Genomic DNA, 64,875 nt, shown 5'->3' with positions numbered 1-64,875 from the left:
ACATGCCCCTTCATGCTTTGATTTGATTTTCCGGTGTGTGGCCCACAGTGGATAAAGTTTCGACACTCCTGTTCTACATGTGACTGTTGGAAGTGAAAGTAAAACGCTACTTAAGCAAATAACGAAGCACACACTATTGTAAAATGTTCTAAAAAGCTAAAAACGCTGACATGCATTCTACTTATTGACGGTCCCTAAGTAGACAAACAAAGAATGAAGTCAACCACATCCAAAGCGTCAAAAGGAAACGTACCTGGCAGGTCCAGTCTGCTGGTTGTATGCCACCTTCAACGTGGGTTGTTGTTGTTCTTCCACAGCTAAAAATCAAATAACAGCAGATTGGAAGATCCAACTGGAGCCGCCTCGTGTCCTGCTGTGACCTTCAGCTTCAGGCTGCTGGCAGAGAAACATACTTTCATTTTCACTTTGACTGAAAGCAGAAGGGCTGGGCTGCGCTTTGGGGCTGTGTTTTTGTTTAAGGACATATTTAATAGTAGCTTAAAAGAAGTAACGCAATATTGTGTGTATAGCTTTTTCAACAAAAAACAGGAGGGTGTGCCTGGGTAAGGGTGTTTCTGCCCTATCCTAGTGAGAAAAACAGCTGTTGAGATGCAAACAAAAAAACCTCATGATAATGCCAACGACAGTCGAAGTGGAATTTCCCCTCATTTGCATTGAGGTATTGCAGTGGATCGTCTACTATCAGCATACCAGTTGTTTTGCTAATGTTTCAGGTATATTGTACACCTCAGCATAAACTATTTTAGTTAACGAGTGATACATGCTAGCTTTTTTCAAGCTAATTTTGTAAGCATACACTTCAGTCATATTTTGGTACTTGACTGAAGCTAATGTTAGTATTTTGGCATCTAATCACATTTTTCGGGTACACAGTTGGTACTTGACACATGTTACAGTTAGCATTTTAGCATGCCATTTTAGCTACGCTGACCATTTTCTGAAATCCCAAAAAGAGGACACATATATGCGTGCCAAGGCAGGCAGCACACCAAGGCCAATGATACTTGAACTTGCTTTATAAATAATATATTTATTTAAATAAAGCCTTTTTCTCCTCTGTTGACAGCAGTGTGGCACTAGGGATTATTTTGAAAATTCCCATCATGGACCCCATCAAGTCATAAAAATGGGGTCCCACAGTAAATTTTTGGGGTCCCGCTGTTTTGTAAGGGTTTTGAAAACAAATGATAAACATATGCGTTGTCCTGTTATACCTCACATTATATACTGTGTTTTGGAAAAAGGTTGTCATAGACGTTACTTAATTCATTAAAAGAAATAATATAAAAATAAGACAAATTTGTATGCACATGTAAATGTATTCACATTCTTCTTTCCTTCATGGATCTAAACTTTACCGCTGCTGGTAGTTTTTTTTAAATGTTTTTATGGGGTGTATATTGTAGCATTCCGGAAGAGTCAGTATTGCAAGAGGTTCTGGGTATTTGTTTTGTTGTGTTTATGTTGTGTTACGGTGCGGATGTTCATCCGAAACGTGTTTGTCATTCTTGTTTGGTGTGGTTTCACAGTGTGGCGCATATTTGTAACAGTGTTAAAGTTGTTTATACGGCCAGTCTCAGTGTGACCTGTATGGCTGTTGATCAAGTATACCTTGATTGACACTCTATCTACTACACCGCTCTCTCTCGCTCTCTCTGTCTCTGCGCCTCCCTCATGAATGTTACTGCGTGCGCACACCTTTACAATTTGTTTTGTATTTAACCCCTCTTAACCCTGTACGTACATTGGAAATACACGCAAGTTTGACACAAATGCCGGACATTTGAGGCATTTAAGAAACACCGCCCGGACACCCCAGACAGTCCCGCAAAGAGGACATGTACGGGGAAAAGAGGACTTATGGTCATTCTATTATAGCTGATGCTAACGTTAGCATTCTAAACACATTTTTTAGGTACACACCTCTCAGTATTATACGTTGGTACTTGACGCATGTTACAGTTAGTATTTTAGCTTGCCAACATAGCATACTAGCTTCTTTCAAGCTAATTTTGTAAGCATTCACCCCAGTCATATTTTGGTACTTGACTGATGCTAATGTTAGCATTCTAACATTTAATCACATTTTTCGGGTACATACCTCACAGTAGTATACGTTGCTACTTGACACACGTTACCGTCAGCATTTTAACATGCTAGCTTTTTTCAAGCTAATTTTGTAAGCATACACCTTAGTCATATTTTGGTAATTAGTGGATGCTAACATTGACATCCTAGCATTTTAAACAAATTTTTCGGGTACATACCTCATAGTAGTATACGTTGGTACTTGACGCATGTTACAGTCAGCATTTTAGCATGCAAACATAGCATGCTAGCTTTTTTCAAGCTAACTTTGTAAGCATACACTTCAGTCATATTTTGGTACTTAATGGATGATAACATTACTATTCTAGCATTTTAAACACATTTTTCAGGTACATACCTCACAGTATTATATGTTGGTACTTGACGCATGTTACAGTTAGCATTTTAGCATGCTAGCTTTTTTCAAGCTAATTTTGTAAGCATACTGTACACCTCAGTCATATTTTGGTAATTAGTGGATGCTAACATTAACATTCTAGCATTTTAAACACATTTTTCAGGTACATACCTCACAGTAGTACACGTTGGTACTTGACGCATGTTTCAGTCAGTATTTTAGCATGCAAACATAGCATGCTAGCTTTTTTCAAGCTAATTTTGTAAGCATACACTTCAGTCATATTTTGGTACTTAATGGATGCTAACATTAACATTCTAGGATTTTAAACACATTTTTCAGGTAGATACCTCACAGTATTATATGTTGGTACTTGACGCATGTTACAGTTAGCATTTTAGCATGCAAACTTAGCATGCTAGCTTTTTTCAAGCTAATTTTGTAAGCATACACTTCAGTCATATTTTGGTACTTAATGGATGCTAACATTAACATTCTAGCATTTTAAACACATTTTTCAGGTACATACCTCACAGTATTATATGTTGGTACTTGACGCATGATACAGTTAGCATTTTAGCATGCAAACTTAGCATGCTAGCCTTTTTCAAGCTAATTTTGTAAGCATACACTTTAGTCAGATTTTGGTAATTAATGGATGCTAACATTAGCATTCTGGAATTTAAACACATTTTTCAGGTACACACCTCACAGTATTGGTACTTGACACATGTTACAGTTGGCATTTTAGCATGCCAACATAGCATGCTAGGTTTTTTCAAGCCAACTTTAGAAGCATACACTGCAGTCATATTTAGGTACTTGACTGATGCTAATGTTAGCATTCTAACATTTAATCAAATTTTTCAGGCACACACTTCACAGTAGTATACGTTGCTACTTGACACGTTACAGTTAGCATTTCAGCATGCTAGCTTTTTTCAGGCTAATTTTGTAAGCATACACTTCAGTCATATTTTGGTAATTAATGGATGCTAACATTAGCATTCTAGCATTTTAAACACAGTTTTCAGGTACACACCTTACAGTATTATATGTTGGTACTTGACACATGTTACAGTCAGCCTTTTTGCATGCCAGCGTTTTACAAATATATTTAGATAGGTATAGTGACATATATTTTGGTAACTGTAAGCATTAGGGTTGCACAAAATAAATTGATTAATAACTGAATCACAAATCTTATTTAAACAATTCATCCTTTGAAAAACATGATTACATTTTTCCTTTTTTTCCCCTAAAAGAATCGATTTTTAAAAATATGCAACCAAGAACTTTTCTAACTTCATACCTGTTTTAAATAAAAGTTTTGTTGTAATTATTAAACCAACTAATACATTGTGAGTATCGGTTTGAATTGAGAATCGTGTTGAATCAAGAGATTATTCTGAATCGAATCATCACCCCAGGAATCAGAATTAGAATGAATCTAATAAATTCACACCCTTTGTAAACATATGCTATTGTTAGCGCAATAGTGTTAGCATGCTGTATATTGTTTTAGCTGATTTTGCTCATATGTTTAACTACTTGAAACTATCTAGCTAGCGTACTAACTGCTAGCATTGCATTTTGGCTTTGGCTCTTTAGTGTTTACGCAAAATTCCCACTGAGATTGCATTTCCTAGTTATTTGAAATAACGAATACCAAAATGGCCCTGGCATCCTTTGATTTGTCAGACTGTGGCTCTCAGTGGAAAAATGTTTGGGAACTAAATCAATGATTGTCAAACTGTGGTACGTGTACCCCTGGTGGTCTGCGGGCGCCATCTAGTGCTTGCTGAGTCAGGTTCTCATGGAGCTGGAGGGGGCGTGGCCTCTAGCTCCGCCTGAATTTTGGGAGATTTTCGGGAGAAAATTTGTCCCAGGAGGTTTTTGGGAGAGGCGCTGAATTTCGGGAGTTTCCCGGAAAATACAGGAGGGTTGGCAAGTATGAATGTTAGTGGCCAAAAATATTACACACTACATACACATGACACAAAATATTTGCCTTGTTTTTAACGAATACTTGGGCCTTGTACGTTACGGTATTTAAATGTTGGTCATTTTGGTGGTTCCTCCTCAGAGAGCAAGGTGTTTCACTTAGTGTAAAAAGCTGGACAACCATTGGTCTAAATAGTTGGCGAAGGAGTGTGGGTACTACCTTAATCCTCGGGGGAACAGAATTTAGCATGAATCTTCTTCCACTTCCTCCATGATGACTCGGCACATCAGCCGTCCGCTTGAAGATGCTCTGCAGGGGCTCAAACAGGTTCACGAGTGCAAACATGGAGGTGTGTTTGGGTTGGCAGTCATGTTGGGGAAAAATAAAACGGTCATGGTCTTTCTTCAGACAGGTGCTCATGCTTTGCTGCACAAGGACACGGTGTAGGTTTCTTTTCAAAAAAACGTAGCTCCTCAGTGGCTGCAGCACTCATACACCCCAGATCCTTGCCAGGCACTGCCATGAGAATTATAGTAGAGTTGCCAGCTTTTATGACAATAATGCTTGCGAGTATGTTGCTAAACCTTGAATACCGTATTTCCCGGACTATGAGGCGCATTTAAAATCCTTTTTTTCCTCTCAAAATTCGAGAGTGCGTCTTATAACACGGTGCGCCTAATGTACACAATCATTTTGGTAGAGCTCACCCATCTCAAAGCTATTTTATTTGGTAAATGGTGTAATGATACGTGTGTCAGGTTCAAACACTGATGACATCTATTAAACAGACAAGAAGCAAGGAATTATGCAGAGACAGAGTTCAATTTGGCTCAATGAGGAGAGACGTTTGATATTGCACGCTCATTTACAATCTCCACCACGCTCTGAGCTAACAGTCCCTTGTGCTCCTCTATTTATTTGGGAGGTCCCTGGTTACATCATTGAGGCCGCCTCTAAAAGGAGTGGCCACACATTTCATGCAAAGCAGCTTCCAGTACGCACAATACGTGACGGAATGTGCTGGATCCTTGTGATTGCCTTGTCTCTGCTTCGTCTGCGTGCTATCGTCTTATCTTCGTTGAGGTCCTTGGCTGTGTATGGGCCAAGACAAACAAAATATGTGCAATGAGGCAACCCCTCATACGCCGTAGCTGATAACAAGTTTTGTCCTTGCACAGACAGAAAAAGTAGAGCTTGAGCACAATAGCTAATAACTATAGCAACGGAATTTAAGCATAAGAGTTGTGTGTTAACTTATACATAATTATTCTAACGTGTGACCAGTAGATGGCAGTCAAACATAAGAGATACATGTAGACTGATATATGACTCACGTAAACAACACCAATAGTTCATATGTTCCATTGAAAATATAGACCATTACAAACGGCGCGCAAAAATCTATCAAAATGTTTTAGTATGACTTCGGTAAGCAATGAAGCCGCACAGTTTGTACTGTGCTTCAACATACCAGTATTATTATGGTGTGTGTGTGTGTATAAGGTAAGACATCATCTGGCATTTTGTTTCGCAATATTGTGCTAAAGCAACTTTTCTAGCTTTCTGGTACCTGCTGATCTGTATTTGGGATGTGCATAAGTCCTGAAAATTTGTACACCTCCGCCATTGTAGTCTGTGTAGTCGATAAGCTTCTTCTTTTTCCTCTATATTCTTGTTATGGGACATTCATCCTCCGCTGTTGCCATTTCTAACATAAAGTAGTGTAAAGTTGTAACTTCAGTTAACTCGCCATGAAAGTGCGAAAACATACCGGTGTAATGAGTTTCCATTATTCACCCAAGGAACTTTAGTTAATAGAGAGTTCCGGATGGATGGTTTTTCACGGAACACATTTCCTGTGTCATTGCACTAGTGAGCCACTGATGAGGAGATTCTGCTCCGTGATTGATTGGAGTAAAGTCTGAATGTCATTAAAACGGTTAGCTTTATCTTTTGACACTTCTTTCACTCCCATCCTTGCACGCTACACCGCTACGACAAAGATGACGGGGAGAAGACGCTGTCGAAGGTTAGCCATGTAAAAAAGACAGCCCACAAAACGTCGCATCCTGAAGCGACTGTCAGAAAGCGACTTGAAGGTGATCTGTAAAACATCATCTTTGCTACATTCTGACCAAAGATATGTAGACAAAAAGGAAGTGTTTTACATTTACAAAAAAAATATAATATGATTCCTTTAATGCGCCTTATAATCCAGTGCACCCCATATATATATTTATCTATTATATACATCCATATATATATATATATATATATATATATATATACATATATATATATATATATATATGGGGCAAACAGTTTGGGCCCCCCCTGTGCTAGATACATGGTAATACAAATGGTTGCTGAAATGTGAGGGGCATATATTTTTTTTCCTAGTACTTACACTTCATGCATTTTTTTTTTTTAATAGTGAATACTTGGATATATATTTCAACAACAATACTGCTACCATTTTATTTTATTATGTCAATTAAAAGTATATCATTCCCTGCTGATTTTGAAGTGAACCTCCTGGCAAAGATATGAACAGTGCATCATTTTTATTGTAGGTTTATAGAAACAAAAAGACAAAAAAAGGTACTGAAAACAAAAACATTTTATACTATTTTAATCACATTTAAATTGAACTTGAGGCATGTTTTTTCTAAAGTTTGCCAAAGAAACACCCCAATGACTGATGCGTTCAGCATTCCGACTGTCAAACATGAATGTGGCAACATTGTGCTTCCCAAAATAGCTACGGGACAGTTCTGAATGTGCGTATTTAGTTTTCATGAAAAAGTAGGCTGTCTTAGCTTTGGTCCGACACAGTTGTTGTCACGGTGTGTTCAGGCGGTGTTGGACTGGCCTGTGGTGTGTCTGGAACAGTAGTCCCTGATACCTGGTGGAGGGAAGGTGAGAGACATAGGATGATTGCATTGTGTCTGATCGTTCAATGAACTCATTAAAACACAGCAGCATTTATTTGTATGTTAAAACTACTTTTATTTGCTTCTCTTCTTTCACTTTCTATCTGCCTGGAGTTGGGCCGTTTTGAAACTATTTGGTCAAATAGGGAGACATTGGCATCTGTTTAAAAAAATTACAAAGTAGTACTGTCCCCCTTTGTTTATCGCGGCTAATTGGTATTATTAGGGAAGTCAAGGGATCATTTAATTAGATTAATCAGGCTTAGGAATTGTGATTCAAAATGATTAATGACAGGTTATTACTGATTTACATTATTAAAATGTGATTTCATATTTGGACACAATGCAATTTTGTTGTCAGAATGTAATTCAGGAACACATTTAAACGTTTCACTGTACTGCAAGTCATTGATTTGCTCAAAACTTGGCGATAGTAAGTATTTGGGCTGTGAATCTATGGGCACCACACGATAGCAATTCTATTCTTAGGGGTAACGATTTGACTTAGAATCGATTCTGGATTAAAAAATAATTATATTTTTTGGTTAAATTGGATTCCGGTTCTATGATTAACTACATTCCTCCATAAAATACATAAACAATTCGGATTTACTTCGATATGACCAATAGTTACAAATGAGAATTGTGATTTATTCGAAAAGTAGAATTAGGTGCACATTTACGAAATATTTGCAATATAGCAAATAAGGTAAAGATGTAGACTAACAGATAATTAGGTATGGACAAACTACTTGGAAAATGTGATAATCTAAGATACTAGTTACTCTCAATTAAATGAAGCTAAACTATAGGGTAAGCTATCCCTAGAGAACTATAGCAAGCTACACAGCAAAAGTAGCTACATCAACACACGCACGCACACGTATTATATATATATATATATGTATATGTTTATATATATATATATATATATATATATATATATATATATATATATACACGCACACACATATATATATATATATATATATATATATATATATATATATATACACACACATATACATATATATTTATATACACACATATACATATATATATATACAGTATATACACACACACATATATATGCATATATACATATATACAAACCATATGAGTTGGGAAATTGTGTTAGATGTAAATATAAACAGAATACAATGATTTGCAAATCCCTTTCAACCCATATTCAATTGAGTGCACTACAAAGACAAGATATTTGATGTTCAAACTCATAAACTTTATTTTTTTTTGCAAATAATAATTAACTTGGAATTTCATGGCTGCAACACGTGCCAAAGTAGTTGGGAAAGGACATGTTCACCACTGTGTTACATCACCTTTTCTTTTAACAACACTCAATAAATGTTTGGGAACTGAGGAAAGTTAATTGTTGAAGCTTTGAAAGTGGAATTATTTTCCATTCTTGTTGTATGTAGAGCTTCAGTCGTTCAACAATCCGGGGTCTCCGCTGTCGTATTTTACGCTTCATAATGCGCCACACATTTTCGATGGGAGACAGGTCTGGACTGCAGGCGGGCCAGAAAAGTACCCGCACTCTTTTTTTATGAAGCCACGCTGTTGTAACACTTGCCTTGCTGAAATAAGCAGGGGCGTCCATGATGACGTTGCTTGGATGACAACATATGTTGCTCCAAAACCTGTATGGACCTTTCAGCATTAATGGTGCCTTCACAAATGTGTAAGTTACCCATGCCTTGGGCACTAATGCACCCCCATACCATCACAGATGTTGGCTTTTGAACCTTGCACCTATAACAATCCGAATGGTTGTTTTCCTCTTTGTTCTGGAGGACACCACGTCCACTGATTCCAAATATAATTTGAAATGTGAACTTGTCAGACCACATAACACCTTTCCACATTGCATCAGTCCATCTTAGGTGAGCTCGGGCCCAGCCCTGCTGACTGCGTTTCAGGATTTTGTTGATAAATGGGTTTGGCTTTGCATAGTAGAGTTGTAACTTGCACTTACAGATGTAGCGACCAACTGTAGTTACTGACAGTGGTTTTATAAAGTGTTCCTGAGCCCATGTAGTGATATCCATTACACACTGATGTCGGTTTTTAATGCAGTACCGCCTGAGGGATCAAAAGTCCGTAATATCATTGCTTAGGTGCAATGATTTCTCGAGATTCTCTGAACTTTTTGATGATTTTACCGACCGTAGATGGTAAAATCCCTAAATTCCTTGCAATAATAGCTCGTTGAGAAATGTTGTTCTAAAACTGTTCGACAATTTGCTTACAAAGTGGTGACCTTCACCCCATCCTTGTTTGTGAATTACTTAGCATTTCATGGAAGCTGCTTTTATACCCAATCATGGCACCCAACTGTTCTCAATTAGCCTGCACACCTGTGGGATGTTCCATATAAGTGTTTGATGAGCATTCCTAAACTTTGTCAGTATTTATTCCCACCTTTTCCAACTTCTTTGTCACGTGTTGCTGGCATCAAATTCTAAAGTTAATGATTATTTGAAAAAAAAAAAAGGTTTATCAGTTTGAACATCAAATATGTTGTCTTTGTAGCATATTTAACTGAATATGGGTTGAAAATGATTTGCAAATCATTGTATACCGTTTATGTTTACATCTAACACAATTTCCCAACTCATATGGAAACAGGGTTTGTATATATATATATATATATATATATATATATATATATATATATATATATATATATATATATATATATATATATATGCATACGGTATGCATACATATATATATGCATATACTGTATATGTATGTGTGTATGACAATACATATATACAATCATACACATATATTTACCAACTTCGTCACGCCGTCCCTTAATACACATAAACATACATACATATATATATATACAGTATATACATACGTATATATGTATATATACATATATGTATATATATATATACGTATATATACAATATATATATATAATATAGATACAATATATATAATATATATATATATATATATATAATATATATATGTATAATATATATATATATATATTAGAGATGCACGGTTTGCGGACACAACCGCGGAGTGCGCGGATAAACCGCGGGTCGGGCAGGTGACATGATGAAAAAAATACATTTTAAATAGATTCGGGGGGGTGGCGGTTGAACCAATTCGGAAATATATATACATAGTTAAATGTTGTTACCCATATACGAAAAACGAGCAGCACTCTTTGAAACAGTCAATTATTCATCAGGCACTGCAGCACAGCACAACACAACACAACACAACAGAAGAAGAAGAAAAAAAGAAAAAGATGGCAACGCCGGCAGCAAACGTGGTACGCGACAAACTAAAAAAGGAAATACTAAAGACCAGGGGAAAAAAAGACCAGAAAAGTTCAGCGTGGACTCGCTTTTATGAGGTAGTAAATCAGGATTATCGCAATGCTGGCTACGTGATTTGCAAGAGCTGCGACGCTGTTTATGTCTACGACAGTCCCAAAACCGGGACATCTAACATTGTGCATCACATTTGTGCAAAACCTCACCGAAAAAGAAAATGATTGACTTCACAGAATGGGAGGAGGATACACCTGTGCTTGTTGATGAAGTAGAGGATTATTCCTCAGCAGAGGAAAATCTACTTTCCTTTTGGGGGAAACAAGGACAATCATTCCCACGACTACAACACCTTGCCAAGAGAATCCTATGCGTCCCAGCAACAAGTGCCGCAGAGCGCATTTTAGATGCCATTTTATTCCTGCATAGTGCTAACAAAAAAATACGGTTGGATATGTTAAACAAATTAGTCTACGTTACCTAGGCTATACCAAATAAGCCCAGGTGTAACCTACATTGAGTTCGGTCAGTTGAATAATTTTGATGGTTACGTGTTGTTTGGGCGCACTACAATGCAAAGGAATTAAGGCAATTACGTTGTTTATTGTGTTTTTTTTTCTATTCGAGATATACTACTGTGTGTTAATTATTTGGCCTCGCTTTCAAGTGAAGCGCATCTCAGATTGTCTACAATGTAAGGCTATTTAGACTGCGTTGTTTGTCGCGACCGTCTATTTTCATGATAATTCAAGTTTGATGATAAAGTGCAGTCTGATGGGTTTGATTTCCCCCCTTCAGCTATTTGCCTTGGCCAATAAGTTGCAGATAATTTATTATTATTATTTATTTAATTCATTTTTGTTTAAATAGGGATAGACATACATATGTTATTGTATAATTTAAGTTTGTGCGCGTGATTGACCGCCTAAGGCTTATGAGGCACATTTTGTATTTATTTTTTTATTTCAAATTAAAAACGTATAAGCCTATGCCTATGCCTACAACATAGGCTATGTGTTTATCTTTATTTTCCTGCCTGTCGTTGACAATGGAGATTGTCTGATATTTTGTCATGGCTGCAGATCAATCAATAAAGGTTCATCTTTGTCGCAAAATTGTTCACTATTTCACAGTGCACCCCGCTCTCGTCCCTATTTGAGCATTTAAACGTTAACAAGTTAATATTCATTGAAATAAATTCAGAATTTTTTTTTTACCTAACGAAAATTAGGCCTAGTCTTTCTAAAACATTTTTTTACGTCTTTAAAGCATCGCTCTGCTTGCTGCAACTGCACACACAAGGTGTGAGGAACGCACTCTTGATCTGAGGGCATAGGCAACAATAGTCAACACTTTGTTAATGGAAGTGACAATAATATTATAAAATTGATAAATAATATTATCACGCATTAATATCTGTTAGCCACTAATGCATGGCCAATAGATATTAATGCGTGGCACACATGGAATGTCTGTGCTGCATTGGATCAGTCTCCTTTCTTTAACAGGCAAAAGCTTTCTAACCTCACTAATGCCTTGCATCGTCTATATTAGATATATAACAACGGGCGGGTGGGGTTTTGATAAAATGTTGGTTCGGGTGGATGACGACTTTTGTAATGTGATTGCGGATGAAATAATTGCTTATCCGCGCATCTCTAATATATATACATATATATATATATATATATATATATATATATATATATATATATATATATATATATATATATATATATACACACACATACATACATATACATGTATATATACATACATACATACATATATATACACACATATATGTATGTATGTATATATATATATATATATATATTATATATACATACATATATAAACACAGTGGGGCAAAAAAGTATTTAGTCAGCCACCGATTGTGCAAGTTCTCCCACTTAAAATGATGACAGAAGTCTGTAATTTTCATCATAGGTATACTTCAACTGTGAGAGACTGAATATGAAAAAAAATCCAGGAATTCACATTGAAGGAATTTTTTAAAAATCCGTTGTAAATTATGGTGGAAAATAAGTATTTGGTCAACCATTCAAAGCTCTCACTGATGGAAGGAGGTTTTGGCTCAAAATATCACAATACTTGAACCCATTCATTCTTTCCTTAACAGGGATAAATTTTCCTGTCCCCTCAGCAGAAAAACAGCCCCAAAGCATGATGTTTCCACCCCCATGCTTCACAGTAGGTATGGTGTTCTTGGGATGCAACTCAGTATTCTTCTTCCTCCAAACACGACGAGTTGACTTTATACCAAAAAGTTATATTTTAGTTTCATCTGACCACATGACATTCTCCCAATCCTCTGCTGTATCATCCATGTATCCATTTTGGTATCGCCATGTATCGTGAGATTTTGAGCCAAAACCTCCTTCCATCAGTAAGAGCTTTGAATGGTTCACCAAATACTTATTTTCCACCATAATTTACAAATAAATTCTTTAAAACTCCTACAATGTGCATTCCTGGATTTTTTTTTTCACATTCACCGTTGCAGTGTACCTACGATGAAAATTACAGACCTCTGTCATCATTATAAGTGTGAAAACTGGCATAATCATTGGCTGACTAAATACTTTTTTGCCCCACTGTATATATATATATATATATATATATATATATATATATATATATATATATATATATATATATACAGTCAGCCACCGATTGTGCAATTTTTCCCACTTAAAATGATGACAGAGGTCTGTAATTTTCATCATAGGTACACTTCAACTGTGAGAGACAGAATGTGAAAAAAGAATCCAGGAATTCACATTGTAGAAATTTTAAAGAATTTATTTGTAAATTATGCTGGAAAAAAGGTATTTGGTCACTTCACACAAGGAAGATCTCTGGCTCTCACAGACATGTAACTTTTTCTTTAAGAAGCTCTTCTGTCCTCCTCTCGTTACCTGTATTAATGGCACTTGTTTGAACTCGCTATCTGTATAAAAAACACCTGTCCACAGCCTCAAACAGTCAAACTCCAAACTCCACTATGGCCAAGACCAAAGAGCTGTCGAAGGACACCAGGAAAATAATTGTAAACCTGCACCAGACTGGGAAGACTGAATCTACAACAGGCAAGCAGCTTGGTGTGAAAAAAATCAACTGTGGGAGCAATTATCAGAAAATGGAAGACATACAAGACCACTGATAATCTCCCTCAATCTGGGGCTCCACGCAAGATCTCATCCCGTGGGGTCAAAATGATCATGAGAACGGTGAGCAAAAATCCCAGAACCACACAGGGGGACCTGGTGAATGACCTGCAGAGAGCTGGGACCAAAGTAACAAAGGTTATCATCAGTAACACACAATGCCGACAGGGAATCAAATCCTGCAGTGCCAGACGTGTCCCTCTGCTTAAGCCAGTGCATGTCCAGGCTCGTCTGAAGTTTGCCAGAGAGCACATGGGAGAATGTCATGTGGTCAGATGAAACCAAAATATAACTTTTTGGTATAAACTCAACTCCTCGTGTTTGGAGGAAGAAGAATACTGAGTTGCATCCCAAGAACACCAAACCTACTGTGAAGCATGGGGGTGGAAACATCATGCTTTGGGGCTGTTTTTCTGCTAAGGGGACAGGACGATTGATCCGTGTTAAGGAAAGAATGAATGGGGCAATGTATCGTGAAAGTTTGAGCCAAAACCTCCTTCCATCAGTGAGAGCTTTGAATGGTTGACCTAATACTTATTTTCCACCATAATTTACAAATAAATTATTTAAAATTCCTACAATGTGAATTCCTGGATGTTTTTCCTTCACATTCTGTCTCTCACAGTTGAAGTGAGGGACGGCGTGGCGCAGTGGCAGAGTGGCCGTGCGCAACCCGAGCGTCCCTGGTTCAAATCCCACCTAGTACCAACCTCGACACGTCCGTTGTGTCCTGAGCAAGACACTTCACCCTTGCTCCTGATGGGTGCTGGTTGGCGCCTTGCATGGCAGCTCCCTCCATCAGTGTGTGAATGGGTAAATGTGGAAGTAGTGTCAAAGCGCTTTGAGTACTTTGAAGGTAGAAAAGCGCTATACAAGTACAACCCATTTACCATTTAAGTGTACCTATGATGAAAATTACAGACCTCTGTCATCATTTTAAATGGGAGAACTTGCACAATCGGTGGCTGATTAAATACTTTTTTGCCCCTCTGTGTGTGTGTGTATATATATATATATATATATATATATATATATACATATATATATATTTTGCATGTCCTCCCCGTGAATGCGTGGGTTCCCTCCGGGTACTCCGGCTTCCTCCCACTTCCAAAGACATGCACCTGGGCATAGGTTGATTGGCAACACTACATTGGCCCTACTGTCTGAATGTGAGTGTGAATGTTGTCTGTCTATCTGTGTTGGCCCTGCGATGAGGTGACGACTTGTCCAGGGTGTACACCACCTTCCACCCGATTGTAGCTGAGATAGGCACCAGCGCCCCCCCGCGACCCCAAAAGGGAATAAGTGCAGTCCTGGGTTCAAATTCAGGCTCGGGATCTTTCTGTGTGGAGTTTGCATGTTCTCCCCGTGAATGAGTGGGTTCCCTCCGGGTACTCAGGCTTCCTCCCACTTCCAAAGACATGCACCTGGGGATAGGTTGATTGGCAACACTAAATTGGCCCTAGTGTGTGAATGTGAGTGTGAATGTTGTCTGTCTATCTGTGTTGGCCCTGCGATGAGATGGCGACCTGTCCACGGTGTACCCCGCCTTCCGCCCGATTGTAGCTGAGATAGGCGCTAGCGCCCCCCGCGACCCCAAAAGGGAATAAGCGGTAGAAAATGGATGGATGGATGGATATATATATATATATATATATATATATATATATATATACACATATATACATACTGTACACACACGCACGCACGCGCGCGCGCACACACACACACACACACACACACACACACACACACACACACACACACACACACACACACACACACACACACACACACACACACACACACACACACACACACACACACACACACACACACACACACACACACACACACACACACACACACACACACACACACAGACACACACAGACACACACACACACACACACACACACACACACACACACACACACACACACACACACGTGGCCATACATACATACAGTCTTGATCAAAAGTTTGCATACAGTTGTAAATAACATAATGTCATGGCTGTCTTGAGTTTCCAATACTTTCTACAACTATTATGTTTTTGTGATAGAGTGATTGGAGCACATAGTCTTTGGTCACAAAAAACATTCATGAAGTTTGGTTCTTTTATGAATTTATTATAGGTCTACTGAAAATGTGACCAAAACTGCTGGGTCAAAAGTATACATACAGCAATGTTAATATTTGGTTACATGTCCCTTGGCAAGTTTCACTGCAATGAGGCGCTTTTGGTAGCCATCCACAAGCTTCTGGTTGAATTTTTGACCACTCCACTTGACAAAATTGGTGCAGTTCAGCTGAATGTGTTGGTTTTCTGATATGGACTTGTTTCTTCAGCATTGTCCAGACGTTTAAGTCAGGGCTTTGGGAAGACCATTCTAAAACCTTCATTCTAGCCTGATTCTAGTCTCGTTTTTAAATAACAGTGACAGGCTTTACCAATGTGGAGATGTGCAATTGATGAGGCAGGAGTTGACGACCAAGTGCCTCAATTGGTTGTTCAATTTGATTGTAGCGGTGAAGACAGCGGCAAGACTAACCGCTGTATTGTTAGCATTGTCACCCTTAACACAGAAACGGACGTCCTGCCTATAGAATATGTTTGGTTTTATTTTCTGAAAACAGCGATGTAGTGAAGCCGCACTATTTGAAATGTGATGTGGTGAGGGACAAACTCACCTTGCACGATCCTCTGGTAGACTTGGGCAGCAGGAGAGTCGGGCACTTCGTCGAGGAAGGACTTGCCCTCATCACAGCTTTTGGCGATCCTCGGGTCGAGTGGCACTTTGCCCAGCAGCGGTAGATTTAAGTCTGCACACATCTTCTCAGCGCCCCCACTGGTGGGAGGGAAAATCTGCGATGTGTTCTAGAAGACAGGTGAAGACAATACTAATTATTTAAAAAAGTATATTATGTGCAGCATTGCTTTCTAACTACTGAGTATGAATATGTGTGGTATGTGCAGCATTGCTTTCTAACTACTGAGTTATAATAAGTACGTTATGTGCAGCATAGCTTTCGAACTAATGAGCATTAATAAGTATATTATGTGCAGCATTGTTTTGTAACTACTAAGCAATAATAAGCATGTTATGTGCAGCATTGCTTTCCAACGTACAATCTAGCAACAGATGAAATTTCATGTTGCACTTTTTCCTCGTGGAAAAATCCTGCCAAAAGTGTCCAAACTTTTTCAGCCGAGGGCCGCATATTAAAAATAAAAGCAAGTCAGGGGGGCCATTTTGTTATTTTTTATTTTCAAAACCATTAGAGTCGCTAGGAACCCAAAATATATACTTTCAACACTTAAATATTTATAGTTCAACTTTTAATGTATCACTTGCCTAAAGTGTTTAATCTTTTTTTATGTTATATGCCCTTTTCTTTCGAAAAAAGACACTGCTATTTTATGGCAAAAACACAAAACATGCAAAATTTTCCCTAAAACATTTTTTAAAAAGGAATATTTGATGTAACGCAATTAGAAAACTTAAATAGGTAAATACTTCATAACTACATGGCTATTGATTCATTATTATGTATAAGTAATAAGTAATTTATTATTGATTTTTTACTTTGAAAAATTAAACATCTATAAAGTTCAAATCTATCTGTTCTTGAAAAGTTGTTTTTTTTATAAATTTATGTTTTATGCCCTTTTTTTTAAAGGCAAAACACATAATATGCAACATTTTCCCTTGAAAGATTTTTCAAAATGAACATAATAGGAGCATTGTAAATAATTCGTGACAACATTGATTTTGATCCATTATTATGTTTGAACAATGACAGACTTAAGGTATTAGGGATCCAAAAGGCTCATAAAAGTGCGAAAAATGTCATATTAATATTTATTTTTTACTTTAAACACTTAAATATCTACAACTTCAGATCTATTAGTTGCTATTAGGTTTTTTTTTTATTTTTATGTTTTGTGCCCTTTTTTTTTTTAAGAAAACCCTGTTTTATGGCAAAACACAAAATATCTTTTTGTGTGGAGTTTGCATGTTCACCCCGTGACTGCGTGGGTTCCCCCTGGGTACTGCGGCTTCCTACCACTTCCAAAGACATGCACCTGGGGATAGGAAAATTGGCAACAGTAAATTGGCCCTTGTGTGTGAATGTAAGTGTGAATGTTGTCTATCTGTGTTGGCCCTGTGATGAGGTGGCGACTTGTCCAGAGTGTACACCGCCTTCCCCCCGATTGTAGCTGAGATAGGCACCAGCGCCCACCGCGACCCCATACGGAATAAGCGGTAGAAATGGATGGATGGATGGACAAACTAAAGTTCTTAGGATTCCAACAGCTCCCCACTCATAAAAACGTTAAAAATAAGTCAAATGTCAATATAAATTATTTTCACTTCCAACACTTAAATATCTAGATTAACATCACATCTACTCGTCGATTGTAAGTTTTTATTATTATTTTCATATCAATGACAGTTTTAAAGCTGTATGGCAGCTTTGTGTTATTAGTGACAATATTGCATGGGTTCTTTGTTATATTACACCTGTTAGCTCTTTAATTACAATTATGTGTAATAGTTTATTTTAAAAGGCGCCCAGGCAGCACTTTTCACACCCCTGATTTACTTAATGCATGGATGAATACAAAAGTTGTTTACCAGGTTCTTGTGACCGTGTTTATGAGTGTACCGTGTATGCGTCTGTCAGAAACCTTGCATTTGGGACACACAAATCCACTCATGTTTTCCACCACTCCAATGATCGGCAGCTTGACTTTCTGACAGAAGCGGATTTCCTTTCGAACGTCCTGCAGGGACACCTCCTGGAAAGAGAATGTAAGGGGTAGAAATTCACTTCAACAATGGGTGCACTGACAACAAACAGGCATAGCTTAGGGCCAGTTGCATCTCTTGTGAGGCTACTTTGGTTCGGGGACAGTTTTCTATGATCTAGTAATGCGAGGTCTGTGGTGGCACTACGATATACTTGTTGTAATTGGCACCGACACGATACCAATTCCTGGCACCTGGCAATCGATACCGGTATTCAACGCCATAATTTTCCGTACCTTTGTGTGTTTTAATAAATATTTATTGTTTTTGACAATAAAATCAATGAAAAAAAATCTATAAAAATGAGCTGATTGTGACAACTGCTGTTCTGTCTCGTTTTATTATGGCATTATGTTGCGATTACAGTTGCAAGTGCAAGAGGTTAGATGGCTGTAATGCATCGTTTATAATGTGTGGTTTTTTTTGTCGCGCCCTAAAAAGAGGTAATACTGTAAGTATTCCAGCTGTTTGATTGTAGCGTGCATCTTAGTTTTAGTTTTCATTAACAAATTCGGATGTGGTGAAATCGCTAATTCGAATCAGTAGTATGTGAACAGCAAAGCCGATGTATATTAGCATTAAGCTAGCACATTTTTTTTTTTATAAAAGTGGAACCGTACTTTATCTAGCATTTTTTTTAATCAACTGATATTTGGGCATTAAAAATGGCTTAGTGCACTCTCAGCGCTGCTGGAGTGATCGCCAAATGCCGGAGAGTTTGGCAACCGGGTGGGAAGTCACACGCAACCTAAGTACTGTAACATGACACTGTTGGATTTTACGTGAATCGTTGGCGGGATTGGGTCATTGCTAAAAAAAAAAGCACCTGAATCGGTACCCATCCCTTATGAAATAGCAAATAAACGTAAGTCGTGGAGGGGTGTTTGAGGGGTTATGATTAATTCCCGTCCCCAGTTGGTTAGGTCTTCTTCCATGCTAGTTGCGTGAACCTAGAGCAAAAAATATCACAAACAGGTTCTGCTGAAAAATTTTATTTAAAAAACGTTGTGCTGTATTTCCTGGAAGAGTAGACATCCCTCAACTTAACGCTTAGTGTGTGATCTGTCACGTTCACTGAGTGCAGCGCAGCAGACCGGCCGATTAGTACAACGTTAGCATGAATATTCGGTTCATTTGCTGATTCGTAGCAATTTTGTAAAGGTGTAAAACGATCACAATGCTAATTTTTGTTAGCCTTTCAACGGGTTCGTCCGTGTTATTTTAGCATTAAGCTAGCAGTATAAGATCCAACCTTCATTCGGAATGGCTGTATTGCTTGTTTTCAGTCTGAAATAATCTACACCACTGATTTAACACAAATTCTACATGTATGTGCAGTTCAGCTGTATATTTTACAGTGACCCTACGGGATTTTTACAATTTTTCTTTTATGATTATAGCAAAAGTTGTAATCTTTTGAGGCTTTTTTTCAATAACATTAAATGAACTTGTGATATTATGAATTTGTCATCAATATTCCTTGTAACCTTAACCTAAAAAAAGCACAGGTGTTCAACAAAAATTGGAAAAAAAAAATACTGTGTTGGTGTTTTACTCGTTTTGTACTACAAAGTAGGTTAATAGAAAAAGTAGACACGAGATGGCAGTAAATGCACAGTCAGTACTGTAGAGATGTAATTAATTACAACTATCAAGTTAAAGTACCAATGACTGTCACAGGAATAGTTAATTATGATTATAGAATAAAACATCACCAAAAACGTACTTTGTGTCATCCACAAGTTGCAGACATTCTAATCTTAATCATTAATTTATGTTCCAACATGAGAGACGATGAGAGATTATCATCACACATCAACATCACTAATATGTAAATGCTGCCTCTTTGCTAGGTTATCTTTGCCAATGAAAATGTGTTTTTACTCGTCTTACCCTAGATAAATAATTATTTAATATTAAAATACTAAGTAGTGAGCACGCCAGTGTGTTGCTAAATGTTTATATACTACATTACCCAGAAGGCATCGCGCCACAAACAGGAACAGGAAGTAGGTCTGAGCTTTGCGGGAGGAAGACAATCGATAAATAGTTGATATAGCGTAAATGTTGTTGTTCCTGTTTTGTCTACACAAGAAACTTAAGTGTGCAGGGAAGTTGCCAAGTTCCAAGAGATTTTATTCAAAAACATGATTTTACCAATATAGAGGGAATCTATAAAGGTATATTGGTACTAGGACAATGCTAGTGTGTACCTGCGGGGTGGTGATGATGACAGCCCCGTCTACGTGGGTGGAGCCTAGGTATTGGACAATGGACAAGTGCTCGTCAGAAGTGCCAGGAGGCGTGTCAACTATGAGGTAATCCAGGTCCCCCCAATCCACGTCGCGTAGAAACTGCTTGATCATTCCTGAAAGGACAAAAGTGATCCAAAGATGAATAAAAGCTTCCTTCTGGTTCGAACCGAGTTGCCATCAATTTGTCGGGGATCATGCAATTTTATGCAGCTTAAGGAATTCCGCACACCGTTTTTCTTGGGGCCTCTCCAGATGACAGCATCGTCCGGGCTAGCGAGCAGGAAGCCGATGGACATGACAGCGAGGTTGTCGTCCACGTACTGAAACATGAGCACAACACGGCAGACACGTTAAATGCACGGCCACTTGGACGCTTCATTTGGTACATTCGGTCATTCTAATAAGTTTCAAAAGAAGAGCTGCAACTTTGGGTAGAAATTACGGACCAAAGAGTTATGGTCGCCAATATTTGGTATTTTGACGTAGGTTTTGACACACCTTCTCATTCAACACGTTTTCTTTATTTTCATAACTAATTTACATTGTAGATTGTCACCGAAGGCATCAAAACTATGAATGAACACATGTGGAGTTATGTACTTAACAAAAAAGGGTACTCCGGCTTACTCACACTTCCAAAGACATGCACCTGGGGATAGATTGATTGGCAACACTAAATTGGCCATAGTGCGTGAATGTGTGTGAATGTTGTCCGTCTATCTGTGTTGGCCCTGCGATGAGGTGGCGACTTGTCCAGGGTGTACACCGCCTTCCGCCCGATTGTAGCTGAGATAGGCACCAGCGCCTCCCGCGACCCCAAAGGGAATAAGCAGTAGAAAATGGATGGTTGGATGCTCTGATTACTCCTTTGCACACTCTTGGCATTCTCCCGATGAGCTTTAAGAGGTAGTCACTTGAAATGCTTTTCACTTCACAGGTGTACTCGACTAAATTAAATTAAAATAAAAACTAAAACAAAAAAAAACCCTCAACAAACTTAAAGCCCTGTCAAGCTGTTTGAGCGTATTTTATTTATGTTTAACTATATGTTACTACAATTTAATATTGGCTCCAAGTAACGGTTATCGGCCACCTTGACTACTAATAATCGGTATCAGCCCTGAAAAAACATATCAGTGGATATCTAGAAGAAAAAAGTAATTACATACAAACATAACACTATTATCTTCTGTATTAATGTCATTAGGAACACCAAATAAAACAACTGTCGTATTGATGAAAGTGACTCACCACAGGGGACCATCCTGACCCGCTCTGATGTACCTGAACACAGGAAAACAAATTACTAAAATACATAATCTCTGATGAAATAATGAGTCTTCACCAATATAAATGACCATAGCAATAATATCAAAACACACTGTTGTTTCAAAGCAATTAAATATATCATCTATGTATATGTTAAAGGTTCTGTCCATATCTTACTTGCTCTCCCTCCAGCCCCATTATTCTAGGAATGGATGGCCCGCAGATATCGATGTCCAAGAGGGCAACCTAGAATTGGATGAGTCCAAAATAAGTCAGTGGAGGCACGACCACGTTGTTTGAGATCTAAAGAATTTACTCGCCAGTGGAGGTGTACAGTATTTGAAGTCCTATGATGTCATCTCATCGCTTCTAGCACAGACCCATTACCCTATGCTAACTTTAGGCTATGATCTACGAGCTGCCATTACAAGATCAATACATAATAGGTTTCTGCATAAAGAAGAAGAAAATACTCTAAGGATGAAAGCAACGGTGTCTCTTAAAGGGGAAATGCACTTTTGGGGGAATTTTGCCCATCATTCACCATCTTTATGTAGCCCATCATTCACAATCCTTATGTAAGACAAGAACGCACTTTGTTATTTTTTTATGCATTCTTAAATCATAAAATATGGCAAGTACAAGGTGGCTAGCTATGCATCTGACACCATTTTGCCAAAAAAATTCAGTTTTGTTATTTTTATTTCTAGTCAGTCCCTGCTGTTCAGCAGAAATTCCATTTTGTTATTTTTACTTTTATTCAGTCTTTGCTGTTCTCCAGAAATTCCTTTTTGTTATTTTTATTTTTCGTCACTCCTGTCTGTTCTCCAGAAATTCCGGTTTGTTATTTTTATTACTAGTCAGTCTTTGCTGTGCTCCAGAAATTACGTTTGTTATTTTTTTTAATCTGTCGAGTTTCATTTAGTATAGCCTTTCCTATGCTTCCAGAGCACTTCCCAGCTCTCGCCTTTTGTTTTTTCACGCATTAAATACACTTTCGGCTGCACGCTTTTCACCTGCGTTGCTTTAATGCAACTTGGAATCTCAACGAAACGACACGTTCGTGATTAGACCACTATAGCGCCCATAAAACTCTCTAAAAAAAACATCCAAAAAACACCAACAATGCTCCATTTACATGTCGTGACCTTAATATTAACAAGTATTAACGACATTGTTATTATAATCACTAACGCAGACATTTTTAGCTGCGCCGTGATCAGAGAGCGCTAACTAGTTTATGCTGCTATATGTGAATGTGAGTGTGAATGTTGTCTGTCTGTCTATCTGTGTTGGCCCTGCGATGAGGTGGCAACCTGTCCAGGGTGTACACCGCCTTCCGCCCGATTGTAGCTGAGATAGGCGCCAGCGCCCCCCGCGACCCCGAAAGGGAATTAGCGGTAGAAAATGGATGGATGGATGGATGGACATATTGAGCTGAGTTGGTGAAAGTTAAGTCTAGGTGATAAATCATGCCTCTCCCCTGGATAGTAAAAGGTTGTGGACATAAAACCCACAAGTTGGTCAACTTTGACATCCAACTTAGATTCAGAGATGGCGAGAAAATCACAAAAAGACGCTCATTTGCGGCACTTTTTTTTAAACCTTTGTGAGGATTAGGATTTTCGTCTAAGTGGGAAAATATGAACATCCAATCAGTCTTTATCTCAATGAGAGCAGACATTGTACAGTAAGGGATTGTTTTATTATGTTTGTATAACTTGTTTAGCACTTAGCAATACTGCTACATGATGCTTAGTGTCCTGCATCTGTTTAGCACACAAAATCAAAAATATACGTTTCTGGATCATTTGTCCCAAAGTTGTGGTAGTTGAAGGGAAAAGCGAATGTTGTGATGCGTCTGTGAAATGAATGCGCCACCGTATGTATAAATGAGCAAAACTTGTAAATATTACGTTATTATAAACATGCCTCTTCTGTTACTATATTACATCTGTAATTACAGTGTGTATAGAAAACCTTGATGGAGCTGTTTTTGTGTTTTTAGAGCGCTTTATAAGCAGAATAAAACGATGTCCATTAACCTCTATTATTAGCTGACTTTTGCTAGTGTTTATTTATGAGTTAGAATATATACAAAACAGAACAAAATGTGTTCTTATAAAAAAAGTGCATTTCTCCTTTAATACCAGCATGTGAAAGGTTTAAAAAGAACTAAAATACATACAGGGGGAGTGGCATGTAACTTCGGCAATAATCAAAACAAAAATATTACCTCCTTGGTGACGTCGCTTGCCAAGGCGTGAGCCAGGTGAGCACTGAACGTACTCTTCCCCACGCCTCCTTTTCCAGACAACACAAGGATCTTGTGTTTGACCGTGGACAGCTTGGCTCCGATTTCCTTAATGGCTGCAGACATTCCATGATGTATGAATTACAGATCGACCTACATGCATTTTGACATATATTTTTTCTTACAACTAAAACAGAACTATATTGGCAGATACATACATATGCTCCCAATATTTAGTATTATAAAAATAATGTAGTGAAGTAGATAATAACCACTACTTTGTCTCCTTGCATGCAGCGCTGGTAGCCTACAGTAGGTCTCCCCTGCTTAAATAAAACTGTCAAACTGTAAATTTCCCCCAGGGAATTCCAGTTTCTGTCCTTCTTCTTGGCCTATTTCTCCCGTTTAGAGTCAAATAAGAGATTATCATATAAGTAAACAAGAGCAGGCAGCAGCTCACATATTCTCATACTTTTTGTAACATCCAGGAAGAAGTTATGTCAGCCAGCTTGATAAAAATGTCTAAACTATAATCTACGACAGGGGTGTCCAAACTACGCTCCGGCAGCGTCTTCAATTTGGCCCGAAAGACGTCATGAATTCAACATAGCATCGCACCACAGAGTGCTTTCAAATTAATCTCAACTACCAGGCTGTCTCTAAATGCTAGATATTTGCTGCCATCTTGTGGAAAATGTAAATACATCATATCAATGACCTTTAAAAGTAATTTGAAATTATGGCACAGCATTTACTTATATGACACAATCAAAACAACCTTGCCTAGTCATGGTGCAAGAGAGAAAATGCATAGAACATAAAGGTCAACACACATGGTCACACATAACACAATCTTGTGGATATTATGAAAAATGCCAAAACACCATAAACATTTTTCAAAATTACATCCGTTTAAATCCATTGGAGTGCATGTTGGGAAAAATGTAAAACACTCTCTTCACACTTATCCAAGTTTGGCACATTTCAGCTGCTTGATATTTCTGATTGATTTCAAAGCTTTAAGAAGGTCGTCACTGAAGTAAACAAGGTAAAGTAAAACTTTCACATATTGTTAATATCCAATTATACATCAATAATACACCCATCATTTTAATATGCACACACACGAATACATATGTATACACATACATATATACACACACACATATACGTATGTGTATGTATATACTATATATAAATATATATATATGTTATATACCGGTATATGTCAGAGTTGCCACTGACAGTTGGTTTGTGTTTTAGTTTCTCCTCTGTGTGTTTAGTATTTCCTGTCCTTAGTTCCTGTCTAGTGCTCTTATTTTGGTTCAGCTTCCTGTTTGTCTCCCTGTGTCCTGTTTTCACTCAGCTGCGGCTGATTGGCATCTGGTCACACCTGATGTCAATCAGCCTGCTCCTATTTGTACCTGTTTTGTCTTGTGTCAGTTGCTGGATCACTGTCGTTGCTATCGTGTCGTTTTATTGCAGCGTAGCGGTAAGCTACATTCGTTTGTTTGTAACTTACTGTCTTTTTTTCCCTGCTTCTGTTTTGTTTTCACTCTACAAGTAACAACTTCTGTTTTTCTGTTTGCAACACGCTAGCTTCCACGCTAGGCCCTTTTTAATTTCTTGCTAGCTTCTATGCTAAAGACCCTTAGTTTGTTATCCGCATCGTGCGCGCTTTGTGTTAGTACCCTTTTGTTTGATTTTGTCTTAGTATCTTTATTAAATCATGTTTTCTTACTCCATGCCTGCCTCCATCTCTGCATCATGAGGTTCGTCACCAAATAACCCTGACAGAATGATCCAGCCAAATACGAACCCCGCAGAGTTGTCCATGGCGGAGAGGCTTAATTTAGCGCTAGAGCTAATGGCTAATTTAAAAAGAAGTTCGGCCGCATTTCAAGCCCTCTCCCACCCACCCCTGTTGACCGTGGGCCTAACTGGGGATGTCTTGGAGCCGCCCCTTGAGGGGGGGGTTATCAGTGGCTGTGCAGCTGGGGATGCACAACTACTTCTCGTCCCAGTTGGTCTGCAACAGACGCCGCCATCACCTCCGATGGGCCGGCAGACGCCGCCATCACCTCCGGTGGGCCTGCAACCTACGGCGCCATCACCTCCAGTGGGTCTGCAAACTACAGCGCCATCATCTCCAGTTGGTCTGCAACAGACGGTGCCATCTCCGGTGGGCCGGCAGACGCCACCGTCATCTCCGGTATGCCGGCAGACGCCACCGTCATCTCCGGTGGGCCGGCAGACGCCACCGTCATCTCCGGTGGGCCGGCAGACGCCACCGTCATCTCCGGTGGGCCGGCAGACGCCACCGTCATCTCCGGTGGGCCGGCAGACGCCACCGTCATCTCCGGTGGGCCGGCAGACGCCACCGTCATCTCCGGTGGGCCGGCAGACGCCACAATCACCTCCGGTGGGTCTGCAACCTACAGCGCCATCACCTCCAGTGGGTTTTGCACACTACAGCGCCATCATCTCCAGTTGGTCTGCAACAGACGGTGCCATCTCCGGTGGGCCGGCAGACGCCACCGTCATCTCCGGTGGGCCGGCAGACGCCACCGTCATCTCCGGTGGGCCGGCAGACGCCACCATCACCTCCGGTGGGTCTGCAACCTACGGCGCCATCACCTCCAGTGGGTCTGGAAACTACAGCGCCATCATCTCCAGTTGGTCTGCAACAGACGGTGCCATCTCCGGTGGGCCGGCAGACGCCACCGTCATCTCCGGTGGGCCGGCAGACGCCACCATCACCTCCGGTGGGTCTGCAACATACGGCGCCATCACCTCCAGTGGGTCTGCAAACTACAGCGCCATCATCTCCAGTTGGTCTGCAACAGACAGTGCCATCTCCGGCGGGCCGGCAGACGCCACCGTCATCTCCGGTGGGCCGGCAGACGCCACCATCACCTCCGGTGGGTCTGCAACCTACGGTGCCATCACCTCCGGTGGGTCTACAACCTATGGCGCCACCAAGCACTCCGGTGGGCCAGATAACTCCTCCACGCACTCCGATGGGCCAGCAGACTCCACCACACACTCCGGTGGGCCAGCAGCAGGGGGCGCGACCACCAGGCACTCCGGTGGGCCAGCAGCATGGGGCGCCAACACCATACTCTCCAGTGGGCCAGCAGAGAGCACCACCATACACCTATCGGCCACAGAAGTGGTCTTTTCATGGGCGACCGCCTTGCAAATGGCAGCGGCGTTCCAGTCGCCGTCCCCACTTGACTCTTCCCCGCTGGGTGCGGGGACACTGGCGGCCCACCACCTTGTCCTCCCTCCACCCTCCCTTGACTTTGGACTGTTTTTTTTTCTAAGGGGGAGGGTTTGTAAAACGTCTGGTATCTTTTATGGGAGGGGGGGCTACTGTCAGAGTTGCCACTGACAGTTGGTTTGTGTTTTAGTTTCTCCTCTGTGTGTTTAGTATTTCCTGTCCTTAGTTCCTGTCTAGTGCTCTTATTTTAGTTCAGCTTCCTGTTTGTCTCCCTGTGTCCTGTTTTCACTCTGCTGCGGCTGATCGGCATCTGTTCACACCTGATGTCAATCAGCCTGCTCCTATTTGTACCTGTTTTGTCTTGTGTCAGTAGCTGGATCACTGTCGTTGCCACATGTCGCTCCTGTCGTTGCTATCGTGTCGTTTTATTGCAGCGTAGCGGTAAGCTACATTTGCTTGTTTGTAACTTACTGTCTTTTGTTCCCTGCTTCTGTTTTGTTTTCACTCTACAAGTAACAACTTCTGTTTTCCTGTTTGCAACCCGCTAGCTTCCACGCTAGGCCCTTTTTTTGTTTCTTGCTAGCTTCTATGCTAAAGACCCTGAGTTTGTTATGCGCCTCGTGCGCGCTTTTTGTTAGTACCCTTTTGTTTGATTTTGTCTTAGTATCTTTATTAAATCATGTTTTCTCACTCCATGCCTGCCTCCATCTCTGCATCTTGGGGTTCGTCAACAAATAACCCTGACAGTATACACATTATATACATATAGTTTATATACATCCATTTTCTACCGCTTATTCCCTTTGGGGTTGCGGGGGGCGCTGGTGCCTATCTATGCTAAAATCGGGCGGAGGGCGGAGTACACCCTGGACAAGTCGCCACCTCATCGCAGATTATATATACATTATATATATATTCATGCATACAGACACACACACACAGTTACTTTACATGCAGTCGTGTATGTATGCTTATATATATTTAAATATATATATATGTGTGTGTGTGTGTGTGCAAATATATTTATCATCCATCCATTTTCTACCGCTTATTCCCTTTAGGGTCGCGGGGGTGCGGGGGCCTATCACAGCTGCATTTCGGGCGGAAGGCGGGGTACACCCTGGACAAGTCGCTAACTCATCGCAGCGCCAACACAGACAGACAACATTCACACTCACATTCACACACAAGGGACAATTTAGTGTTGCCAATCAACCTATCCCCAGGAAGCCGGAGTACCCAGAGGGAACCCATGCAGTCACGGGGAGAACATGCAAACTGCACACAGAAAGATCCCGAGCCCGGGATAGGACTCAGGACTACTCAGCACCTTTGTATTGTGAGGCGCATGCACTAACCCCTGTTTTACCGTGCTGCATATATATTATATATATATAATCATATATATTATATATATATATATACATATATATAAATATACATTTATATATATATATATTATATATATATATATATATAAATATAAATACATATATATAAATATAAATACATGTATATAAATATATATGTATATATATACATGTATATATATATGAATGTGAACACAAACATGTGACAAACAATGATAACTTATGCCAGTGTTTTTCAACCACTGTGTCGTGTGCCCTGAGATACAGTCCGGTGTGCTGTGGGAGATTATGTAATTTCACCTAATTGGGTTAAAAATATTTTTTGCAAACCAGTAATTGTAATCCGCAAATAATGTGCCGTTGTTGGATGTCTGTGCTGTTTAGAGCTCGGCAGAGTACCCGTGTAATACTCTCCCCTATCAGTAGGTGCGGCAGGTAGCTAATTGCTTTGTAGATATTGGGTGACATGGTTTGTCGTGATCACAATATGCGGGAGGCAGCGTGTAGGTAAAAAGGTATCTAACACTTAAGCCAAAAATAAACAAACGGCAAGTGCCGCTAAGAAAAGGCATTGAAGCTCAGGAATGAAACTAAAACTGAACTGCCTGCAAAGTAAACAAAAACAGCATGCAGGACGAAAGCAAAGTCTTACAGCATGTAAAGTAGACGACGTCCACAAAGTACATCCGTACATGACATGACAATCAACAATGTTCACACCAAGAAGGATATCATCCGCACAAATTAAATAGTCTTGATTGCAAAAAAAAAGCAGGTGCCGGGGAAACATGAAACCGCTACAGGAAAACACCAACAATCGAGGAAAAGCCGCCAAAATAGGAGCGCAAGACAGGAAAACACCAAAAAACTCAAAAGAAGTCATGGCGTGATGTGACAGGTCGTGACAGTACAGCTACTTTGAGACAAGAGCTATAGTGACGCATGGTTGGTTATGGTTTGAATTAATATCCAACAATTGCGAGAACAACTTTTTATTTTCAATACGGCTACTGAGTTTCATTTTTTAATGTTTTCTGCTGGTGGTGTGCCTCAGGATTTTTTCAATTAAAAAAGTGTGCCTTGGCTCAGAAAAGATTGATAAACACTGAATTATGCACTGTACCTGGATCTGGGGCCTTGGTGGCTCCAGAAGCACACAGTTTTTGGTTGGGGCAGCCTTGACATGATGAAGACTTTCCTGCTTGTTCACTCTTTGTACCTGGACAGTCTGGACAGATTAAACATTGTGTCATTTCAAGCCTTCTTCCCTCATGTATTATAGTGCATATGTATGTATACATGTATATAACTTTAGACAGCCATTTCAGGTTAGGATGGAGACAGGAAGGGGGAACCAAATGGGTTTTACAGACTTAAACGAAAATATAAGTGACGAAAATATGTCACTTAATGTTTCTAATAATGCAGCGTCATTATGACACCTCATACAATCTCGCTTAGTATCTTAAAGAGTGAATAAAAAAATAAAAATAAAGTTCGCATTATTTAACAGACTCTTAAAATTGACAGGAAAAGATGTGGTAAATTGTGACGCAGTTAAGACAATGTTAACTTACAGTTTCGTGTTTGACAGGAAAACGCCATAAAAAGTGTTTTGAAACACAAAGTTCCATTCGACCATTTTATTTTTATTTTTTACAAATTTAGTAGTAATTTGTAGATTTAAAAACTCACGTTCGGGTGCATTTTCTGGTACGTCGCCCATTTTGTGTCCGACTGTTAACAATTCCCCACCTTCGAAGGTTCCGGTTGCAACTGCTCGGATGTGTCGTAAGAAACTGTACATAATTCACTTTATCTGGGATTTTTTTTTTTTCAATGTAAATGCATCTTTAAATATAGACACTTGTCCGGTGGTAAAGTCTTTATTGTAGCAAGGAAATACATTTATATAAGAGATTACACATTATTGCTGGATATTTACAAGCGGATCTGAGGTCATGTGTAATATAGAAGTATGGTTAATAACAACACATTTTATTCATTGTTCGAATCAAATAGCGTCAATCTATTAAAGAACAGTTGTTTCGTTTTTTTTTTAATTACCAACGAGAAAGATGTTCACAATTTTGACCTCTAGAGAGTGCTGTTTATTATGCCATGGAACAAAAACACGCATGCGCATTTACACACAAACTTGTAATGAAGGTTTACAACGACACACAATTGAATTTCTCTGCTTATAATTACAATATTTGAAGGCTGATTACACTCAAAACACAAAAGGCATCATAATGATCCGTAAGAACGCTGGCGTGTGTATGTACACATTATTTATTACTGTGTCAGCAATGTGAGGTGTGTTATTAGTATACAGGTGATGTAATAATACCAGGTGTGTTAGGTACAGGTATATGGGTCATTTTATTCCCATGTTTGGAAGTTTCTGTAGTCAAGTTCCCTTCTTTGAGTGTGTGTACGTGTGTGTATGTATGTGAGTAAAACACCCACTCATCCCCCACAAGTTGGTCCTAGAGCGTGTACCTGTTGGCTTATATCCTTCAAACGAGCAGCCACAGGAATACATGACATAATGTTCTCTTTTGTCTTATATTTCTTCATTTTATTATTATTGCATGCATTCACTCTGCAGGTGCAAAAGTATCCTCTCTTTTCATGCTTTTACTTTCTAAAACTGATCCATTCAGCCCTTGGACAAATTAGTACAAAATGCTTATTTGCCACTGTAAGCCACCAAGTTAGCCCTTTTGTCAGTGTTGTGCCATGTTTTCCGCCATCGTGTCAATGCCAATGCAAAATAATTAATTGTTCCACTTACAACCAACTTTGCCGGCTTTCAGCCCTTCCGGTTTCGATCTGATCGGAACCAGTCGAGTATGAAAACGTTGGGCTCCAAAAAAGTCCCAGATTGCCAGGAATTTCAGGTTTTCCGGGACATTTTTTCCATAGGAAAATGAACGGGCCAATTTTGAAACTTGCACAATTTCCACATTTCTAAACAGCTTCGAACCGTTCCACTTTCCACACACTCCACTTACCCTAAATATTTAAATTAACACTTACCAAGTTGAAAAAATTCCAGGAATTCCCAAAATGTTCGGTTTTTACAAAGCGCTATTTCCACACTTATTCTTTCAGTTTCTCCGTTTACAAAACCAGTGAAGTTGGCACGTTGTGTAAATGGTAAATAAAAACAGAATACAATGAGTTGCAAATCCTTTTCAACTTGTATTCAATTGAATAGACTGCAAAGACAAGATATTTAATGCTCAAACTGGAAAACTTTGTTGTTTTTTGCAAATATTAGCTCATTTGTAGTTTGATCTCTCCAACATGGCAAGTGGCAAAAAAGACTAAAAAAGTTGCGGAATGCCCGTCAAACACTTATTTGGAACATCCCACAGGTGAACATGCTAATTGAGAACAGGCGGGTGCCATCATTGGGTATAAAAGCAGCTTCCATGAAATGCTCAGTCATTCACAAACAAGGATGGGGCGAGAGTCACCACTTTGTCAACAAGTGCGTATGCAAATTGTCGAATAGTTTAAGAACAACATTTCTCAACCAGCAATTGCAAGAAATTTATGGATTTCACAATCTACGGTCCATAATATCATCAAAAGGTTCAGAGAATCTGAAGAAAAGCAATGGTATTACGAACCTTCGATCCCTCAGGCGATACTCCATCAAAAAGCGACATCAGTGTGTAAAGGATATCACCACATGGGCTCAGGACCACTTCAGAAAATAACTTACAGTAAACACAGTTGGTCACTACATATGTAAGGGCAAGTTAAAACTCCACTTTGCAAAGCGAAAGCCATTCATCAACAACGCCCAGAAACGCCGGCGGCTTTGCTGGGCCTGAGTGGACTGATGCAAAGTGGAAAAGTGTTCGGTGGTCTGTTGAGTCCATCCATCCATTTTCTACTGCTTATTCCCTTTGAGGTACCGGGGGGCGCTGGTGCCTATCTCAGCTACAATCAGGCGGAAGGCGGCGTACACCCTGGACAAGTCGACATCTCAGGTTTCATGAGTCTACATTTCAAATTGTTTTTCGAAACTGTGGATGTCGTGTTCTCCGGACCAAAAAAGGGAAGAACCATCTGCACTGTTATAGGCGCAAAGTTCAAAAGCCAGCATCTGTGATGGTATGAGGGTGTATTAGTGCCCAAGGCATGGGTAACTTACACATCTGCGAAGGTACCATTAATGCTGAAATATACATACAGATTTTGGAGCAACATATGTTGCCATCCAAGCAACGTTATCTTGGACGCCCCTTGCTCATTTCAGCAAGACAATGCCAAGCCACGTGTTATAACAGCAGGGTTTCATAGTACTAGATTGGCCTGCCTGTAGTCCAGACCTGTCTCAGACTGAAAATGTTTGGCGCAATATGAAGCTTACAATACCACAACGGAGACCCCGGACTGTTGAACAACATCAAGCAAGAATGGGAAATAATTCCACCTGAAAAGCTTCAAAAATTGGTCTCCTCAGTTCCCAAACATTTACTGAGTGTTGTTAAAAGGAAAGGCCATGTAAGACAGTGGTAAAAATGCCCCTGTGACAACTTTTTTGCAGTGTGTTGCTGCCATTAAAATGTAAGTTATTGATTATTTGCCAAAAAAACCCAAGTGTGAACATTAAGTATCTTGTCTTTGCAGTCTATTCAATTGAATATAAGTTGAAAAGGATTTGCATATCATTGTATTCTGTTTTTATTTACCATTTACACAACGTGTCAACTTCACTGGTTTTGTATAATGTTCTTGCCATTAAAAACTGTACATGAATGGATTTCAACAAAGAGAGATTTAAAATCGGTTGAATGACGCTCAAAAGCAAGATCAACCCTAGCATAAAATGGAAGCCCGTTATGAACATAAATTGTCACACAACCTTCTTTCTTCTTTTTCTGATCTACAGGAGTGAACCGCATTATATAAAGACATAAAGCATTTTTGTTGATTCTGAAAGCCATGTTTCTGAGAGAGCATTGATTGAAAATTCATGATTCAGGGATGATAGATAATTTACAAGATGGTCATACTTATTAGGGCTATTAAGGCTTTGCACATTCAAGTGAAAATGTGAGTTGGAGTTGATACTCTTATGTAATCTATTACATCTTTCAGCATTGTGATGGTTTCATTTGAATATTTTAGACAATTCAGGTCAGGGTCAATGCATGTGTTGTATTTATTACTAGAATCAATTTCCATAAGATTGAATATCCTATCGTTATAAAAGTTTTTTTTAAATGATCTACGGTGTTGTTCTTACTTGATAGAGTTAACAGGTTCAACAGAAGTATTCGTAAATCGTTTACATTTTGTGGAGACACAAAACAATGATCAGTCATGGTGAAAGAAAAATTAAATACAACAAAAAACAAGACAAAGTGTTAGACATTGTTCTAAGTATGATAAACAACCAGCCTGTCATACTTCAAGTCGGGAATGTTTCCTTTCAGTTGGGGCAACTGCTACTTTCTTTTTTGTCTGACAACGTCGGAGAAATCTTCTTTGATGTAAAAGTTTGTGCCCCTCAGGTTCTTGGCACCTTTGAAGTTTTCTTCCTCGTCCTTGTATCTGAGGAGCTTAATCACTACTGATCTTGGACGACCAGTGGGTTCAAATTTGCCTACTCGATGAGCTCTCGCAATTTCAATGAGCTAGCTAGGACTTATCCTCAAAATTCAAACAAACATTTTCCTGGTTTAAAAAAAATCCAGGAATTGCCAAAATTCACGGTTTTCCAAAGCCCTATTTCCACTCCTTTTTCTTTCAGCTTCTCTTTCTACATTTTTCAACCTATTCCACCATCAAGACATTCCACTTAATTGAGACATCAAAGGTAACAATATTTTTTTCATACAAATTCACGGTTTTCCCAAAATTCCAGGAATTCTTAAATACCAATTCTCAATTACAAAGTGTTACTACGTCAGCGTTCCTCGACCAATGCAAAAAATTCCAAAACAACCCTTTCATATCATCTAAAACAATTGTCATATTATCGATATTAAAAAAAAAATCCGGTTTTCCCAAACTCCCCAAATTTTAAAGAAATCCCCATTCAAATGAATGGACATTGTCAAATTGTACAACTCCCACATTTCTCACCCGATTCTAACCTATCCACAATCTACACACTGCATTCTTCCTTCACATTTAAGCCAACGTTTTTCCAGGTTTGGAAAATTCCTGTATTAGCCGGGATTACCAGTCATTTTTATCCATTACAAATGAATTGGCAATATACAGATTTCTTCCTATTCCACATATCTCATACGATTCAAACTGTTCCATCATCCACACACTCCACTTATCCTAAACATTCAAACGAACATTTTGCCAGTTTAAAAAAATTCCAGGAATTTTCAAAATTCCCAGTTTTCCAAAGCACTATTTCCACTCCTTTTTCTTTCGGCTTCTCCTACTACATTTGTCAACCCATTCCAACCATTACACCATCAACACATTCCACCTACTTAAGGCATCAAACGTAAAAAAAAAAAATGTTTTTGTTGTTGTACAAATTCCAGATTTTCCCGAAATTTCAAGGAATTCCGAAATACCATTACTCAATTAAAAAGTGTTACTACGTCAATTTTTCTCGACAAATGCAAAAAAATCCAACACCAACCCTTTTATTTCATCTACGACGATTGTGATATTATCTGTATGTATTTTTTTTTAATTCTGGTTTTCCCAAAATATCCAAATTTCCAGAAAATTTTGCATTCAAATGAATGGAAATTGTTAAAGTTGTGTAAATCCCACATTTCTCACCCAATTCCAACCTGTCCACAATCTACACACTACACTCTTCTACAACATTCAAGCCAACATTTTTCCAGGTTTAGAAAATTCCCGTATTAGCCAGAATTACCAGGAATTTTTATCCATTACAAATGAATAGGGAATTTACGCATTTCTTCATATCCCACATTTCTCGTATGATTCAAACCGTTCCATCATCCACACAATCCACTTATCCTGGATATTCAAACAAACATTTTCTTAGTTTAAAAAAAATTCCATGAATTTCCAAAATTCACGGTTTTCCAAAGCCCTATTTCCACTCCTATATCTTTCAGCTTCTCTTTCTGAATTTTTCAACCTATTCCACCATCAAGACATTCCACTTACAAACCCCGTTTCCAAATGAGTTGGGAAATTGTGTTAGATGTAAATATAAACGGAATCCAATGATTTGCAAATCATTTTCAACCCATATTCAGTTGAATATGCTCCAAACACAACATATTTGATGTTCAAACTAATAAACTTTTTTTTTTTGCAAATAATCATTATTTTTAGAATTTGATGCCAGCAACACGTGACAAAGAAGTTGGGAAAGGTGGCAATAAATACTGATAAAGTTGAGAAATTCTCATCAAACACTTATTTGGAACATCCCACAGGTGTGCAGGCTAATTAGTAACCGGTGGGTGCCATAATTGGGTAAAAAAACAGCTTCCCAAAAATGCTCAGTCTTTCACAATCAAAGATGGGGCGAGGGTCACCAATTTGTAAGCAAATTGTCGAACAGTTTTAGAACAACATTTCCTAACGAGCAATTGCAAGGAATTTAGGGATTTTACCTTCTACCGTCCGTAAAATCATCAAAAGCTCCAGAGAATATGTGTATAAAGGATATCACCACATGGGCTCAGGAACACTTCATAAAACCACTGTCAGTAACTACAGTTGGTCGCTACATCTGTAAGTGCAAGTTAAAACTCTGCTATGCAAAGCAAAACCCATTTATCAACAACACCAAGGAACGCCGCTGGCTTCGCTGGGCCTGAGCTCATCTAAGATGGACTGAAGCAAAGTGGAAAAGTGTTCTGTGGTCTGACGAGTCCACATTTCAAATTATAATTGGAAACTGTGGACGTGGTGTCCTCCGGAACAAAGAGGAAAATAACCATCCGGATTGTTATAGGCGCAAATTTTAAAAGCCAGTATCTGTGATGGTATGGGGGTGTATTAGTGCCCAAGGCATGGATAACTTACAAATCTGTGAAGGCACCATTAATGCTGAATGGTCCATACAGATTTTGGAGCAACATATGTTGTCATCCAAGCAACGTTATCATGGATGCCCTTGCTTATTTCAGCAAGACAATACCAAGCCCCGTGTTACAACAGTGTGGTTTCATAGCAAAAGAGTGCGGGTACTTTCCTGGCCCGCCTGCAGTCCAGAACTGTCTCCCATCGAAAATGTGTGGCGCATTATGAAGCATAAAATACGACAGTGGAGACCCCGGACTGTTGAACGACTAAAGCTCTACATCAAACAAGAATGGGAAAGAATTCCACTTTCAAAACTTCAGCAATTAGTTTCCTCAGTTCCCAAACGTTTATTGAGTGTTTTTAAAAGAAATGGTGATGTAAAACAGTGGTGAACATGCCCTTTCCCAACTACTTTGGCACGTGTTGCAGCCATGAAATTCCAAGTTAATTATTATTTGCAAAAAAAATAAAGTTTATGAGTTTGAACATCAAATATGTTGTCTTTGTAGTGCATTCAATTGAATATGGGTTGAAAAGGATTTGCAAATTATTTTATTCCGTTTATATTTACATCTAACACAATTTCCCAACTCATGCCCTTTCCCAACTACTTTGGCACGTGTTGCAGCCATGAAATTCTAAGTTAATTATTATTTGCAAAAAAAATAAAGTTTATGAGTTTGAACATCAAATATGTTGTCTTTGTAGTGCATTCAATTGAATATGGGTTGAAAAGGATTTGCAAATTATTTTATTCCGTTTATATTTACATCTAACACAATTTCCCAACTCATATGGAAACAGGGTTTGTAATTAAGACACCAAAGGTAACAATCTTTTTTTTCATATAAATTCCCGGTTTTCCCAAAATTCCAGGAATTCTGAAATACCAGTTCTCAACCATCTGTCTCAAAAACTGCTCGTGTCCTTCTATCGCTGCTCAATAGAGAGTGTGCTGACATACTGCATGTGTGTATGGTATGCCAGCTGCACAGTGGCAGAGAGGAATGCACTTCAGAGGTTTCATAAAAACTGTCATGAAGATCACTGGCTCCTCTCTCCCCTCCCTAGATGAACTGTACAGTGCCAGGTCCCTCAAAAAGGCCCAAAACATCATAAAGGACCCATCTCACCCTGGACATACATTTTTTGAACTGATGCCGTCAGGCAGGAGATACAGGACAATAAAATGCCGGACAAACCGTTTTAAAAACACTTTTTACCTGAGAGCAATAGTATCACTGAACACAAGATAACAATAATGACTGTGCACGTGAGCTGTATGCTTGGTATTTTTATGAATTTTATGTATTTTTATCTATTTATCTATTTTTTTATGGTTTTATTTATCTATGTTCTTACGGTTTTATGTATAATTTTGCACTGAATTAGTTTGCACACAATTTGGTTGTACAAATGTACTATGACAATAAAGATATATTCTATTCTATTCTATTCTATTCTATTCTATTCTATTCTATTCTATTCTATTCTAAATACCAGTTCTCAATTACAAAGTGTTACTACGTCAACGTTCCTCGACCAATGCAAAAAATTCCAAAACCAACCCTTCCATATCATCTGGAACAATTGTGATATTATCTATATTGGTTTTGGAATATCCTCAAATTTCAAAGAAATTCCCATTCATATGAATGGAAATTGTCAAATTGTACAACGCCCACATTTCTCACCCGATTCTAGCCTATCCACAATCTACACACTGCATTCTTCCTTCACATTTAAGCCAACATTTTTCCAGGTTAGGAAAAACGTATTAGCCGGGATTACCAGGAATTCTTATCCATTACCAATGAATGGGCAATATACAGATTTCTTCTTATTCCACATTTCTCATCCGATTCAAACCGTTCCATCATCGACACAATCCACTTACTCTGGACATTCAAAGTAACATTTTTTCAGTTTAAAAAAATTCCAGGAATTTCCCCAAATTCCCGGTTTTCCAAAGCCCTATTCCCACTCCTTTTTCTTTCGGCTTCTCCTTCTACATTTGTCAAACCATTCCAAACATTCCACTAAGGGAATAAGTGGTAAAAAATGGATGGATGGGCACTTAATTAGGACATCAAAGGTAACCATCTTTTTTTCGTACAAATACCCGGTTTTCCCAAAATTCCAAGGAATTCCGAAATACCATTTCTCAAATACTAAGTGTTACTATGTCAATGTTTCTCGACAGATGAAAAAAATTCCAAAACCAACCCATTCATATCAACGAGGACAATTGTGATATTATCTTTTAAAATTCCAGTTTTCCCGAAATCCCCAAATTTCAAGGAAATTAGCATTGAAATGAATGGAAATTGAACAAAGTTCTACTACTCCAATATTTCTCACCCGATTCCAACCCAGCCACAATTAACACACGAGACTCTTCCTGCACATTCAATGCAACGTTTTTCCAAGTTCGGAAAAGTCCTGTATTACCCAGAATTACCAGGATTTTTTTGTCAATTTCATATGAATGGGCACTATACACATTTCATCATATCCCACATTCCCCATACCAAATTGCACAGATTCTGGTTATAAAGGTGGTTTCGACCCTATAGGGTTTTTTTGTGCAACTTCCTATGTTACAGTTTAGTTTTTTTTCCAATTTAACCCTTTTTTGAGCTGGGTGCATTGACTCCACAAGGCCCCTTTTGGATCATTGCATTTGAGTCCAACACCGGGAGGGGACAGCGATTGTGAGAGGTAAGAATAGACACACGAGTGTGGATGGCGTCAGACAAGAGCAGAGATGTAAACACTGGGGTGTCAAGTAGAGGGAGGAAGGGAGTGAGGCCAGAGGGTGTCATTAGGTGTGTAAGTCATCCCTCAATGCTACGTGGGAATCCAAACAACGGTGGGACAGTTTTAGAAGACATTCTTCTTCATGAAGATAATAGTGTTATGTTGTGATAATAAACCAAGCATTCAAACTAACTGGGATTCAACTTTTGCTTTATGGAATGTGATAAACTGGTAGCAGTTAGGTAGAGATCAAGTAGAATTCCCCTAAAGGGAAGCAGTGAAGTGTTGACAGTACAATGCACACACCTTCAAGTCTACTAATACTGTATGTACTGTACATGCTTCAATACTAGGAGACTCCTGTGTGGTGCACGGTTAATATTTTACAATGGTATTTTGTTGAGCGCTGCATTATCTAATAAAATATATATAATATGTGTATTTACATGTTGTCGATACAAAGTTGACTATCCTGAAGTTAGTATTGTGGTCAACTTGTGATATTTCTTTACTTCTAATTTCAGGATATTTTGTGCAGAAGATAGGGCAGTTTGATATTAATCAAATATGATATGAACAGGAATCATTCAGTCTTTTATCAATTTGCTGTGTGGAATGTTAGGAAAGGTTTGATCAAGTGAAATGAGTCAAAAAGAGAACAATGGTAGCTATGCAAAACAACCCATCCATCCATCCATTTTCTACCGCTTATTCCCTTTCGGGGTCGCGGGGGGCGCTGGCGCCTATCTCAGCTACAATCGGGCGGAAGGCAGGGTACACCCTGGACAAGTCGCCACCTCATCGCAGGGCCAACACAGATAGACAGACAACATTCACACTCACATTCACACACTAGGGCCAATTTAGTGTCGCCAATCAACCTATCCCATTTGTAATTAACTGTCTGTCATGGACGTATGCTCTCTTTAAGTTGAAGTGGAGTGGTAATTTAATTTGGTGACACAAAATGTTCATAACAATTCATGGTGTCAAGAACATGATGCAGTAAACTGAATGATGTAGACACGTTTGTTACTGGATACTTTATAATACAGTTCTGCCATGGAGACTCTGTATGTGTAAGTAATACGTCACTATAATTATTGGATATTTGTTTATATTGACAAATGTCACATTTAATTGTTCAATGATTATTATATATGTCAAGCTTGTGTGCTATTGTGTGCTTAGCTGTTTTGTAGCTGCTAGCTCCTAGTAACCTACAGCCTAGCATGTTTACCTTTTGTAAATGACTTCAGTAAAATAATTTGTTTTTTATTTGTTTTCATTATTAAAACAATATATAGTGTACAATTATGTTTTAGAGTTGTTGTTATTTTTTTTCCATTATTTATTTATTTATTTATTACAATTATATATTTTTTTAATAATTTTTTTCCTACGATGTTTACCTTTTGTAAATAACTTTAGTAAAGGACAAAAAATGGTGTGCTTATTGGAATACATTTAGATGTTAACTGTCTGTCCAGCTTCGCACAAGTAAACACTCTGCAGGACTGCTTGTATCACACATTATATCACACACAAGTAAACACTCTGCAGAACTGCTTGTATCGCACATGATGTCAACCATAAGTAGACACTCTGCAGGACTGCTTATATCCCATATGATATCACACACGAGTAAAAACTCTGCAGGACTGCTTGTATTGCAGATGACATCACACACAAGTAAACACGCTGTAGGATTGCTTGTGTCGCACATGATATCACACGCAATTAAACACGATGCAGGACTGTTTGTATCGCACATGGTATCACACAAAAGTAAACACTCTGCAGGACTGCTTTTATCGCAAATGTTATGTCAGGGGTGTCAAACTCATTTTTATTGAGGGCCACATAGCCATTATGGCTGCCCTCAGAGGGCCAATTTAATTTATGTGGCAGACCCCATTGACTGACTTGGCGGGCCAATTTAATAATGTGACAGACCACACTAAATGATGTGACAAACCACTTTAAATGACGTGACGGACCATATTAAATTAAGTGGTTGGCCACTTTGAATAATATAGAGGGCAACTTGAAATGATGTGACAGACTACATTATGTGATATGGCGGACCACATTGAATGACATAGGGGGTTACATTAAATGATGTGACAGGCCACAGTAATGATATGATGAACCATGTTAAATAAAGTGGCTGACAAGAAGAAATGACATGGCGAGCCACCTTAAATGATGTGACGGACCACCTCAAATGATGTGACAGACCATTTTAAATAATTCGACAGACCACCATAAATGACGTGACAGATTGTATTGAGTGATTTGGCTGACCACATTGAATGACATAGAGGGCCACCATGTTAAATGATGTGACAGGCCAACCTAAAATTATGTGACAAACCATGTTGAATAAAGTGGCTGACCACAGTGAATGATATGGCGAGCCACCTTCAATTATGTGACGGGCCACACTAAATTATGTGACGAACCATATTGAATAAAGTGGCTGACCACAGTGAATGACATGGCGAGCCACTTTCAATTATGTGACGGACCACTTTAAATGATGTGACGGACTAAATTAAATGATGTGACAAGCCACAATAATAATGTGAAGACCACATTAATTGACGTGATGGACCACATTAAATGATATAGCAGACCACATTGAATGAATTTGTGCCATATTAAAGCATGTGGCAGATCACATTGACTGACAAGGCAGGCCACATTAATATAGTGAATGACCACCTTAAATGATGTAGCAGACCACATTGGATGACATGACGGGCCACATTCGTATAGTGAATGACCACATTAAATGACAAGGCAGACCACATTGAATGACATTGCGAGCCACTTTAAATACCATACCATACAAATTTTATTTATAAAGCCCTTTAAAACGACCACAGATGATGTGACAGACCACATTAAATGATATGGCGGGGCCTGTAAATAATGCGAAGGACCAGATTAAATGAAGTGGCAGACCACATTGAATAATGCGAATGGCCAATTTATTAACGTGAAAGAACACTTTACATAATGTGACGGACCACTTTAAATGACGTGACAGACCACATCAAATGATGTGACAGACCACATTAAATGACATGGCGGGTCCTGTAAATAATGCGAAGGACCAGATTAAATGAAGTGGCAGACCACATTGAATACTGCGAAGGGCCAATTTATTAACGTGAAAGAACACTTTACATAATGTGACGGACCACTTTAAATTACGTGACAGACCACATCAAATGATGTGGCAGACCACATCAAATGATGTGGCAGACCACATTGAGTGAGGTGCTGGACCACTTTAAATGATATAGCAGACTGCATTCAATGAAATGGTGTGCCATGTTAAAGGAAGTGGCAGATCACATTGACTGACGTGGGGGGCCACTTTAAATACCATACCATACCAACTTTATTCATAAAGCCCTTTTAAAACAACCACCGATGATGTGACAGACCACATTCAATTACATGGCGAGCCACATTAAATACCAAACCATACCAACTTTTTTTATAAAGTTATTTAAAAACCACCACAGATGATGTGACGGATCACTTTAAATGATGTGACGGACCCCTTTAAATGACGTGCTGGACCACATTAAATGAAGTAGCAGACCCCCTTATATGACATGGTGGGCCACATTAATATAGTGATGGACCACTATAATGATGTGACCGACGACTTCAAATGACATGACAGACCATGTTAAGTGGCGTGGCTTACCACGTTAAATGTTATGGCGGGCCACCTTCAATGATGCGACGGACCACTTTAAATGATGTGATGGACCACATTAAACAACATGACGAACCATATTAATTTACGTGGCAGACCACATTGAATGACATGGAGGGCCAGATTAATATAGTGACGGACCACGCTAAATGACGTGACGGACCGTTTTAAGTGGAGTTGTCTGAGTTAGTTTGTGACTAACCCCAAGATGCAGAGATGGAGGCAGGCATTGAGTACGAAACATGATTTAATAAAACACTAAGACAAAAACTGAACAAGAGGGTACAAACAAAAAGCGCGCACAAGGTGGATAACAAACTAGACTATGAACAAACAAATCGGAAGCAGGGAACAAAAAACAGTAAGCTACAAACATCTACCAAATATAGCTTACCGCTACGCTGCAATCACACAACCAGTAGGAACGACAAGTAGAAAATGACATTGACACGATAGGAGCGACAATAATCCAGCCCAGACTGGATGGGAAGGCAGGTTAAAATAGGAGCGGGCTGATTGACGCCAGGTGTGGCCAGGTGCCAATCAGCCACAGCTGAGGGGAAACAGCGCCCAGAGAGAAACACAGGAAACAGACAAAATAAAAGCGCTGACAGGAAATACTACACACACAGAGGAAAAAACTAAAACACAAACAAACTGTCAGGGGCAAGCCTGACAGGAGTGGCTTACCACATTGAATGACATGGCGGGCCGCAATAATATAGTGATCGACCACTCTAAATGACGTGATGGACAACTTCAAATGACTTAACGGACCCTTTTAAGTGGAGTGGCTTACCCCATTGAATGAAATGGCAGGCCACATTCAATGACGTGATGGACCACATTAAATGATGTCATGGACCACATTGTATAACATGGCAGGCCACTTTAACATAGTGACGGACCACTTTAAATGACGTGACGGACCACTTCTAATGACAAAACGGACTATTTCAAGTGGAGTGGCTTACCACATTGAATGATATGGCGGGCCACATTCAATTATGTGACAGAGTACATTGAATGGCATGGCGGGCCAAATAAATGGCGTAGTGGACCACATTAAATGACGTGATGGAATACATTAATCACTGTTTTTCTATCTCTTCTGAGCTGAGAGACATTTTTTGTGTAATTAAAATCCAGAGGCACAAAACTAGCAGAAATTAAAAAATGAAACTCCGTTGACAATAAAACGTTGTTGTCGCAATTGTTGGATACGATTTTAAACCATAACCAAGCATGCATCAATATAGCTCTTGTCTCAAAGTAGGTGTACTGTCACCACCTGTCACATCACGCTGTGACTTATTTTTAGTTTTTTGCTGTTTTCCTGTGTGTAGTGTTTTAGTTCTTATCTTGCGCTCCTATTTTGGTGGTTTTTTCTCTTTTTTGGGGGGTATTTTCATGTAACAGCTTCATGTCTTCCTTTGAGCAATATTTCCCGCATCTACTTTGTTTTAGCAATGAAAAATAGTTCAGTTGTTTCTATCCTTCTTTGTGGGGACATTGTTTATTGTCATGTCATGTTCGGATGTACATTGTCTTTGCTCCACAGTAAGTCTTTGCTGTCGTCCAGCATTCTGTTTTTGTTTACTTTGCAGCCAGTTCAGTTTCAGTTTCGTTCTGCATAGCCTTCCCTAAGCTTCAATGCCTTTTCTTAGGGTCACTCACCTTTTGTTTATTTTTGGTTAAAGCATTAAATACCTTTCTACCTGCACACTGCCTCCCGCTGCCACTTACTGATATGGAAGAGTATTACACGGTTACTCTGCCAAGCTCTAGACAGCTCAGACACTCAACAACAACAGATCATTTGCAGATTATAATTACCGGTTTGCGAAAAATATTTTAACCCAAATGGGTGAAATTAGATAATCTCCCACGGTACATCAGACTATATCTCACGGCACAGTGTTTGAAAAACACTGACTTAAATAATGTGGGGAGCCACATTAATTAGCATGATTATGGACTATATTAAATGACATGACAGACCACATCAAATGATGTCACGGACCACGTTGAATAACATGGCAGGCCATTTTAATGAGGTGACAGGCCACTTTCAATAATGTGACGGCCCCCCGGGCCTTGAGTTTGACACTGCGTTGTAGACACAAACCCACATAGTCCGACGCTTGTTTTTCTGTTGATATCCGACTGATGTCTGATATCAATATCCGTATGATGTCCGTTGCAATACTTTGTGTGTTTTTGCATGTATTTTACTTGTTGCAGCATTTCTGTAAAAGTAGAATTGTAAGAGGCCTGCTTGATGGCGATGATACAGATTGTGGGGTTACACCAAGGATAAAATCCGTCTGTGTGTTGCAACACTTAAACAACTGGTCTGATATTGATCCATTGTGTCGCTATTATAGTTAGATTGTTCCAACACTGTGGCGTCCGGGACTCCAGTCTAGCAGAAGACCACTAATCAAGTCCATTAAGACACGTTCTGTCCACTCAGCAAGAGGGTCACACCCGCACATCCTTTTGGACTCAGGACAGACTTTGGTCCGCAGGGTTACTCAGCAAAAAAGTTAAGCCTGGGCTTCTGCCGCGCACACATGAGCCTGAGCATCATAAGCCTGGACAGGAAGACTTTGTCCGCTTCCTTTCTTTGCGGCTGGCTAGAGATGACACTCGGCTGAGCTCAAAGAACAATAAAACTAAACAGGAAATAAGTCTTTTTGATGGGCGTGTAGCAATAGGGAAGTTTGTTCCAGCCATGATGCTGAACTGTTGCAGGAAGCAAACATGGCACATTGAGGGCAATTTTAAAGGGGAACTGCGCTTGTGGGGAATTCACAATCCTTATGTAAGACAATTATAGTTTTATGCATTCTAAGTCGTAAAACACAGAAAGTAGAAGGCGGCCAACAATGCAGCTCATGGGAGTTCTTTCATGATCTGTTACACCAAATCATGCCTTATTTTGAGTTTTTTTTTTTTTTTTCTGGGTGGAGTTTTTTTGTTCCTGTTATGCGCTTTTATTTTGGTGGCACGTTATTTTGTTTTTCCCCCGCAGCGATTTGATTCCTGCTGTTCCCCGCACCTGTTTTTTGTCAACACTTAGGAATATTTGAGTTCAATCTTGGCCACCATTCTTTGTGAACATTTCTCCTGCCACTCGTATTTTGCCTTGCTGTTCTCCAGCATTCTGTTTTGTTATTTTTATATCTAGTCAGTCCTTGCTGTTCTCCTGCATTCGGTTTTCCTATTTTTATGTCTAGTCAGTCTTTGCTGTTCTCCAGAAATTCTGTTTTGTTATATGTATTTCTGGTCAGTCCTTGCTGTTATCCAGAAATGCAGTTTTGTTATTGTTAAGACCACGGAAATCCTGTACAGACAACATCAAGACATGGACGAACCTGTCGACCCCAGAGCTATTGACGGCCACTAAGGACTGTCGGAACTGGCGCAGACTGTATATAAAATCTTGATGGAGGTTTTTGGCTGAATACTTAAAAATAACAGAAATAATAAGTAAGAACAAAATGCACATTGGACAAAAAAAGTGTAATAAAACTAGTATAGAAATTAAGTGGTAATACAATTTGTACAAAACTGTACTACCCCACCTGGCTTGTGTATTTGTATACACATGAACTACTACATATCAGAACAATGAACCAGACAAGTGAAAAAAAAAAAAAAATACAATGAAAAATAAAAATAATTTAAAAAATTGCATTTACAAATGGGTATACTGTATATGTATATATTTATGTGTGTGTCTATGTATATATGTATATGTGTGCATGTGTTTATATATATAGAGAGTAAAGGGGACAATGAAAAAGGAGGATTACCTCCAAATTCTTCAGGACAACCTAAAATCATCAGCTCGGAGGTTGGGTCTTGGGCGCAGTTGGGTGTTTTAACAGGACAATGACCCCAGACACACGTCAAAAGGGGTAAAGAAATGAATTAAGGTTTCAGAATGGCCTTCTCAAAGTCCTGATTTAAACGTGTGGACAATGCTGAAGAAACAAGTCCATGTCAGATAACCAGCAAATTTAGCTGAACTGAAACAATTTTGTCAAGACGAGTGCTCAAAAATTCAAGCAGAAGCTTGCCAGAAGCTTGTGGATGGCTACCAAAAGCGCTTTATTGCAATGAAACTTGCCAAGAGACATGTAAGCAAATATTAACATTGCTGTATGTATACATTTGACCCTGCAGATTTGGTCTCATTTTCAGTAGACCCATAATAAACTTATAAAAGAAGCAAACTTCATGAAAGTTTTTTGTGACCAACAAGTATGTGCTCCAATCACTTTATCACAAAAAACAAGATTTGGAGAAATTATTGGAAACTCAAGACAGCCATGACATTATGTTCTTTACAAGTGTATGTAAACTTTTGACCACGTCTGTATATATGTATGTATATGTATAATTTTTTGTAATTGGTCCTCATTACTCCAAAGTGCTGTTCAACAAGACTCGACTCTCCACGTCTGTAATGTACCTTACGTGTAGACTGTTTTTGTTTGGGCCAAGTGGAGGCCATACGATGACACTTTCTCCTCAAGTTCTGTGTATGTGTGTGTGTGTGTGTGTGGTGCGGCAGTTTGGGATGACAATGAAAAATAATCTCGGTTGTAAGGAAGGGAAGCTTTGTTTGTGTGAAGGAAGGAAGATTAGCGAGCCTTGAGGGCTATTTGGGGTTACACTCTGGCAGTTACACACACACACACACACACACACACACACACACACACACACACACACACACACACACACACACACACACAGGTCTGAAGTCATGGCTTGTTTTCGCACCAAAACAGTTCCATCATCCTCGGCGCCTTAGACCCCAGAACCATGACTGTGGCTAACAGGTTGAACATCATATCGGGTGTCACACACTATCGTGTACCTGCCATTGTTGTACAGGTGAACACAAAAAAAGGGAACGCGCCCACAGCAAAGCATCTTAAGATTCCTTTTCAGGCAGGGATACTCTGTACTTATAGTTCTGGCTTATAGTCCAAAAGGTCTGTTCTTACTAAATGTGATCAGTTCTGGATAGATGATCAAGCCTGGACACCACTTTTACAAAATGTGGAGTAGGACTGTCTTTGCAGGGGCAGCAGTCCACTGTCTGGACTGTTTCCCCTGATGGTTCATGTGGTTCTAACATGTCAGCAAGATACCACTCCCTGATGTTCTCAAAGCTTGAGATGGTTCATATGGTTCTAACATGTCAGCAAGAGACCACTCCCTGAGGTTCTTAAAGCTCGAGATGGTTCATATGGGTCTAACATGTCAGCAGGTGATCACTTCCTGAGGTTCTCAGAGTTCAAGATGGTTCATTTGTTTCGAACATGTCAGCAGGAGACCACTCCCTGAGGTTCTCAGAGGTCGAGATGGTTCATCTGGTTATCAACATATCAGCAGGAGACCACTCCCTGAGGTTTCTCAGAGCTCGAGATGGTTCATGTGGTTCTAGCATGTCAGCAGGAGACCACTCCCTGAGGTTCTCAGAGCCTGAGATGGTTAATTTGGTTCTAACATGTCAGCAGGAGACCACTCCCTGAGGTTCTCAGAGGTCGAGATGATTCATGTGGTTCTAACATGTCAGCAGGAGACCACTCCCTTAGGTTCTCAGAACCCAAGATGGTTTATTTGGTTCTGACATGTCAGCAGGATACCACTCCCTGAGGTTCTCAGAGCTCGAGATGGTTCATGTGGTTCTAACGTGTCAGCAGGAGATCAATCCCTAAGGTTCTCAGAGACCGAGATATTTCATGTGGTTCTAACATTTCAGCAGGAGACCCCCCCCTGAGCTTCTCAGAGCTTGAGATGGTTCTAACATGTCAGCAGGAGACCACTCCCTGAGGTTTTCAGAGGTCGAGATGATTCATTTGGTTCTAACATGTCAGCAGGATACCACTACCTGAGGTTCTCAGAGCTCGGAATGGTTCATGTGGTTCTAACGTGTCAGCAGGAGATCAATCCCTAAGGTTCTCAGAGACCGAGATATTTTATGTGGTTCTAACATTTCAGCAGGAGACCACCCCCTGAGCTTCTCAGAGCTTGAGATGGTTCTAACATGACAGCAGGAGACCACTCCATTAGGTTCTCAGAGCTTGAGATGGTTCATTTGGTCCGAACGTGTCAGCAGGAGACCACTCCCTGAGGTTCTTTAAGCCTGAGATGGTTAATTTGGTTCTAACATGTCAACAGGAGAACTCCCTGAGGTTCCCAGAGCTCGAGATGGTTAATTTGGTTCTAACATGTCAGCAGGAGACCACTCCCTGAGGTTCTCAGAGTTTGAGATGGTTCATGTGGTTCTAAAATGTCAGCAGGAGACCACTCCCTGAGGTTCTCAGAGCTCGAGATGGTTCATGTGGTTCTAACATGTCAGCAGGAGACCACTCCCTGAGGTTCTCAGAGCTCGAGATGGTTCATATGGTTCTAACATGTAAGCAGGAGACCACTCTCTGAGGTTCTCAGAGATTGAGATGGTTCATGTGGTTCTAACGTGTCAGCAAGAGACCAATTCCTGAGGTTCTCAGAGACCGAGATATTTCATGTGGTTCTAACATGTCAGCAGGAGACCACTCCTTAAGGTTCTCAGAGCTTGATATGGTTCATTTGGTTCTAACATGTCAGCAGGAGAACTCCCTGAGGTTCTCAGAGCTCGAGATGGTTCATATGGTTCTAACATGTCATCAGGAGATCACTCCTTAAGGTTTTCAGAGCTTGAGATGGTTCATTTGGTTCTAACATGTCAGCAGGAGAACTCCCTGAGGTTTTCAGAGCTTGAGATGGTTCATATGGTTCTAACATGTCAGCAGGAGACCACTCCCTGCGGTTCTCAGAGCTCGAGATGGTTCATGTGGTTCTAACATGTCAGCAGGAGATCACTCCGTTTTGGAAGAATGCTAACTTTTCGTTGGCATGCTTTAATTTGTTGCTAATATTCTCGAAAAATATAATCATTTTATCTTAAAGATCATGGCTTTTAATACCTGCCGCAATTTTGAAAGAATGCAAACTTTTCCTACATTATCCTGCTAACGTTGCCATGCTAACATTTTAGTAACATGTATTCATTTTAACTTTACGGTCTTGGCTTTTAATACCTGGCGCCGTTTTGGAAGAACGTTAACTTTTCCTACATTGTCATGCTAACGTTGGCATGCTAACATGATAGCAAAATGTATTCATTTTAACTTAAAGATCATAGTTTTTAATATCTGGCGCCGTTTCGGAAGAACGCTAATTTTTCCTACATTATCCTGCTAACGTTGGCATACTAACATGTTAGCAAAATTTATTTATTTTAACTTACAGATCATGGCTTTTAATACCTGGCGCCGTTTTGGAAGAACGCAAACTTTTCCTACGTTGTCATGCTAACGTTGGCATGCTAACATGTTAGCAAAATGTATTCATTTTAATTTAAAGATCATGGCTTTTAATATCTGGCGCCGTTTCGGAAGAACGCTAATTTTTCCTACATTATTCTGCTAACTTTGGCATACTAACATGTTAGCAAAATGTATTTATTTTAACTTAAAGCTCATGGGTTTTAATACCTGGCGCTATTTTGGAAGAAAGCCAACTTTTCCTACATTATCATGCTAATGTTGGCATGCTAACAGTTTTTGCTAACATTCTAGCAAATTGTTTTCATTTTAACTCAAAGATCATGGCTTTTAATACCTGGCACCGTTTCGGAAGAACGCAAACTTTTCCAAAATTATCCTGCTAACGTTGGCATACTAACATGTTAGCAAAATATATTCATTTTGACACAAAGATCATGACTTTTGATACCTGGTGCCATTTTGGAAGAATGTTACCTTTTCCCACATTGTCATGCTAACATTAGCATCCTAACATTTTATTCCACTTGCGTTTTAGCTACTTCTATTCGTTTTAACCTGAAAATTATGACATTTGATTTTTTTTAGCATCATACTTTAAGTATGATTCTTCTTGTTGAAGCATGATAACATTTCATGCTACCCCTTAAGCTAATTTTGATATTTTCTGCCGTCTTGCAAGTAACATATCGCCGTTAGCATGTTAACGTTTTATGCAATTTTTTTTTTTTTTTTTTTTTTTTAGCTTCAATCGACATTCAGGGCACAGATAGCAGGCCCATTAGTAATTAGTGCCTACTGGTGAGTTCTTTTCATGTGCAGTGAGCCTCCGACATGGCCATTAACTTCTTCTCCGGCACCTCCGACATCTGGAAACCTGCCAGACCAGCACACTCAGAAGCAAACACATCTACAGGCAGGCAGGAAGCGGCCCCCACCTTCCCCGTTCCTGTTCCTTAGTGTGTGTGTGTGTGTGTGTGTGTGTGTGTGTGTGTGTGTGTGTGTGTGTGAGTGTGTGTGTGTGTGTGTGTGTGTGTGTGTGTGTGTGTGTGTGTGTGTGTGGATGGAGAGGCCCGCTACTGCAATCAGCAGGAGGCAGATTTAACAGCATGGCCGGAAAAACAAGGCACGTAGAAATGCTACTCGTTGAACTTGTACAATATTGTTGGAAATGACACAATTGTAGATAGTTCTGACAAGGGGAGAGTCAACAAGTCCAAAACGTGTGACTCTGGAACAATGGCGGCAGTTAAACTGCTTCGCAAAACGTTTCCTCTCTCCGTTCGCCTTTGCCACGTTGAGGTTGAAAGCGGGGAGAACTCGAAAAATGGAGGAGATTTACGAGAGTTCACAGTAGGAAACTGTACAGTATGTGTTTCCGAAAGCATACTGAATTCCAGGGGGGTTTTAATCTTTTTGGAGGTTTAAACTACAGAGGGCGCCTGGCGAACACTCAAATATTAACAGTGAATTTATTAATCTGACTCTTGATTTTAATCGTTTTCAATAATTCTATCCAACCTATGTCTTAATCACACAGATTATTATCAAGGCTGATTACAAAAGTACTAATCAAATATGCCGCAAAAGAAGGGAAAAACTGATAAAAATATAAATATCCATACAATCATGCAGTGTTAAAATAGAAACATTCTAACTAAATCAATGATTTTTATTGTTAATTATATGAATGTTTATTCAATAAAATTAAAGTGCTAATGAAAATACAGCTTTTCACCGATTTAGTCATAATTTTTGCACTTAAGAAACTTCTCAATGTCTTTACCTCCAGACTCCTTTTTTTTTCTTTTTTTTTCCCCCTGAAGGAATCAATAAAGTACTATCAATCTATCTTCTTCTGTTTGTTTGGTATTGTCACTACTGCCACAAGTGGTGGGAAAGTGTATGACAACTGTGTATGGACCACAGCTGAAAAGCACATATTTTTGGCGGCCCTATGGTTGAAAAGCACATAAATAAATAAATAAATACTGTAACTTCTGAACTACAAGTCGTTACTTTTTTTACTATGCGTTTTTTTTTACTACGCAAATTCTTCAGTAAATTCACCCAAACGTCACCGTGGAGTGGAGGGTCCATGACGATGACTTGTGTTTTGTTTGATCAGCCATTTTACTGCCGTGTTACAGACACTGTTTGGAAACAATTAAAGTATGTAAGTAAACATTTACAAAATATTTCCGTGTAAATAACAAATTTCACAACGGATATATCTGCGGTTTATATATGCGACTAATATATGGAAAATTATTGTTTTCTTCTAAAAAAATTTATTTTTTCTTTGCGCATTATAGCCCGGAAGATACAGGAACTATTTTGAGTAGAGTATGTTGCACTGGGATGCTAGTGACTTTGACACCCGGCTGTACGTCAAAATAAAGTGTTCCACTCCTGTTTGCATTTTTGAGGAGCCAAGACTTTAAATGTGTTGGGACTAAAACATGACTTGGTCTGTTGTTTTTAAGGACATGCTGCATGAAAAATACTCAAAGATCGTCTCTCGATGGCAAGCTAGTGTTAAAAAATGTGAGTCTTTCGCAAGTTTTTTTTTTTAACTGAACCAGCTGAATAGCCCAAATGATGACAAAGATAGGACCTAAGACGGAACCTTGAAGAACACCACTAGTTTACCTAAATAGCTTGAAGTAAACAAGCTACAAAAATCACCTCAGGTAAAAAATTGTAACTGCTAAAAAGGAGAGGACTCAAAGGGTTGCTTTGGGGAATCCCTCAGTGATGATCACAAGTTTGGCCCCCAGTGTTGTGTGTTTGTCAGCAAGGTCAACATGCTAATGCGAGAACCCACCAATGTGCTACTAGTCCCTAAAAACTTTTTTGTTTTTATGAACTTTCTGCAAAAATGTTTGTCTTAGCATCCGTATCCTTAGTTGATCTACATGGAGTTAAAATAACCAGTTTTAAGACTGGTTATGTACAAAACCCAAAACCAGTTAAATTAGCACGTTGTGTAATTCCTAAATAAAAATATATATTAAATTGTGGATGTACTGCAACAACAAATATTTAATGTTCCAACTGAGAAACTTAATTTTATTTTTTGCCAAAAATCATTAACTTAGAATTTAATGGTAGCAACACATTGCAAAAAAGGTTGTCACAGGGGCATTTTTACCACTGTGTTACATGGCCTTTCCTTTTAACAACACTTGGTAAACGTTTGGAAACTGAGGAGACCAATTTTTGAAGCTTATCAGGTGGAATTCTTTCCCATTCTTGCTTGATGTACAGCTTGAGTTGTGCAACAGTCCGGGGTCTTCTTTTTAGGCTTCATAATGCACCACACATTTTCAATGGGAGATGGGTCTGGACTACAGGCAGGCCAGTCTAGTACCTGCACTCTTTTACTATGAAGCCACACTGTTGTAACACGTGGCTTGGCATTGTCCTGCTGAAATAAACAGGGCCGTCCATGATAACGTTGCTTGGATGGCCACATATGTTGCTCCAAAACCTTTCAGCATTATTGGTGCCTTCACAGATGTGTAAGTTTCCCATGCTTTGGGCACTAACACACCCCCATACCATCACAGATGCTGGCTTTTCAACTTTGCGCCTAGAACATTCCGGATGGTTGTTTTCCTCTCTGTTCCAGAGGACACGACCTCCACAGTTTTCAAAAACAACAGAACACTTTTCCGCTTTGCATCAGTGCATCTTAGATGAACTCGGGTCCAGCGAAGCCGGTGGTGTTTCTGGGTGTTGTTGATAAATAGCTTAGGCTTTGAATAGTAGAGTTTTAACTTGCACTTACAGATGTAGCGACCAACTGTAGTTACGGACAGTGGTTTTTCTGAAGTGTTTGTGAGCCCATGTGGAAATATGCTTTACACACTGATGTGGCTTTTTGATGCAGTACCGCCTGAGGGATCGAAGGTCTGTCATATCATCGCTTATGTGCAGTGATTTCTCCAGATTCTCTGAAACTTTTGATGATATTAAGGAGCGTAGATGTGAAATCTCTAAATTCCTTGCAATAGCTGGTTGAGAAATGTTGTTCTTAAACGGTTTGACAATTTGCTCACGCATTTGTTGACAAAGTGGTGACCCTCGCCCCATCCTTGTTTGTGAATGCTGAGCCCTCGCCCCATCCTTGTTTGTGAATGCTAAGCATTTCATGGAAGCTGCTTCTATACCCAATCATGGCAATCACCTGTTCCCAATTAGCCTGTTCACCTGTGGGATGTTCCAAATAAGAGTTTGATGAGCATTCCTCAACTTTCTCAGTCTTTTTTGCCACTTGTGTCAGCTTTTTTGAAAGGCATCAAATTGTAGCAGGCATCAAATTCCAATTAAGCTAATATTTGCAATAAAATAACAATGTTTTCCAGTGTGAATATTAAATATCTTGTCTTTGCAGTCTATTTAATTAAATATACGTTGAAAAAGATTGTTTTTAGTTGTAATTTACGTGCCAACTTCACTGGTTTCGGGGTTTGTATATACACTGTGACTGTTTCACAATGAAAGAATGCTCTCCGTCTGTAACTGGATCAGTAAGTTGGAGACACTCGTCATTTCCATGGAATTTGCATCCGCACATTTTCATCCATTTGCTTACGCAAGGCGACAAGAGAAGGAGCAGAGGAGAAGGTGAAAAACGCATAAGAATGTGAGGAAATTGTTGCTGGACACAGGTGGCACACTAGAAGATGTCAGCAGGCGCTTTTGCAATAGGTACTGGTGCAATACGGACAAAAATCCTGAATATGATATCGTGATTAGGCACGCTATCTGGTACTTTTTTGGCACAGACCGAATCCCACCAATTCACATAAAATCCACTTTCCAAAAATGCGGTAGCTTGATGCTAATATACATTGGCTTTACTATTGACCTGCTACTGATTAGCATTAGTCATCCATCCATCCATTTTCTACTGCTTGTCCCTTTTGGGGTCGCGGGGGGTTCTGAAGCCTATCTCAGCTGCATTCGGGCGGAAAGCGGGGTACACCCTGGACAAGTCGCCACCTCATCACAGGGCCAGCACAGATAGACAGACAACATTCACACTCACATTCACACACCAGGGCCAATTTAGTGTTGCCAATCAACCTATCCCCAGGTGCATGTCTTTGGAAGTGGGAGGAAGCCAGAGTACCCGGAGGGAACCCACGCAGTCATGGGGAGACACACAAAACTCCACACAGAAGGAACCCGTGCCCGCGCTTGAACTCAGGACTACGCAATACGTTTGTATTGTGAGGCAAATGCACTAACCCCTCTACCAGCGTGCTGCCCAGCATTAATAATTTATTTTTCAAAATGTTTATTTAGTCATTGAATAGGGAAACGAATAAAACAGGCAATTGAAAACACACCCTTTTTTTCCATTATTTAGACCCCCCCCCCCCTAAAAAAAAAGGAAATACAAAAATTAAGTACCAAAAAACCAACCCCTTTGTTAGCGGTTTACACAACTCCATATTTGTCAAGGAAAAATACAACTAAAATGCACCTTACAATCAAAACAGCTCACAAATCTGATCACTCAAAATATTTTCAAGTGAACCAAAATTTTCCCCAAAAAATATTTCAAAGTGGAATTAAAAACAAAAAAGTCAGTAGTTCATAGCAACATTGAATTTGATTCACTATTATTTTTTATTCAATGACCGTTTTTTTAATACCTAAAAAATTCTCAGGGAACCAACATTTCCCCATATAAATATTTCAAAGTGGAAATTTTTAAAAATAAGTCAAAAATTCATAACAACATTGATTTTGATTCATTTTTATTTTTTGTTCAATGACCGTTTTTTTTAAATCCCTCAAAAATACCAAGGGGACTAACATTTTGAAAAACAAATATTTAACATTGGAATGTAAAAAAAAAAAAAGTAAATAATTCATAACAACATTGGTTTTGATTCATTTCTATTTTTATTTAAACTACCGTTTTTTTTTTAATCCCTTTAAAAATTCTAAGGGAACCTATATTTTCCAATATAAATATTTCAAAGTGGAATTTTTGATATATACTCCTCTCTGAGCTGCTACCTTACAGTGGTAGAGGAGTTTGCGTGTCCCAATGATCCTAGGAGCTATGTTGTCTGGGGGCTTTCATGCCCCTGGTAGGGTCTCCCAAGACAAACAGGTCCTAGGTGAGTGATCAGACAAAGAGCAGCTCAAAGACTTCTATGGAAATACAACAAAATGGACTCAGATTTCCCTTGCCCGGACGCGAGTCACCGGGGCCCCGCTCTGGAGCCAGGCCCAGAGGTGGGGCACAATGGCGAGCGCCTGGTGGCCGGGCCTGTCCCCATGGGGCCCGGCCGGGCACAGCCCGAAGAGGCAACGTGGGTCATCCCTCCAATGGGCTCACCACTCATAGGAGGGGCCATAGAGGTCGGGTGCATTCTGAGCTGGGCGGAAGCCGAAGGCAGGGCTCTTGGCGGTCCGATCCTCTGCTACAGAAGCGAGCTCCTGGGACGTGGAACGTTACCTCACTGGGGCGGAAGGAGCCTGAGCTAGTGCGCGAGGTAGAGAAGTTCCGGCTGGATATAGTAGGACTCACCTCGACGCACAGCAAGGGCTCTGGAACCAGTTCTCTCGAGAGGGACTGGACTCTCTTCCACTCTGGCGTTGCCGGCAGTGAGAGGCGACGGGCTGGGGTGGCAATTCTTGTTTCCCCCCGGCTCAAAGCCTGCACGTTTGAGTTCAACCCAGTGGACGAGAGGGTAGCTTCCCTTCGCCTTCGGGTGGGGGGATGGGTCCTGACTGTTGTTTGTGCTTACGCACCAAACAGCAGTTCACAGTACCCACCCTTTTTGGGTACACTCGAGGGAGTACTGGAAAGTGCTCCCCCGGGTGATTCCCTTGTCCTACTGGGGGACTTCAACGCTCATGTTGGCAACGACAGTGAAACCTGGAGAGGCGTGATTGGGAAGAATGGCCGCTCGGATCTAAACCCGAGTGGTGTTTTGTTATTGGACTTTTGTGCACGTCACGGATTGTCCATAACTGACACCATGTTCAAACATAAGGGTGTCCATATGTGCATTTGGCACCAGGTCACCCTGGGCCGCAGTTCCATGATCGACTTTGTAGTTGTGTCATCGGATTTGTGGCCTCATGTTTTGGACACTCGGGTGAAGAGAAGGGCGTAACTTTCTACCGACCACCACCTGGTGGTGAGTTGGCTCCTATCAGAGAGGGTTTCAATTCCCACCTCTGGAAGAACTTTAAACATGTCACGAGGGAGGTGCGGGACATTGAGTCCGAGTGGACCATGTTCCGAACCTCTATTGTCGAGGCGGCTGATTGGAGCTGTGGCCGCAAGGTTGTTGGTGCCTGTCGTGGCGGTAATTTCAGAACCGGTTGGTGGACACCAGCATTGAGGGATGCCGTCAAGCTGAAGAAGGAGTCCTATCGGGTTCTTTTGGCTTATAGGACTCCGGAGAAGGTGGACGGGTACCGGCGGTCCAAGCGGTGTGCAGCTTTAGCGGTCGCGGAGGCAAAAACTCGGACATGGGAAGAGTTCGGGGAAGCCATGGAAAACGACTTCCGGACGGCTTCAAAGCGATTCTGGACCACCATACACCGCTTCAGGAAGGGGAAGCAGTGCACTATCACCACCGTGTATGGTGTGGATGGTGTTCTGCTGACTTCGACTGCGGATGTTGTGGATCGGTGGAGGGAATACTTCGAAGACCTCCTCAATCCCACCAACACGTCTTCCTTTGAGGAAGCGGTGCCTGGGGAATCTGTGGTGGGCTCTCCTATTTCTGGGGCTGAGGTCGCTGAGGTAGTTAAAAAGCTCCTCTGCGGCAAGGCCCCGGGGGTGGATGAGATCCGCCCGGTGTTCCTTAAGGCTCTGAATGCTGTGGGGATGTGTTGGTTGACAAGACTCTGCAGTATTGCGTGGACATCGGGGGCGGTACCTCTGGATTGGCAGACCGGAGTGGTGGTCCCTCTCTTTAAGAAGGGGGACTGGAGGGTGTGTTCCAACTATCGTGGGATCACACTCCTCAGCCTTCCCGGTAAGGTTTATTCAGGTGTACTGGAGAGGAGGCTACGCCGGATAGTCAAAGCTCAGATTCAGGAGGAACAGTGTGGTTTTCGTCCTGGTCGTGGAACTGTGGACCAGCTCTATACTCTCGGCAGGGTTCTTGAGGGTGCATGGGAGTTTGCCCAACCAGTCTACATGTGCTTTGTGGACTTGGAGAAGGCATTCGACCGTGTCCCTCGGGAAGTCCTGTGGGGAGTGCTCAGAGAGTATGGGGTACCGGACTGTCTTATTGTGGCGGTCCGCTCCCTGTATGATCGGTGTCAGAACTTGGTCCGCATTGCTGGCAGTAAGTCGGACACATTTCCAGTGAGGGTTGGACTCCGCCAAGGCTGTCCTTTGTCACCGATTCTGTTCATAACTTTTATGGACAGAATTTCTAGGCGCAGTCAAGGCGTTGAGGGGTTCCGGTTTGGTGGCCGTGGGATTAGGTCTCTGCTTGTGGCAGATGATGTGGTCCTGATGGCTTCATCTAGCCAGGATCTTCAGCTCTCACTGGATCGGTTCGCAGCCGAGTGTGAAGCGACCGGAATGAGAATCAGCACTTCCAAGTCCGAGTCCATGGTTCTCGCCCGGAAAAGGGTGGAGTGCCATATCCGGGTTGGGGAGTAGACCCTGCCCCAAGTGGAGTAGTTCAAGTATCTAGGAGTCTTGTTCACGAGTGAGGGAAGAGTGGATCGTGAGATCGAAGGGCGGATCGGTGCGGCGTCTTCAGTATAGCGGACGTTGTATCGATCCGTTGTGGTGAAGAAGGAGCTGTGCCGGAAGGCAAAGCTCTCAATTTACCGGTCGATCTACGTTCCCATCCTCACCTATGGTCATGAGCTTTGGGTCATGACCGAAAGGATAAGATCACGGGTACAAGCGGCCAAAATTAGTTTCCTCCGCCCTGTGGCGGGGCTCTCCCTTAGAGATAGGGTGAGAAGCTCTGCCATCCGGGGGGACCTCACAGTAAAGCCACTGCTCCTCCACATCGAGAGGAGCCAGATGAGGTGGCTCGGGCATCTGGTCAGGATGCCACCCGAACGCCTCCCTAGGGTGGTGTTTAGGGCACGTCCAACCGGTAGGAGGCCACGGGGAAGACCCAGGACACGTTGGGAAGACTATGTCTCCCGGCTGGCCTGGGAACGCCTCGGGATCCCCCGGGAAGAGCTGGACGAAGTGGCCTGCGAAAGGTAAGTCTGGGCTTCCGTGCTTAGGCTGCTGCCCTCGCGACTCAACCTCGGATAAGCGGAAGATGATGGATGGATGGATGGATTTTTGATATAGATCCTTAATATAGGTCGATAATTGATTGATTTGGAATCATTATTATTTTTTATTGAATGACGGTTTGTTTTAATCACTCAAAAATTCTAAGGGAACCAACATTTTCCCAAATAAATATTTCAAAGGGGAATTGTTGATGTGAAGCCTCAAAATAGGTCAATAATTCTTAGCGACATTCATTTTGATTAATTATTATTTTTTATTCAATGACCTTTTTTTTTTTTAAATAGCTCAAACGTTTTAAGGGAACCAACATTTTCCCATGAAAATATTTCAAAAGGGAATTTTTTAATTGGAGCCTTAAAATAAATGAATAAATAACAACATTGATTTGAATGATTTTTTTTTTTAATTCAATGACCATTTTTTTTAATCCCTCAAAAATTTTAAGAGATCCAACACTTTCCCATAAAAATATTTCAATGTGGAATTTTTGATGTAGATCCTTAAAACAGGTCAATAATTCATTGATTTGTAATCAGTATTGTTTTTTATTCAATCACGGGTTATTTAATCACTCAAAAATTCTAAGGGAACCAACATTTTCCCACAAAAATATTTCTAAGTGGAATTTAAAAAAAAAAAGTAAATAATTCATAGCAACATTGATTTTGATTCATTATTATTTTCCAATCAATTACGTTTTTTTAATCGCTCAAAAATTGTAAGGGAACCAACATTTTCCCACAGAAATATTTCAAAGTGGAATTTAAAAAAAATAAGTAAATAATTCATAGCAACATTGATTTTGATTCATTATTATTTTCCATTCAATTACGTTTTTTATCACTCAAAAATTGTAAGGGAACCAACATTTTCCCACAGAAATATTTCAAAGTGGAACTAAAAAAAAAAAAAAAGTCAATAGTTGATAGCAACATTGATTTTGATTCATTATTATTTTTTGTTCAATGACTGTTTTTTTTAATCCCTCAAAAATACTAAGGGAACCAAAATTTTCCCATAAAATATTTAAGATTTGAATTTTCAAAAAATAAGTCAATAATTCATAACAACATTGATTTTGATTAATTCAATTTTTTTTAAATTTAATTACTGTTTTTTTAATCCCTCAAAAATTCCAAGGGAACCAACATTTTCCCATATAAATATTTCAAAGTGCAATTGTTGATGTGGAGCCTTAAAATAAATGAATTATTCATAACAACATTGATTTTGATACATTTGTAATTTCTATTCAAAGACCAGTTTTTTTTAACCCCTCAAAAATTTGAAGAGATGCAACACTTTTCCATAAAAATATTTCAAAGTGAAATTTTTTATGTGGATCCTTAAATGTTAAGTTAAAGTTAAAGGCCTACTGAAATGAGATTTTCTTATTTAAACGGGGTTAGCAGGTCCATTCTATGTGTCATACTTGATCATTTCGCGATATTGCCATATTTTTGCTGATAGGATTTAGTAGAGAACATCGACGATAAAGTTCTCAACTTTTGGTCGCTAATAAAAAAGTGTTGCCTTTACCGGAAGTAGCAGACGATGTGCGCGTGACGTCACTGGTTGTAGGACTCCTCACATCCTCACATTGTTCATAATGTGAGCCTCCAGCAGCAAGAGCTATTCAGACAGAGAAAGAGACAATTTCCCCATTAATTTGAGCGAGGATGAAAGACTTGTGGATAAGGAAAGTTAAAGTGAAGCACAAAAAAAAAAAAAAAAAATGACGGCTCCAGGCGGCGGCAGTGTGAGCGTTTCAGATGTAATTAGACACATTTACTAAGATAATTCTGGAAGATCCCTTATCTGCTTATTGTTTTAATAGTGTTTTAGTGAGATTGTAAAGACATACCTGAAAGTCGGATGGCTGCGGTGAACGCCAATGTCTCTCATAGAAGCCGATGGAGGAGCCAAGGTCACAGCTGCCTTTTTGAGCTGCAGGAGGAAATCCCATAATCCACTGAAGTCTCCGGTAAGAGCCGACTTGATATCACAATTTTCCCATCCAAAAAATTGCCGGTTGACGTAGAAAATATGTTCGCTTGACCGCTCTGTGTTAAGGCTTCCCAACAAACAAAGAAACACAGGCTGTGTCTCGGTTGCTAAAGGCAGCTGCGATCCACCGCTTTCCACCAACAGCATTGTTCTTTATAGTCTCCATTATTAATTGAACATCTTGCAAAAGATTCAGCAACACAGATGTCCAAAATACTGTGTAATTATGCGATGAAAAGAGACGACTCTTAGCCGCAAGTGGTGCTGGGCTAATATTTCCCCTCCAACCCGAGACGTCACACGCACGCGTCATCATACGCGTCATCATTCCGCGACGTTTTCAACAAGAAACTCCGCGGGAATTTTAAAATTTGTAATTTAGTAAACTAAACTGGCCGTATTGGCATGTGTTGTAATGTTAATATTTCATCATTGATAGATAAACTATCAGACTGCGTGGTCGGTAGTAGTGGGTTTCAGTACTTTAAAGTACCAATGTCACACACACACACTAAGTGTGGTGAAATTTTTCCTCTGCAATTGACCCATCCCTTTGATCAGCCCCAGGGAAGTGAGGGGAGCAGTGGACAGCAGCAGTGCTGCGCCCGGGAATCATTTATGGTGATTTAACCCCCAATTCCAAGCCTTGATGCTGAGTGCCAAGCAGGGAGGTAATGGGTCCCATTTTTATAGTCTTTGGTATGACTCAGCCAGGATTTGAACTCACAACCTATCGATCTCAGGGCGGACACTCTAACCGCTAGGGCACTGAGTAGGTGAAAAAAAGGTGAATAATTAATTGATTTGGATTCATTATTGTTTTTTATTCAATCAAGGGTTATTTAATCACTCAAAAATTCTAAGGGAACCAAAATTTTCCCACAAAAATATTTCAAAGTGGAATTAAAAAAAAAAGTTGATAATTCATAGCAACATTGATTTTGATTCATTATTATTTTTTATTCAATGGCGTTCTTTTTTTTATCACTCAAAAATTGTTAGGGAACCACAATTTTCCCACAGAAATATTTCAAAGTGTAATTAAAAAAAAAAAAAGTAATTGATCAACAACATTGATTTTGATTCATTATTATTTTTTGAGCAACGACAGTTTTAAAGAAAAAAAAAACAGCCTTAACGGTCGCTTCATGTTATTAGTGTCACATTTTCTTGTTACATTTCACTTTTTTGCTCTTTTATTCAACTTTTTAATGTTTTTTTAAACAGTATTTTTAGAATGTGCCGATAAAAAAATTAGCTGCTCGGCCATTATTTGGCCCTGGGGCCACCTCTGCTTTATTGGGGTCTCCACGATACTTAATTTGCATACTTTGGGACTCTGCGACGACGCCACGGCAACAGCAGGCCGAGTCATGGCAGGACTATCCCATTTTTGCTGCACGAGCGTTTTTGACCTAATCTTTTCCGTGTGTGTGTGTGTGTTTCAAGACAGTCGACACGTTGTGTTGAATTGCAATCACTGACAGACACTCAGATTCCATCTGTAACCCGCCTGTGTGACTACCTCACAGACCTTGTATGTATGTTAAATAGTAATCGTGTGTGTGTGCGTGTGTGCACTGCAACTACACGTGCAAGCATTCCTATGGCAACCTGCTGTTCTCACACAGAAACATGCGTTTCAAAGACTCCAACCATACTGTATTGGACAAGATATAGGTCGAAAATAGTGGAAAAGATCATAGGGCAAATAAAAATAGAGGAAAATAAAATCATGGCATAATAATAATTTAAAAAAAGACAACTTCAGATTGTTTTATTTGTCTTACTTTGGCCAAACAAAGAACAAGCACATTCTGAAAATGTACACTTTAAAAATAATCCTCTTGGCAAAACACTTCAAGTTAGTTGAAAATTCTGAGAAACAAAATTGGTGCAGCTTCAAAAACACCAAGAACAACACAATGAACTCAGACTTTGTCTCAGTGTTTTACAAAGACATTAAACTCGAAGCACTTCCTGTTAAGCATTCTCCTGTAAGCATTCAAGAAATTTGGAAAAGCAAGCGAGCGTTTCCTCAAACTGCCGCATTGGTGACATCCGAAACTGCCGCGACACGTACATTTGTCATCATTCAAATATTAAAATTATGATATAGACAAAACAGTTATCAAAATGACGCCTTCGCCGAAATCAAGGTATCATAACTACAAACTTAACCAATGTGAACATGGTAGATTTCAACATAAAATAAAATACAACAAACACAACAAACGTAGAAACACACATTTTTACAATGGAGTTCAGAGTGCGCATCGTGTACTCGACCAATTGCTGCATGGAACGCTACCTAAAAAGATGGTGGTCAAGTTGACTTAAGTATTTGCATCGTACATTTCGTTATTTTATTCGTTGAGTGGATAATTTACAATGAAAGAAGGTAGTGTGCGTCAATACTGCCGCCAATGCATTGTGGGTCTAGACAGACAGACTCTGAATGGCTTATATACATGGCTTAGTGCACGACTCTGTGCTTAAGTTTTTTCTTTGACATAACTATCTGCCACAATGACGGTCATGATCGGGTCAGGAAAAAAAACAAAAGGATTTGGTGCCCTTTTGATAATTTCCAGGATGAAAGGAAAGCCGAAGGAAGTCGGGTTGTGAAGCTAATAAAGTGACTAGCCTGGATCGCAGCCGTGAGACGAGAAAACATGACTATTAACGCCGTCAC

General features: G+C 39.8%; 2 protein-coding genes across 4 annotated transcripts in view; both read right to left on the bottom strand.

Annotated features, from left to right (window-relative positions):
- ciita (class II, major histocompatibility complex, transactivator) overlaps positions 1–438 on the bottom strand; it is a 51,734-nt gene extending 51,296 nt beyond the window's left edge. For 2 of the 3 annotated variants that reach the window (XM_061905869.1, XM_061905868.1), the window contains exon 1: positions 254–437. The gene's annotated coding sequence lies outside the window, so the exon portion shown is untranslated. Of the gene's footprint in view, positions 1–253 lie in introns of all 3 variants that reach the window. The other variant, XM_061905867.1, reaches the window with a different exon arrangement.
- A 6,523-nt stretch (positions 439–6,961) lies between these two features.
- On the bottom strand, positions 6,962–30,851 carry nubp1 (nucleotide binding protein 1 (MinD homolog, E. coli)). The gene is made up of 10 exons (XM_061905865.1): positions 30,743–30,851; positions 30,171–30,275; positions 24,437–24,570; positions 22,378–22,446; positions 22,183–22,215; positions 21,161–21,251; positions 20,890–21,044; positions 18,556–18,666; positions 16,554–16,740; positions 6,962–7,317 (listed from the first exon to the last, which is right to left on the bottom strand). Exons 1-10 carry the CDS (start codon positions 30,771–30,773, stop codon positions 7,265–7,267), a joined length of 969 nt encoding a protein of 322 aa, XP_061761849.1. The 5' UTR covers positions 30,774–30,851; the 3' UTR covers positions 6,962–7,264.
- Between the last annotated feature and the right edge of the window lie 34,024 nt (positions 30,852–64,875).

The sequence above is a fragment of the Nerophis ophidion genome, linkage group LG07, assembly GCF_033978795.1.
Source record: "Nerophis ophidion isolate RoL-2023_Sa linkage group LG07, RoL_Noph_v1.0, whole genome shotgun sequence".
NCBI classification, from domain to species: Eukaryota; Metazoa; Chordata; class Actinopteri; order Syngnathiformes; family Syngnathidae; genus Nerophis; species Nerophis ophidion.
The sequence above is the reverse complement of the archived record's forward strand: the minus strand, read 5'-3'. Positions and strand labels throughout refer to the sequence as shown.

Excerpts from the sequence above, each read along its gene's own strand:
- nubp1 (XM_061905865.1), bottom strand. The coding sequence starts at position 30,773 with ATGGGCGACGTACCAGAAAATGCACCCGAAC. Across the intron at positions 30,276-30,742 it reads ACCAGAAAATGCACCCGAAC|ACTGTCCAGGTACAAAGAGT; the intron begins GTGAGTTTTTAA and ends TAATCTGTCCAG. Across the intron at positions 22,216-22,377 it reads TGGGGCTGGAGGGAGAGCAA|GTACATCAGAGCGGGTCAGG; the intron begins GTAAGATATGGA and ends TCCTGTGTTCAG.